The sequence below is a fragment of the Malania oleifera genome, chromosome 4 (assembly GCF_029873635.1).
Source record: "Malania oleifera isolate guangnan ecotype guangnan chromosome 4, ASM2987363v1, whole genome shotgun sequence".
Classification (NCBI taxonomy): Eukaryota; Viridiplantae; Streptophyta; class Magnoliopsida; order Santalales; family Ximeniaceae; genus Malania; species Malania oleifera.
The window spans coordinates 77,397,527-77,469,615 of NC_080420.1; the positions used below are offsets into that span (position 1 = coordinate 77,397,527).

Genomic DNA, 72,089 nt, shown 5'->3' on the forward strand with positions numbered 1-72,089 from the left:
TTTTGGAGCTATCCTTCAATTTTCTCTCAAGCTCGGCAATTTTCAAATCCTTTTCTTTAAGAATCGAGGCATAAGAGTTCTTTGCAATTTCAAACATTTTTGACCAATTTTCACATTTCTTTTTCAAAACATCATTCTCCTTGGTCATTTTTTTTTTAATAATTTAGATACACAAATATATTCATATTGCAATTCTTTAAAAGCAGGCATACTATCAGAATCACAATCATCATAAGAATAATATGAAGATAAGGAGCAAGAAGACAATACCTCATCATCCTATACCATTAGGCACCAGTTGGAAATCTCAGAGTTGCTGCAATCTGAATCTGAATCGTTGCTATTTTGTCTATCCCATGAGGTAATTGCTTTCATGGATTTCTTCTTTTTCATAGACTCCTTTTTTCCGTGACGGGCAATCAGGTTTGATATGCCCAACCTTGTTGCAATTGTAGAATATGGGAGCATTCAATTTTTCTTTTCTTTTACTAGGCTGTCCCTTCTCAGATACAGAATCCCTAAACTTTTTGTGTGGCCTATTGTTCTTCCTAAAAAACCTACTAAATTTCCTAGTAAGCATAGTCATGTCATCTCCAGATTTAGGTTCACTGCACTCACTAGAAGTATTAGTAGATGTTTTCAATGCAGCCACTTTTCTCATCCTATTATACTCATTCAGTCTCTCATTAACAGCTAGCTCATAGGTGATAAGTGAACCTATTAGTTCATCTAGTGACATAGCCTTAAGGTCTCTACCCTTATATATGACTGTAGCCTTTTCTTCCCAAACAGGAGGCAAACCCCTAAGGACTTTCGTAATCATTTCATACGTAGGATAGGTCTTACCTAATGCATATTGTGAATTAATGATGTGTGTGAATCTAGTGTACATGCTCTGAATGGACTCACCAATGTTCATCCTAAATTCTTTATACTTATTAGTCAACATAACAATCCTACTATCCTTCATATCTCTAGTACCCCATAGGTGATCTCTAACTTATCCCATATTTCTTTAGTAGAAGAACAGGCCATAAATATATTAAATTCATTAAAATCAAGACTACAATACAGATTATTCATGGCAGTAGCATTTATACTAGGAGATTTCATATCATCATTAGTATATTCCTCTTCAGTATGGGAATTCTAGTTTCACCTTCAGTTTTCATAGGAACATGGTTTCCCTAAGAGACAACTCTCTTCCAATCAATATTTTGAAGATAAATGTGCATCCTCTATTTCCAGAAGGTGTAATTGACACCACTGAAAAATGGAGGATGTGTGGAAGAGGGTCCCTCAGGGAAAAGGAATACAGTGTTATGAGCCATCTAAATCTTTTGCAGAAAAAAGTTTAAGTCTAAGCTACTAGTCTCCAATACCAATTGTTAGCTTTATTGTAATCCCAAAAGGGGAGGGGGTGAATTGGTATTTTAAAATTTCTTCCCTAGGTCACTTAATTAGTAACGATATTACACAACCTTAGAGTCAATCTTGTGCAGATATAAAATAAATCAATATATTTAGCTGAAATTAAATAGCATGAGTAATCTAATTAAGAAAACATAATAAAGCAGTAAAGAGAGATGACACCAGATATGTTATCGAGGTTTGGCAAACTGCCTACATCCCCGCCTTGGCTCACGAGCACAAGGATTACACTAAGGCTCATTTCATGGGTGGAGCGGCACCTAAATACAACCAAGTCAATTAGTAGAGGGCTGACCTCAACCTTTACAACCAATCCTTCTGGGCTGGATTAACACCCCCTCAGGTCACGCATGGAACGCAATAGAATCACAATACAATTTGTCTGCAAATATTATGCTTCTCAATCAAGCAGATTTGCACCAGTAATAATCAAAGCACACCAGTAATGTAAGAACAATAAACTCAATGGTGTATATGTGCAATTAACACTCAAAGTAATGCCTATCTCAATTCAAGCACAAGAGTGTATAAACAAGCTAATCTTCGAAACTATGTATAGATTAAAATCTCAATCACAGTTTAGGATTTCAAAGATTTTTACCAAGAGTAATTAGAATATCTAAAAAAAAAAAATTTTCTCAATATCAAAGCACACATAGATATTCAAAGATAAGCTTGTAAAAAGATTTTTGCACACACAAAAATACAAGCTCAATAAATCTTGCAATAATAATGCAAAGACTCACTAGGCTATAAGTTTTTTCCCACACAAATTTATTAAATAAAATTGAGGGAAAAACCTAGCTAAACCCTCAATCTGAAAATCAAATATGCAATAAAAAATGAGCATTTCTAGCACAATAGAACAATGAATAAATACTCGCAAAGTTTGATTTCTCAAAAAAATGGTAGTATATGAGTGCATAGGGTTTGTATGAAGAAATAGAGCCTAGGAAATTTCAGAGGATTTTTTTGCCTAATCAATATGCTAATTAGATGCTAATCCAAGCAAATGAACCCCTATACATGGACGTACCTAATTTTATAACTATTGGGGATACATAGGGTGTAACGCCCTAGACCTACCACACGAGACTTGGTGTGTTAAGAGACTGACACGCATCTCTGATACCATTCACCCAACGGAAACAATAAATATCTCCAACAGAAAACACCAGAATACTATATTTACATATATTGATCCATAAAAAAATTACAACCTAACCTGTCATATTATAAATCCAAAATTAATATATATTGGACATAAACTAAATACATATTCGATCTGCTATATTTAACTCACAAAACTACCCCACCCTAGAGCTATCTAAGCTCGATCACCTGGGTAATCTGAAAAGATTTAACATATGACAGGGTGAGACACCTTTTAGTAAGGAAGAAATAATTTATAATAGTGTGTGGTTGAAGTGTTTATAATACAATTTAAAATATCCATCTTAGGTGTACGCACAATTCACAAGAAGCCAGATAACATACCCATAATTGCACAGGATCAACGTCCTTATCATCCAATCACATACCCATAACCAATCAGTATTTTAAGGTTAGTTTCCGAGAATAGGGAAATCCACCCGTCCATACAAGTGGGTTCGCTCTGCTCTAGTCCTAACACCAAGGCACTCACCTTTCTCAGTAAGCCCTCGGGTTGTGTATTTAGGTAAAGTCATTGAGAATAAGGAAGGTCACCCGCCCATACAAGTGGCTTCCCTCTACTTTGGTATCCATTAATAATTACCAGAGTACTCACCTTCCTCAGCAAGCTCTTGAGTGGAATAATTTACTTTACCCAAAATACTTAATTAACTAAAAGTCGTAACACAACCAACACAATCACTTCACATAATTTCACACATGCACCCATATCATAATCAATCCCCACAGGATTAAATCACAAAACATCAATGTCCACATAGGACTGGTCCATATAGGACTAATCAAATCACGCAGCATTAATGTCCACAGAGGACTGGTCCACACAGGACTAATCAAATCACACAACATCAATATCCACACAGGACTGCTCAAGCTACAACATCAACGTCCACACAAGACCAATAAAATCACACAACATCAATGTCCACATAGGACTGGTCCACATAGAACTAATCAAATCACACAGCATCAATGTCCACATAGGACTGCTCAAGCTACAACATCAATGTCCACACAAGACTAATCAAGCATAGTATAATTTTCGACACAAGACTGCTCAAACCACACAGATTACAAAACAAACACCCCGTTCATGATAAATAGGTAAACAACCTCCTCATACCACTGCCAATGTTTACCTCCCAATATAAACGTCCGTATAACGATTTCCTCATACCACTACCAACGTTATATGACGGTTATACTAGGTATGATATAATGACCTCCTCATACCACTGCCAATGTTATATTGTCATTTACATAAACCACACCACATATCAATCACAAACCTGACCAATGAACCATGTCGACAAAAATACCACAGTATACTCAACCATCCAGTATTTTCAACTAAACAATGTTCACAATCCAATCAGTGTATTCAACTAGACAAGAATTTCAGTCAAATGACATTCACAATCTCAACAATTTCCTTATCCCACTAAGCTTAACAATCATTTAATGATCAAAATGGTTTCAACCACACAATTTTTCCCAATTTAATACTTATATAATTAAAACAATATTTTCAATATCAGTTTGGCTTAGAAAATTATACCTATATATGTAGGATTTTTACCCAAAATTAGTCATTTTAACAATTACTAAAAGCTATTATAAAATATTTTCTCTTACCTAATTCCTGAAAAGCCTCTTTAAATAACCAGTCTTGCACCCGCAGGGTTCCCCATTCAATGCCCTAAAAATCACATCTTCAGAACTAAACTTCAGTATTTCTTCACATACAATATTTCCTACAACTAGGGTAAAGCCAAATTTTTCTTCAAAAGCCTTACCTTAAATCTAGGATGAATTCCTAATTAGTCCCACCAACGATCCACTCCAGCAGATTTGTAGAGAACTCTTCCAGGATTGTCATGGTGGCCTCAGATTGCCGAACCGGCGGAAATGCAGCCCAAAATTGAAGAGAGAAGGTGGTAGTGCCGAATTTTAGTGAGACAGAGAGAAAAAATGCTGAGCAGTCCCGCAAAAATGAAAGAAATCCACTATTTATATGCATGAATTCGTCGACGAGACACGTTGATTTGTCGATGAGTCCTGTACCAAATTCGGTGATGAGATAGTGAACTTGTCGACGAATTTTAGTTTGTGAAAAAACCCCATCTCGGTATTTCCTCATCAACGAGACACATACCCTCGTCAACGAGCTCAGAAGAATATTCGTCGATGAGACCAATCCGTTTGTCGACGAACAAGTGCTACCACCTTTTCGAATTTGTTCTTCCTTCCCTTTCTCTCTTCTTTATTATCTTAAATTATTTAAAAATTACCCGGGTTGTTACATAGGGTATTATTAAATTTGTTTTACAAATGTTTTGGAAAATTAACCCTCTTTAATACCTCTAAACCACAGTAAAAATTTGTGCAACCCGAGAGTTTCAGGCGCTAGACAAGTGGTTTGGTCACCTGAATAGGAACATGAGAAAAAGTATGTTTTTCATGTTTGAGTGCCCTAGGAAGAGAACTGTTTGCTGAACCGAGGTGATTTTCCAAAAGTCTACAATTTGGTCACCCGATATCAAGTTCGATAGCTCAAAGCAGTTTTGAATGTGAAAGGTTAGGCTACCGAGTTGGTGGAAAAGGTCAGAATAAAGATTCAGTTGAACAAGGACACTACAGTCCTTTTGGTTTGGTGGCCCAAAACCAAGTCAACTCGCTAACCATTCAATGGTTCAGTCGACTGAGGTGTTTTGAACACCAAGGTTCAATCGCCCAAAACCTTACTATTTTTGCCCTTTAAGTCCTGTTTTATACCAATTGATTCCCCTGATATTATATGTGATTTTACGTGTAAGTGCAAGGACCTTGAGTCATTCTAAGGTATTTGAGCTTATTAGATCCTACATGCATGATATGCATTCATTATTATAGATGTTTCCTATATTACTATTACAGACCCGAAATGAAGATAATATAAATTACAACAAATGAATCTTCTGGGCCTTTATTCTTCAAGTCATTACATGTCATCAAATGATCTTTCTTATATGAACCTGCACACAAACTTGATAGATATTAAATACTTGATTATTTGTCATAATCAAAATAGGGTATGGCCTATAAGGTCAACACCAAAGACCTAAGTCAATAGTACCTATAAAATATCTTAAGATCCTTCTTACAACTATTTGGTGAGACTTTTCGGGGGCCACTTGAAAGTGAGCTCACATGCAGATGATATACATGATGTCAAGTCTACTAGTAGTCAAAGAGATTAGGCTACCAATCATGCCACAGTAGTATTTTATATCTACCTACTTTCCTTGCTAATCTCTATCAAGACTAATAGAAGTGCTCATTGGAGTTCCTAATTGTTTTCCACCTTTTATATTAAATTTCTTAAGAAAGTCTCTTATATACTTTGATTGATTTATGAAGGTTCCATTCTAATCTTGCTTGATTTGAAGACCAAGGAAATATGTCAACTCGCCCATCATGTTCATTTCAAACTCATCTTGCACGCATTTGGTAAAGTCCTTACATAACTCCTCATTTGTAGCACCAAAGCTAATGTCATCAACATATATTTGTATGATAAGCATATCATTATCTTTAGACTTTATAAATAGGGTGCTATCCATTTTCCCTCTAGAAAAATTTATTTTCTAACAAGAAGCCACTTAATCATTCGTACCAAGCTCTAAGAGCTTGTTTCAATCCATATAAGGCTTTCTTTAGTCTAAATACATGATTAGGAAAATGAAAGTCCTCAAACCTAGGGGGTTGTGCAACATATACTTCTTCATTTATGAATCCATTCAGAAATGCACATTTCACATTGATTACGCGTCAAAACTGCGTAATTGGGCATCTTAACTTGGGCTTTACGGTTTATATTTTTAATTAAATGTCCAAAATTATCCAATATTTTAATAAAGTGCCAAAATCATCATTCTTGAACTTTATTGCACTATTTATGAAGTTTTGGTAATTTTTTGTTGCAGGAAAAATCTCAGAAATTAAAACCAACACCTGTTCGTATTTCGTGCATAACTTTCCCATCAGAGCTCTGATCGAGACGATTCAAATTTCTAGAGAAAGAGAAAAGGATTACCTACAAATTTTGTGCTTTTAGTTTTGTGAGATACGGGCTCTAGAAGAGTCAGATTTGTGATGAGCAGAGAATGAAAAAAATCAAAAAAAATATAACAATACGGGTCAACCCTTTCCAAACAGGTCGGGTTGTTCCACACCGGATCCTAGGGCACCCAATTCCCTTTTTATTCCCCTACTTCCTCCCTCTACGTAGGCAGCCCCCAGGGCTCCCCATCTTCTTCTTCTTCTTCTTCTTCTTCTTATTTAGTTTTGTTTTTTTGTTTTTTTCAATTCTTCTTGCTCCTTCTCTTTTTCTCTCTATCTAACTTCTCTGATCTCTCATCCTTCTTCCCTCTCCATCTCCATCCCTCCTCTATTTTTTTTACCCCCTTGCAGCTTCTCCTTCCTTCTTCAACCTCCCTCTGCCTTCCGGTTGCAACTCTAGGCCAGCCTCCACCACGGCAGTAGCTAGCAGTAGCAGAAGACTCTACGGCCGCTGTTCTTTGGCCAGCCTACCTCCCGAACAGTTCTCCTCCAGTAGAGCAACCACACAGCATTGCCGTGGACCTCCATCACACTAGCAACCATCTTCCTCAGCCTTCCAGACCTCTGTGTAGGAGCCTCCACACAGCAGAAGCACATCAGCAAAGTACCTCCAGCCATGGCCCTTGCTGCAACCTCCAGCCTTCTCCGGCAGACCTCCCTGCTGTTCCCATGGCAGTAGCCTTCTCTCTCTCTCTCTCTCTCTCTCTCCCTCTCTTTTCGTCTCTCTCTCTCTCTCTCTCTTCCTTTTTCATTTTTCTTATTTTTTTTTTATGTTATGCAAACATTATTCTTTTTTTTTATTATTATTTAGTTTCGTTTGAAAAGTGTGAGTTTGAATAATTGTCTAAGGTATATTTTTATTATTAAAATTATTTATTTAGTTGGACATTGCTAAGTTCTGGTTGAGGTTTATTGGAAAGTTTTAGTTTTTGAGTTATTGTTTAGGGTGTTTTCTTATTATTGCACTTTATTTATGTATTTTCTCAATTAATTTCATGGTAGATTTAACTAGTACTTTAGTTTATTTTGCAGTAATCTAATGAGGTCCAGTTTCGTTCTTAAATAAAAAAAGAAAAAAAGAAAGGTTTCATTGTGTTTCATTATTATTTAAATTTAGATCTTTGTTTGTGTCTTGTTATTTCGGTTCGAGTTCTTGACTCGTATTAAAATTTCAGTATTTAGTCAGTGTTTAAATTGTGATTTTGGTTCGTAATTTTTAGTTCATGTTAAAGATTTGATTTTTATTCCGCGCATGTGTGTGTTTGATTAGGTTTCCATTCTTGCGCATCTTTGATTCCATGTTCTAGGTTGCCATATTTCATTAACGCGTGTTTTAGTGTTTCCTTGAGTAGATTAGAGTTTCCATTTTTGCTCTTTAAATTGAAGCATGCTAGTTTTAGGACTTTAATTTAAGTTTTTGTTTAAGTCTTCAAAATTCTGAAAAACCCCGAATCTGAACTAAGTTGAGTGCATTTTTAATTTCGATTGGAAGAACGTAAAATTTTGAGATTAAAACGCATTCCCTGAGGAGACGATCTAGCCCTTGGGCTTAATATTACACGATGTAACTCCTATACTTGGGATAGCTTTCGAGTTGCTCATTTTTCGAGTAAGTCAAGTTTTTGGCGCCATTGCCGGGGAATGTTGTTCTTAGTCTCAATTTTGCATTTTTCCCGTCATTTTTATTAGTTTTATGAAAAATTAAAAAAAAAAAAGAAAACAAAAATAGAAAAAATTTTGAGTTTTGAAAAATGGCTGCAACTACACCGTGTACGATAATGGATTTTTTGCAGCTTGAATATGCCACTGCATCCTCTTTCACTGTTTTGCCTTATGACGAGCTTAATTTCCTGATGTAGCGTGGGAGGACGTCATTGCTACCGAATTCTGCGGGTTGGAATCTAAGTGCCCTTATCAGCACCTTGCAGAGTTTGAGTTAACCTGCAACATGTTTTTCTCTCATGCTAAAGCTGACGAATCTACTAGACTGAATTTATTTCTTGCTACTTTGCAAGATAGGGCACTGATTTGGTTTCATTCTATGAGACCTTATTCTATCACTAATTGGATTGATATGGAGCATGAATTCTTGCATGCATTTTGCCTCTCATAGAAAACTCAATTTTTGCAGGAACAGATTCTTAATTTTGTGCAGCAGGATGACGAGACATTTCGGGCTTCCTGGGAGCGATTCAAGGATCTACTAAGCACTTGTCCACATCACGGGTTTGACTCATGGAGGTTAGCTGATTATTTTTATACTACTCTTACCCCTGATTGCAAGTGTTTTGTCCAGACTATGTCTAATGGAGAGCCCGTCAGCGAGGATCCAGATCAAGTATTATCATTCTTTGATTACTTAGCTGACAATGTCCCACAGTGCAACACACGATACACTCAGGCACCCATGACTGCACACCCTATCAGCACAATTAGTGGTGGTGATGCATATGAACCACCAAACTACCCAGATATTCCTCCGCCTCAATACCAGCCACCACAGATCCCTCAGAGCTGTATGCAGTCGGAATTTCTAGAGGATAGCATAACTCAGATGGCGAACATGTTCCAGCAATTCATGCAAACTCAAGTCGATCATAATAATGAATTGCGGGACACCATTAATGTGATAAGCACACAGTTGGATATCTTAGAAAACGAAGAATTGCTTGCAAAACCTCAGCCTAGTACTCAAGAGTACCAACAACGACAACAACAAATGCACGATGATCTCTTTGAGGCAGCAGAGACCACCACTACTTCAAGAAGCGAGAAAGAATTTCCCTAACTTAAGATGCTCATCGTCAGACAACCAATTGTCCCAGCACTAGAAGTCATGACTGAACCAGAAGATGTCAAAGAAAAACCAAAGGAAACGGGGCCACAAGCGGAGCAGTTAGTTGATGAGGAGGCTGATACTCATACGGAGTACCAACCTGTGGTACCTCATACTCCGAGCTCAAAAATCGTGAAATCGTCACTCCTGCCTGAATCAGATGTTAAGGAGCCTAATGTGGAGGCAGTCTCTTGCATTGGTATGATGGTATGTACACCCGATAAAGAGGGTGACCAGTCTGGTGATCATATAATTTTCAAAGAACTAGCTAAAACATTTAATGTTAATGCCTCTGAAGAACTACAGGTAATTATTCCGATAACTTCCTATCACACATTAGTTCATAAAGAAGCAAATTTCCTGGAATCGATGTTGAATAAAGACCCTTTCTTGTCAACACAAGAGGGTCGATCTGCACACAAATTGTTTGGTATTTTGACACGCATTAATTTATCTGAGGTTGATTTTTGTGCAGGTATGAAGACTGATTCACTGTGGCGGCTCAAATTTGGGGACCTGTCGAAGCAATTTATAGACCTGCGGCCACCAGACGAAATTCCTCTTGAGCCTCCGCCAGACAATTGTGATGTTTTTCTTTTCCCTCTTTTCCTTTTATTTTATCTTACTTTATTTTTAGTTAGTTTTCAGGTCTATTTTCTCGTAGTTCGATCTTTGTTTTCCATTATTTCGCCACTCAGGTATGCCTTACTTTTCCCATGCACAGTATTTTCTATTTCCCCAATGTTTTCACATTGAGGACAATGTTCCACTTTAGTTGGGGGGGGGGGGGATGAGCATTCGTATGTGACACTGTGCACGTACACGTACCGGGTTTTATATTTAAAAAAAAAACAAAAAAAACAAAAAAAAAAAGATCAAATCAAAAAGAGAGAGAAAGAAAGAAGAACTCTGAGGAATTACACTGCACTATGCTATGCTTAACACTGTGTATACCTTTCACATACTTGCGCATAACTTACAAATTACACACTTGAGTCAATCATGCGTAGTTTCTCTCTATATGATCTTATGACTCCATGAAGAATCGATTGGTAGTACATTCGCGTTAATTTGACTATATAATTTCCTGTATTTACACGGCATCTCACGAGGCTGAATAAACACATTTACGTGATTCATTGCACTTAGGGTTTCCTGTGAGCACTGAGAGAGCACCCGTGGTGACTATGACACCTTGTGAGATATCTATGTTTTGATTTGCTAGCCTAGAGGTGACACCTAGTGGGGAGATAGAAACCTAGGTTTTGTAGCCTACTCAAAATGTGAAGGCTGAGCCACCCCTAGAGATAGACTTAGTTCATGGACTCCTATTCGAGCTCAATTCCCATTGATGGTATGAAGATTACAAAAGAAGTGTTAAGATGGTCCTAATTGATCAAGAAAAGACAGAAAATAAAGAATGGGCAGAAAAAAAAAAAAAAGAATAAGCAATACACATGCGCATGAAATGAAATGTCAATGCTGGCCCAAATACATATCACAAAAAAGTCAAGGACGACACATATTTTTCACGTATGAAGATTCTTCAACCAATTAATGCCTCATATGCATTCACGAAAAGTTTGTGAGTAAGTTGATCTAGGGTGGTCTCAGTTGGATATGGCAAGTAGGTGAGAAGATGCTAGGGTGAAGGACCCGATATCTTATAGATAGGCTAGATCCTTTCCAAACTAGTCCACTCCATATACTTAGTGTTGTTCCTTTTAATATGTGGGATGTTTGATCGCGACACTCTTCCTCACATATGACGAGTGAACCCATTTTCTTTGAGTGTTCTTGAGGGTATACCAGTTAGGCCGAGTCAAAGCGACCGTTCTGTAGGTGTCCACTGGCGTCCTAGGTGTACTAAATCACACACATCACACACACCTTTCGAACTTATATGATTGCATTAACTCTGAATGTACCTCTGATTAACTTCATGTGAGTATACTGCTCTTAAATCACATATAAACGATGAAACTTGCAAGAGTGACGTGCTTTGGAGTCGTGTGCATTGAATATAAACAAACTTGTGTGAAATTCAGTTATGTTCTTGTATGTGAAATGGTATGCTTGTGTTGCATGTGCGTTGATTTCATGATCACTGGAGTATGTAGTTGTAGACACCACTCTGAATTTCATTCACGTCATTTGCTAGAGACTAGCAAAACATTAGTTGGGGGGTGTGATTACGCGTCAAAACTGCGTAATTGGGTATCTTAACCCAGGTTTTATGGTTTATATTTTTAATTAAATGTCCACAATTGTCCAATATTTTAATAAAGTTCCAAAATCATCATTCTTGAACTTTATTACACTATTTATGAAGTTTTGGTAATTTTTTGTTGCAGGAAAAATCTCGGAAACTAAAACCAACACCTGTTCGTATTTCATGCATAACTTTCCTGTTCGAGCTCCGATCAAGGCGATTAAAATTTTTGGAGAAATAGGAAAGGATTATCTACAACTTTTATGTTTTGAGTTTTGTGAGATACATGCTCCAGAAGAGTCAGATTTGCGATGAACAGAGAATGAAAAAAATGAAAAAAAATATAACAATACGGGTCAACCTTTACCAAACGGGTCGGGTTGTTCCACGCCGGATCCTAGGGCACCCAATTTCCCTTTTTATTTCCCTGCTTCCTCCCCCTACATAGGCATCCCCCGGGGCTCCCCATCTTCCTCTTCTCCTTCTTCTTCTTCTTCTTCTTCTTCTTCTTTAGTTTTGTTTTTTTGTTCTTTTCAATTCTGCTTTGCTCCTTCTCTTTTTCTCTCTATCTGACTTCTCTGATCTCTCATCCTTCTTCCCTCTCCATCTCCATCCCTCCTCTATTTTTTTTACCCCCTTGCAGCTTCTCTTTCCTTCTTCAACCTCCCTTTGCCTTCTGATTGCAACTCCAGGCCAGCCTCCACCACGGCAGCAGCTAGCAGTAGCAGAAGACTCTACGGCCGCTGTTCTTTGGCCAGCCTACCTCCCGTACAGCTCTCCTCTAGAAGAGCAACCACACAACATTGCCGTGGACCTCCATCACACTAGCAACCATCTTCCCCAGCCTTCCATACCTCTGTGCAGGAGCCTCCACACAGGAGAAGCACATCAGCAGAGTACCTCTAGCCATGGCCCCTACTGCAACCTCTAGGCTTCTCTTGCAGACCTCCCTGCTGTTCCCATGGCAGCAGCCTTCTCTTTCTCTCTCTCTCTCTCTCTCTCTCTCTCTCTCCCTTTTTCATTTTTCTTGTTTTTTTTTTTTTTTATGTTATGCAAACATTGTTCTTTTTTTTATTATTATTTAGTTTCGTTTGAAAAGTGTGAGTTTGAATAATTGTCTAAGGTATATTTTTATTATTAAAATTATTTATTTAGTTGGACATTGCTAAGTTCTCGTTGAGGTTTATTGGAAAGTTTTAGTTTTTGAGTCGTTGTTTAGGGTGTTTTCTTATTATTGCGCTTTATTTATGTATTTTCTCAATTAATTAATGGTAGATTTAACTAGAACTTTAGTTTATTTTGCAGTAATCTAATGAGGTCCAGTTTCGTTCTTAAAAAAAAAAAAAGAAGAAAGGAAAGGTTTCATTGTGTTTCGTTTTTATTTAAACTTAGATCTTTGTTTGCATCTTGTTATTTCAGTTCGAGTTCTTGACTCATATTAAAAGTTCAGTATTTAGTTAGTGTTTAAATTTTGATTTTGGTTCGTAATTTTTAGTTCATGTTAAAGATTTGATTTTTATTCCGCGCATGTGTGTGTTTGATTAGGTTTCCATTCTTGAGCATCTTTGATTCCATGTTCTAGGTTGCCCATATTTCATTAACGCGTGTTTCAGTGTTTTCTTGAGTAGATTAGAGTTTCCATTTTTGCTCTTTAAATTGAAGCATGCTAGTTTTAGGACTTTAATTTAAGTTTTTGTTTAAGACTTTAAAATTCTGAAAAACCCCGAATCTGAACTGAGTTAAGTGCATTTTTTATTTCGATTGGAAGAACGTAAAATTTTGAGATTAAAACGCATTCCCTGAGAAGACGATCTAGCCCTTGGGCTTAATATTACACGACGTAACTCCTATACTTGGGATAGCTTTGGAGGTGCTCATTTTTCGAGTGAGTCACACATCCATATGGTAAAGTTTGAAGTTCTTGTGGGATGCATAGGCTAGTAGCATTGTAATTGCTTCAATTCTAGCCTTGAGCTACTAGTCTAACCTTGTTACGGACTACAATGTTGTTTTCATCCTTCTAGTTCCTAAACACCCATTTGGTGCCAATTATAGAGTGATTAGGAACTAACTTCCAAACCTTATTCCTCTCAAACTGATTTAACTCTTCTTGCATTACTACTATCCATGATTCAACATTAATTGCCTCATTTGTGTTCTTGCGTTCCTCTTAAGATAGGAACGCACAATGATTGCATAGATTATTTAATGATGATCTAGTGGACACTCCTCGTGAAGGTTCACCTATGATTTGGTCCTTCGGGTGATTCCTTATGAACTTCCCCTCTATAGGCAATTTAGATTGACTTTAAGAGTTATCATTTAAAGGTGTGCTGATTTCATTACTCTCATCTTTTATTTCTTGAATTGCTTGATCTTCTAAACTTTTTCTTAGTTCTATTTCATCAACATCAATATGTTTAGAAGAGAAAGGATTAGCCTCATAAAATGCTACATGAATAGATTCTACAACTGAAAGAGTTCTTTTGTTGCAGACTCTAAAGGTTATGCTATTTACTGCATATCCAAGGAAGATTCCTTCATATGATTTGGCATCAAAATTTCCTAGGTCATCTTTTTCATTTAAGACAAAGCACTTACATCCAAAAACATGAAAGTAAGATATATCCGGTCTTCTCCCTTTCCAGAGTTCATATGGGGTCTTTTCTAGGCTGGTCCTAAGTGAGACTCAATTGATTACATAACAGGCTATGTTCACTGCTTCAGTCCAAAATTATTTAGGCAAATTATGCTCATTCAACATGGTCCTAGCTATCTCCTGAAGTGACCTATTTTTCCTTTCAACAACTCAATTTTGTTGAGGTGTGTGAGGTGCTGAGAAGTTGTGAGATATTCCATGTTCAGTACAATAATTCTCAACATCTTTATTTTTGAACTCTCTACCTCAGTCACCCCTAATGTTTTGAATGTCATCCCCCATTTCATTTTGAAGCTTCTTGCATAAGTTGATCAACATCTTACACGCTTAGTCCTTGGAGGATAAGAAAAGTACCCAGATAAACCTGGAGTAGTCCTCAACTATAACGAATGTGTATTGCTTTCCTCCTAGGCTTTGAGCTCTAGTGGGGCCAAATAGGTCTTGATGAATATGTTCTAGTGGCCTACTAGTAGAGATATGCTTCTTCTTCTTGAAACTTGTCTTGGTTTGCTTCCTAAGTTGACAAGCATCATATACCTTGTCCTTTACAAACTTAGTGCTAGGTAAACCCTAAACTAAGTTACTTTTTGCTAATTTGGACACAAGTCCAAAATAACATGTCCTAATCTCCTATGCCATAGCCAAGTAACTTCATTCACAGTTGTGAAGCATTGAACTTCTTGAGATATCAAGCTTTGAAAGTTAATGCAATATACATTATCAACCCGATTAGCAATAAACAAGGTTTTATGCTTTTCACTGTTTTCAACTATGCATTTTTCTTATTTGAATGTTACTTCAAAACCTTTGTCACTCAATTGACTAATGCTAAGCATATTGTCTTTTAACCCTTCTACCAATAAAACATCATCAATCTCCATAGAGAGTTCTATTGACTTTACCGATGCCGATAATTTGGCCTTTTGTATTGTGGACACATTCTGGCAAGTCAAGGTAAATATTCCTCGCTTAGATGCTATCAAGTAAGTGCTTGCATATGCCAAGTTTTTTAAGGACTTATGCACCCAAAAATGCATGTTTAGGGTGCACTTGAACAAACAAGTGAGGCTGACTGAACACGTAAGCTCAATTCTTCTAGGTCACATTCTTTATAAACTTAAAGATCCCGATGCTGCCACCATCTTATGTGTAATTGGTGATTACACTATTGATAGGACTCTTTTAGATTTAGGAGTGAGGGTGATGCAACTTCCCTACTCATTCTATAAACAATTTGGTTTAGGAGAGCTAAAGCCCACCCTGAACAAATTGAGCTTCGCTGACCAATTGGTAAAAAAGCCTTGGGGTTTGATAAAGGGATGTCTTGTGAACCAAGGTGTAATCCCAAGAGGGGGGGGGGTGAATTGGGTTATTAAAAATTTTATTTTAAATCTTTTTATGAATTCTTAACCACTTTTAATTCTTTTAATGAATTCTTAACTCTTTGTTGATTTAGCAATCACACAAAAACTTAAGTCATTTTATTTAATCAACAACCACACAACTAAACAAAAACTCAATTAACCAATCAATCAATCAAACCAATCAACCACAATATATTCAACCAAGATATGAGATTCAACTCTTATACAAGTTTTAGCTTTTACAACCCTGTGTATTTTTGTAAGCCCTGTAAATAATGAAATTTGATTCAAAGCAAACCACAACTCAAATTCCCAATTTACTTATAATTTAAATAAACTTCTAGTTAATTTGTCTTTGGGTGTTAACCAATCAACGTACCCCCTATAAGGTTTCCGCAAAGATATTGATCAACCAACATACTCCCTTTCGGTTTTCGTAATCCCAAAACTAAATTAATCTTTAGTTTATTTAAATCATCCACATCTATGCTAAAAATAAAGAGAGTAAGGGAAAGAGAGTGACACAACATTTTTTACGAGGTTCAGCTTATCCCGAGCCTATGTCCTCACCTTAGGCAAACCACCTAAGCATTCCACTATACCAGTTCCTTTTTTAGCAGAACAAAACCTTACAAGCGATACCCTATGCTCAAACACTCCTTCACTAGGCTAGAGCAATTCCTTTCCAAGCGATACCCCATGCTTGGGCAATGATCCAAAGAATCCTTGAATCATCAAATCTATAAGAACAAGATCAATAATCTGTGACAAAGAATTACCCTCAGATAGGGTGGATTAGTACAATTTCAAATACTATATACTTCAATCAAAATATCAATATGAAATACAATTGAAGCTCAAAAGAGATTTCACCAAGTTTTCCTTCTAGATGAGAATCAACAATTCAGAAATACAGAGAATGATTGATTAGTTACTTCCAGAAAATCTCAGCAATTTAGATGTGCAAAGATGAGAGCATGAGAGCTTTAAGAGTATGAGAGTTTCAGCTTTAAGAATTGATTTTCAATTGCTTGGTATAATTTGATTTGCAAAACCATGTATTTATAGAGTTTTTAGAGCGAGTTTCCTTGTTTCCCAAGTTGCTTGGAGTGTCCCCTAATTTTTATAACATTTAGATTTGAAAAACTAATTTTTAGAATTTTCCCATTAAAGTTCAAAATTTAAATTCCTGCAGGGTCAGTTAGCTGGACAGGTGACTGGGTAAGTGTTTATACGGGGCCAATCAGCTGGACAGGTAGCTGAGTCCATTTTGTTTGTCCAGGATTTTCAAAAAATAATTGTCAGTTCGTTGACTGAACATAATTCAAAGTGGTCAATCAGCTGACCAGTCAATTGGCTGGTCAACTAACTGACCAACTAACTGGTCAGCATGAGAGCTTTGAGAGTATGGGAGTTTCAGCTTTGAGAATTGATTTTCAATTACTTGGTATAATTTGATTTTGAAAACCATGTATCTATAGAGTTTTTAGAGTGAGTTTCCTTGTTTCCCAAGTTGCTTGGAGTGTCCCCAAAGTTTTTATAACATTTAGATTTGAAAAACTAATTTTTAGAATTTTCCTGTTAAAGTTCAAAATTTAAAATCCCGAAGGGTCAGTTGGCTGGATAGGCGACTGGGTAAGTATTTATACATGGTCAGCCGGCTAGACAGGTGGCTAAGTCCATTCTATCTGTCCAGGATTTTCAAAAAATAATTTTCAGTCGGCTAATAAACATAGTTCAAATTGGTCAGTCAGCTTACCAGTCAGTTGGCTGACAAAACCCAGTTCATTGTAGTTAGTTGGTTGACCAGTCAGTTGGCTGAGGTGCTAATAGCTTGAACCACCTTTCAATATTTTTATCATAACTTTTTCTATATAACTCCAAATTTGAAGTTCTAAGTATCAACAAAAATCTAAGATAAAATCCCATAACTTTCATTTTGAACAAGTTTTAAGATAAGGAATGTTTGATAGATAAAAAATGCTCATTAATACAGATATAGAAAATATAACAGAATTCGAAAAATCCTATTTTGGTGCTTTTCATTCCAAAAATAATTTTAACCTTTTTGAAATAATTTTTGACCTTATAAAAATATTTTCCAAGTATTTTAAGAGGTATCTAGGTCCATATGATTAACTTAAGAGGTTCATGTATCTATATTGAAATCAAATGAAGAACTTACATAAAGACTTCTTAAGACTTTGACATTCTAAACACTTAAGTCTTCATGCTTGTCTTTCTTTGACTCCATCTTGTCTTCGAGCTTCAATATATTTTAAGTTGTTAGTAAGTTCTCTTTAATATTCATGCTCTCATGATCTTCAAGCTTTATTAGACCATCTTTGAATTCACGCCTTTTAAGCTTCATTTGATCATCTTTCTTTGGAGTATAAGCTTTCAATGATCCTTGTGAGCACTTGACCTTGTATTCTCATACTTGAGTTCTAAAATATCATCACTTAACCAAATATGTTAAGTTCCTTGGATTTGTTATCATCACAACAAGATTTTAAGTCTTGTGAAGCCAACAATCTCCCCTTTTTTGAAGATGACAAACAATGAGCAAAAAATTGAGTAACAATAAGCATCATCTTAACAAACTTAGCAATATCAAGATCAATTTCAAAAACTCTTTTAGTATCATGCTCATTACATCATTCAAGTTCAAGATCATTCAATACCAAATACTTCTCCCCCTTTTTGCTACATATATCATGTTCAAATTTTTCAATACCATGTTTAATTTTTACTCAAAACTTCTCCCTCTTTTGACATCAATCAAAAAGAGTAAGATATCAAAAATGATTAAGTTAAAGTAAAATCATATTTTGAGCATATGAACATCAAGCAAGTATATCACATGAATACACACTTCCCAATATATTGCAATGTAGCCTATGTAGTGTGCTTCAATAGTCAAATAGTCATGCATATTTCATATTTTTAATTCATATTTCATATGTGTTGTAACATATTTAAATTCACAATCAAGCATATGTTGCACAACATTCTTATTAGCTAAAAATACTTCAAAAGTCATATTTGTCTTTCATAATTCATAATTTTTTCAACATTTTTTCCCTCTTTGACATTAATTCATGATACCAATTATTTATTTCATATGATATCAATTGAAAATTAGGGAAAAAATCATAATACTAGCAATAAGTCATAATACTCCCCCTGAATTTAATACATTCATATTTGATACCAATTATGCTTTTAAGTTTATCATCCCATGCTTCAAATATTGATTCATATCATATATGTGCTCATGGATACTAATATCAAATACCAATATCATGTCAATATCATCAATATCATAACATGCTCATGGATATAATTATGTTGTCTTTCTTAAATACCAATTGATATATTCATGGATACCAATATGCTTCATAGGTACCAATGCTAATGTCATGTCGTGCGTTGCTCATGGATACCAAATTATTTAGATGCCAATTTTTCAATTCAACTTTCTCTTCTTTTTGACATTAGTAACGTAAAGAAGATTATCAATAAGCACATGGTACAAGGTGTAGCACAAGACAAATAAGTTTATCTATGTGATCTATCATTAGCGTGTACGGTCAAGAATTAATTTCATATTCATATATCAATGTCATATCGAAATTCATGCATCAAAATCATGCTCAAATTTTCAATATATAGTGAGCCATAAATCATTAATATAAGTCAAATCATTTTCATGACATTGGCACTATCAAGATATCAGCATGTAAGCATGTAGCATAACATATAAGCAAGGAGAATATCATTATTATTTGCATTGTACTACAATTTTGCTCAAGTGTTTCTTATTCTCAAATATCTTTTCTTAATCAAAAACTCATGCAATAAGCTTGGATTTTCTTACTTTTGATTTCATATAAATTCCTAAAATTCATATTGCTTTCCATATCTTTAATACTTTCTAAGTTAAGCCTTGTATGATTCATTCATTGATTGAGGCCAACAATTTTATATATTTTTTTATTTGTCTCAATGTTATAGTTGTCAATAAGCTCTTAAACTCTTCTTTGAAATTTTCAATTAGTTTAATTTCCTTGTATTAAGAAATAATTTTCCATAGATTTGAACAAGGAGAATTTTATTTTTGAGTCATTACTTAGATATTTTTATCATGTTTTTAGTTTTTTCAATTCTTAACAAGAGAACTAGTTTCTTATCTTGGTACCCATACTTTCATGGGTCTAGATGTTTTAACAAAGGATGTTTCTTTTACTTTCCAAACTTGTTTAGTTTTCATACCCTTTCTCTTTAATGGACATTCAAACTTTATATGTCCCTTCTTCTTACATAGGAAGCATGTGGTGTGAGTGTAAGCATAATCTTTAGAGGCTTTTGTAAAGTATCACATGTAGAGATTCTTTTTCTTTATATTCTCAACCCCATTAAATACTATGTCTTCTTTATTTAACGACATTCTTTGTGCCCCAATCATTTTGTCAAGATTTTCTTTTCCTTTTGTAAAGTTATAGATGATTTTGGCTTGATTCTCGATTTCTCTCTTAAGATCATAAATTTTTGAATTTTGTATATTGTTGCCCTTCTCTTGATTTTGAGATATTTTTATGATTTTATTCTCTTTCTCATTTTCCATAGAGTATTGGGATATTAAGTCTTCTAATTCCTTCATAAACTTTTCATTCTTTCTTTCTAATCACTTAATTTTCAAATCTTGTTCTTTTTCAGCAAGATTTTTAGATTCTAACTCTTTTATCATAGCTTTATTCTTATTTTCTATTTTATTGATTTTTAAATTTTTTCTTTTTTAGCAAGTTTAAGAGATTCCAACTTATTTATCGTATCTTCATTCTTATTTTCCAATGAAGTATATTGTTTAGTTACTTTGACTAGGATCTTATGAATTTTGAATAATTCATTTTGTAAATCTTCATAAGATGGCATGCTCTCATCATTGGATTCATTAGATGAATCATTACTATACTCATTAACCAATTTGAATAGGAACTTTGTTCTTCATCATCGTCCCATGCCATATAGCAAGTAACCTCTTGGTCACTTGATATACTTTTTGAACTACTTGTACTCATGTTGTCCCAAGTAGTGGCTTTTATTACATTTTTCTTTTTCTTTTTGGAATCCTTCTTAAGTTGTGGACAATCTGGTTTTATGTGTCCATCCTTTTTGCAATTATAACATGTAGGGATTTTATTCCTTGATTTCTTTTTATTGGTCTCTTCTTTATTTGATTCAAATTTTGAGTTTCAGATTTTTCTTGTGAATTTATTCTTATTTCTAAGGATTTTTGCAAGCTTCTTGGATATGTAGGCTATTTCATTTATATCCATCTCATCTTCATCTTCATCACAAAAGTTTTTGTTTGAAGTTTTGAAAGCAATTGATTCTTGGGCTTTAGATTTTCCATTTCTTTCATTCATAGACATTTCATATGTACGAAGGGATCCTATAAGTTCATCTAGGGATGTGATTTTCAAATTTATTCCTTCGGTTATTGTTGTGGCCTTAGGTTCCCAAATCGGTGGCAGCCCTCTAAGAAATTTTTGGATCATTTCATAGGTGCTGTAAGTTTTTGCTAGTGCATTGAGGGAGTTTATAATATGGGTGAACCTAGTGTACATGCTAGTGATTGATTCTTCCAGGTTCATCCTAAAGGCTTCGTATTCACTAGTTAACATATCGATCCTATTATCCCTTACATCAATAGTACCTTTATAGGTTACTTCTAAGTTATCCCATATTTCTTTGGCTGATTTGCAAGTCATGGCCCTATTGAATTCATTTATATCAAGAGCACAATATAAAGCATTCATAGAACTTGAATTTACTTGCAACATCTTATGGTCATTGTCAGTCCATTCTTTTTCTTCTTTGGGTATTTCTTTACCATCTACAAGTTTGCTAGGGATAAGGTCACCATGTGTGACAACCCTCCATGCTTTCCAATCCATGGTTTGAAGGTAGATCCTCATTCTTTGTTTCCAAAATGTATAGTTTAAATCACAAAAGATGGGAGGCCTAGTTGAGGATTGACCCTCTCCAAAGGGAGCTACGCCTAAGTGTGCCATATAGATCTTTATCTAACTTCTAGTTAGAATTTGCTACAACCCTCTCTGATACCAATTGAAACCAAGGTGTAGTCCCAAGAGGGTGGTGAATTGGGTTATTAAAAATTTTCCTTTAAATCTTTTTCTGAATTCCTAACCACTTTTAATTATTTTAATGAATTCTTAACTTTTTGTTGATTTATTAATCACACAAAAACTTAAGTTGTTTTATTCAATCCACAACCACATAACTAAACAAAAACTAAATTAACCAATCAATCAACCAAACCAATCAACCACAATATATTCAACCAAGATATGAGATTCAGCTCTTATACAAGTTTCAACTTTTATAGCCCTGTGTACTTTTTGTAAGCCCTATAAATAATGAAATTTGATTTAAAGCAAACCACAACTCAAATTCCCAATTAACTTAGAATTTAAATAAACTTCTAGTTAATTTGTCTTTAGGTGTTAACCAATCAACGTACTCTCTTTGAGGTTTCCGCAAAGATATTGATTAACCAATGTACTCCCTTTCAGTTTCCACAATCCCAAAACAAAATTAATCTTTAGTTTATTTAAAATCCAATCTATGTAGTTTTTATGATTAAGAAATTAAATCATCCACACAGTTATGCTGAAAATAAAGGGAGCAAGGGAAAGAGAGTGACACCATGTTTTTTACGAGGTTCCCTGCCTATGTCCTCACCTTAGGAAAACTACCTAAGGATTCCACTATACCAGTTCCTTTTCAGGCAGAACAAAACCTTACAGGCGATACCCCACGCTCAAACACTCCTTCACTAGGCTAGAGCAATGCCTCTCAAAGCTATACCTCGTGCTTAGGCAACAATCCAAACAATCCTTGAATCGTAAAATCTATAAGAACAAGATCAATAATCCGTGTACAAAGAATTACCCTCAGATAGGGTAGATTAGTATAATTTCAAATTTTATATACTTCAATCAAAATATCAATATGAAATACAATTGAAGCTTAAAAGAGATTTCACCAAGTTTTCCTTCAAGATGAGAATCAACAATTCATAATTATAGAGAACGATTGATCAGTTGCTTCCCAAAAATCACAACAATTCAGATGTGCAAAGATGAGAGCATGAGAACTTTAAGAGTATGAGAGTTTCAGCTTTGAGAATTGATTTTCAATTGCTTGGTATAATTTGATTTGCAAAACCATGTTTTTATAGAGTTTTTAGAGTGAGTTTCCTTGTTTCTCAAGTTTCTTGGAGTGTCCCCAAGTTTTTATAACGTTTAGTTTTGAAAAACTAATTTTTAGAATTTTCCCGTTAAAGTTTAAAATTTAAATTGTCGTTGGGTTAGTTGGCTGGACAAGCAACAGGGTAAGTGTTTATACAGGGTCAGCTGGCTGGACAAGCGGCTGAGTCCATTCTATCTGTCCAAGATTTTCAAAAAATAATTGTCAGTCATCTAACTGAACATAGTTCAAATTGGTTAGTCAATTGACCAATCAGTTGGCTACCAAAACCGAGTTCATTCTGGTTAGTTGGCTGACCAATCAGTTGGCTGTGGTGCAGTTAGCTTCAACTACCCTTAGGTATTTTGGTAATAACTTTTTCTATATAACTCCAAATTGGATTTTCTTAATATCAACAAAAATCTAAGAGAAAATCCCATAACTTTCATGTTGAATATGTTTTTAAATATGGTGTGTTTGATAGAGAAAAATGCTCATTAATACAGATATAGAAAATATAACAGAATTTGGAAAATCCTATTTTGGTGCTTTTCATTGCAAAAATAATTTTAACCTTTTTAAAATAATTTTTTACCTTATAAATATATTTTCCAATTATTTTAAGAGGTATCTGGGTCCATGTAATTAATCTAAGAAGTTCATGTATCCGTATTAAAATCGAATGAAATACTTACATAAAGACTTCTTAAGACTTTGACATTCTAAGCCCTTAAGTCTTCATGCTTGTCTTTCTTTGAATCCATCTTGTCTTCGAGCTTCAATATATTTTAAGCTTTTAGCAAGTTCTCTTTAATATTCATGCTCTCATGATCTTCAAGCTTTATTAGACCATCTTTGAATCCTTGCCTTTTAAGCTTCATTTGATAATCTTCCTTTGGAGTATAAGCTTTTAATGATCCCTGTGAGCACTTGACTTTGTATTCTCATACTTGAGTTCTGAAATATCATCACTTAACCAAATATATTAAGTTCCTCTGATTTTTTATCATCAAAACAAGATTTGAAGTCTTGTAAGGCCAATATCTTGGTCAAGGTTAAAGAGTTCTATTACCCTGTTGACTTCTTGGATATGGAACCTATAGACCCAACCAAAGATTTTATCCATGTCCTTTTAAGATGATCATTCTTAGCTATGGCTAATGCTTGCATTCAGTGTAGGACCATGTTCATGGATGTGTCCTTTGGCAGCATGCAGGTCCAGCTAAATGTGTTTCACTCTTCCACCCATCCATTTGATGAAGTCCAACTTGTGGACATTGATATAATCGATGAGTGTGTTGAGGAAGTGGCTCCCTTGATTCTTTGGAAGGATCTCCCTAAGGTTATACTTTATCTTGATAGCTCCTCCTCATCAGACTTAAAGGACTTGTATGAGCAGATCATTGCCATTTATGACTCGGTCTCTAGCTTAGAGGTAATGTTTTGGGTATATGGGAAGTGGATTAATGAGGGCCTAGTGGAATACACTCCTATTTTCGAACCCAAATGAGTTCGAAATCGGCATTCATTGTGTTTCGCTGAAGATGGTAAACTTAGTGCTTCTAGGAGGTAGCCCAATTGTATTTCTTATTTTTATTTCTTCTTTGAGTTCGTAGGTTGTGCAGTGTAAGGTAGATAGAGTATAGGGTCCTTATAATAAGTCATAAGTTAGTTGAGGTGCGACTAGGGTGTGACCAACACTCAAAAGTGTGACCTGGTCGAAGCATTATAAGTCAATTGACCTTCCCAACTCTTAAGAAGCTCAATCAAGGTGCAACCATCACTGCCACAAGTGCAACCTGGTCGAGAACTTAGGTCTGTAACCTTTCAAATTCCGAAGGAGCTCGACCAAGGAATGACCAAGACTGCTCCAGTGCGACCTAGTTGAAGCTCTGAATGTCTGAGATCTTTCAAATTCTATAGGATCTCAACCATGTCGTGACTAGCACTTCACTCTGGAACAACCTAGTTAAAAGATTATTTTCATCTTAAAAGGGGGTGCGACTAGGGTGTGACCAATACATAGCTGGCGCGACTTGGTCGAGATTGGGAAATTGTTTTAAATTCCCTCTTTTCCCACGAAGCCTTAACTTTTCCAAACTCCTTCTCTTTTCGCATCCCTAGTCTCACCCACTTCCCCCTTGGTTGCCCCACCTCCAATGACCTCCGGTGACCCTTGTTAAAGCCTTTCCTAGCTTCGGCAACCCCTATGGCCTTTATTCTTTGATTCCTTGCTTAAAACGTCCACAATCACACACGAGGTTCCTTCTTCTTCCTTTGTCGCATCCATGTCCCTTCCCATTCTCCATTATTTTTTCTTTCACTTTGCTTATATACTTCACCACCTTCTCGACCACCTCCACCGATCGTTCTTAAATAATGCCTTATCATTCAGAGTCCCAGGCTGCTGCCAAGCAACCCCAGTCATCACTAGCCACTACCAAGAGGAAGTGAGTCCAGGATCAGTCAAGGGATGAGTCTTTGTCCAGGTCTAATGACATTCCACCTGCTCGATCGATGATAAGAGATCGAGGAACTCAGCACGAGTAGGCATATGCGAGTAGGGGGTAGAGGAAACAGAGGATAACCCTTACTGATATGACCTCAAGTCGGTGTATACATTTTGGGTTGAGGAGACCCGCACCCATCCGAGATAGAAGTGTTGCATCCAGATCCTTGAGATGAGGAAGCTCAACCATTACATGACCCCGTCGACGATGACGTGTCATTCACAGTTGGTGTGGGAGTTCTATGCCCACATATAGCACAACCCCACTACAGGTGTCTAGCTCACTATAGTATAGGGGATCACATTCGAGTTGATGTTTGACCTGATTGATTGAGCATGGCCCCATGAGGAGATTGACAATACCCCTCAGGCAACCCTCGATTCTTCTGACATGCACCACATTATTTGCCATATATTTCATGGCTTGTATTACGACAGTGGCAACATGTAGAGAGGGATGTGCACAAAATAGAATCAGGTGCTAGATTACTTGCTCCTTCTGGGCCTTATTTTGCAGCACAACCTATGCACCTTTGGCCATCACTCAGAACGACAAGGTGTTCATCTCCAGATATTATACGTTGTACATTGAGGCATCATTGTGAGTGTCCCGAAGTTGATTTTTGAGGAGATGATCACGTTTTGTGAAAGGCACATAAAGAACCCCCGTTTGAGGAAGCCACTTCAAACGCCTACGAGAGGCTAGCCAGTTAGGGAGCCTAAGAGGGCCCTCATTCCTTATGCCCTTTACATACTTCTATATGGCGTTTGTGTTACAATTTCATGTCGTATCTTGTAAATGACTTTATTATGCTCACTAATGATGAAGTAAGTTGCGTGTGCATAGTTTCATAGGGTATAATCAGTTTTATCGTTTGAAAACTCGATGAGAGTTAATCAGGAGTTCATTAGCTTTAATGTTGTATAAGTTTTGGTATTCACATGGTGTAAGACAATGGTAGGATGCACTTACACATGATTTGTTTCAATTGGGACTTATGAGTCCCTAAAATGCACTATTCTAGGTCCCCATTTACCTTTTGTTTTGTCTTATTTTATTTTGTAAATGCCCTTTTGTTATCATAGTTTGAAGTTATGCAAGCTTTTTTCATGTTTTAGGAAAAATAGGTTAAAACTGAGGAGTTAAGAATTACAAGAAGCCAAGGGAGTTATTGGAGTACACAAAGCCTAAATCAGTTGCTTAGAGAAGCCCCTAGAGCCTCAATGTATCATAAGAGAAGAAGCCTTTGTTCAACCATGTGGTGCAACTAGCTAATACACGGACCGCCTGATCACAAGCTGAAGACTCCAAGGTTTTGACTGAAAGAAGAATGCTACAAGGTTCAACTAGGTGATTGAACAAGTAATCCTCTAGGGCGACCAGGTTGAGATACTAAAGCCTACTGAGTAAGAAATATCGAGAGTCTCGACCAAGTGTTCGACCAGGGAGAACATGAAGGGCAACCAAGTCAAATTCCTAAAGTTGAACTAAAGTTGAGATCCTGCAAGTCTTCACTAGTAGCTTGACCAGTAAGACCCATTAGCATGACTAGGTCGAAGATGCTGAAGTTTAAATTCCTGATTTCCCGCGAGTCTCAACCAGGGCGCGACCAGAAGAAAGCATGGGTGTGACTAGGTTGACATCAATGATCTTCTGCGCAAGATTTCTTACAAACTTTCCTATGTTGAATTTCAAACCTTGTAAACCCTTTTGGGTGTAAATAATAACTTCGAATATGTTCTTAGGGTTCCTCTTTGGCCTATTTTCGATTAGTGATAGGCCTAGAAATCCATTGAGAACAAAAGTAGAATAGATTTACTGCTTTTGATTCACATTCTTGTTTTGGTTCATGTTTGGTTTCTTGAAGGCCTATGGCAACCTTCTCATTCCTTGTGTTACCTAGTAAATTAGGGTTTTCAGTTGTATGCTTGATTGTTAGTGACAGACTATTGAGTTTGCAATTGAAGCCATCTTTACATGCTTTCATTTACTTGCTTTCCTTTACATGCCTTCCTTTACTGCTTTCTTTTACATGCTTTCATTTAATTTCCATGCAAGTTTACATCTTTGAAAGTGATGATACCTTAGGGGGTAGGATAACCTAGTTAGAGATTCAGTCATCTATACAAATTAGGTTACGGTTCATGTACGGGGTGCATTCATGATCATTGAGATAGAGCATACCCTGGTTCTTGAATGTGCTTTGGATGATTGGTGCACCTTTGCTACTCTATGCCTTCGAATGGTCCACTTAGCCATTAACCTAAGATGAATAGTTGACTGAACATAACTTGTGCCAAATGACAGTCCAGGTGTGACTCATGATCTTAGATTTTTTTTTTTGTAGGAGTAGTGCTAATATAGAATTTACATGCTTTTAGTAGATTGTTAGAAAAACATTTTTAACATTTCTCCTTTTTATTTTCTTTTAATCAAAATTGTAATAAACTAGATTGGAAGTGGTGAATAGCTGCACCTAAGTCCCTGAGGATCGACACTCAACTTACTCACTATTCTACTTAACTTAGGAGTAGTTAGGTTTATATATTTTATTTTTGGTAGTTAAGTACCCCAGCCTTTGGCTACACGAAACCCTACAAAATTTTGGCATCGTTACTGGGGAACTAGGTCATGGTTATGAGCCAATTTCTAGTTTAGCATATTATTGTTTTTCTTTCCTTTGTTTTCTTTTATTTTTATTTTTGTTTGTTACACTGAAGTCTTAGTTCTGGATGCTACACGTGTGTATGTTGGGTTTGTGTTCTTTGGATCTAGAGCTAGTAGCTATAGACCCTGAGATTGAGAGATCCCGTAGGTCTATTAGGAAACCCACCTCTAATCATGAGTTTGTTGAGTCGTCTAAACTTAAACTCATGGTTGAACGTCCATCAATTCCCACAATTCAAATCCTGGAACCCCATACTCCCCACGAACTTGTTGTGGCGGAGCAACCACTTTGGCCTCTTAAGGACTACTTTGTACCCAATAGCTACACATGACCATGTAGTATTCGATTCCTAAATGTTGAGGTGGCTTATTTTGAGATCAAGACTTCCATCATCTCGGTGCTTCCCAATTTATATGGGAATTCAAATGAAAATCCTTACAAGAATCTAGATGAATTCCTCGAAATCTTTTCTACCATCCATATCCACAATTTCAGTGATGATGCCCTCTACTTAAGGCTTTTCCCTTTCTCTCTAAAGGATAAGGCCAAATATTGGCTAACGTCCTTAGAGCCAAACTCGGTGACCATATGGGCCACCATGCAATATAAGTTCTTGAAAAAGAACTTCTCAATTGGGAAGACTAACCAGCTAAGGAGAGAAATGACTAGTTTCTCACAAGTGGATGGGGAACTATTTTTCAAGACCTGGGAGCATTTTAGGGACCTCTTACGTAAATGCCCACATCACCAAGTTCCTAAGTGGTAATTGATTTAGACCTTCTATGAAGTATTAGTTAAGTGAGGTAGGTCAATGGTAGATGCATCTCGTGGTGGTACTTTCCTCACCAAACATGAGAATGAGGCCTGGGATCTCTTCGAGAACCTCACCAAAAATTCTTAGTAGCATGTTGTTGCTTCTTGTAGAACATCCGCACCGTCCACTTCCAAAACTAAGGGGGTTTATGAGTTAGCCATCGGCCATGACCTAGCACCCAAACTACACACCATAGTCAAAAATCTAGATCAATTCTTATCCTTAGGACAAAAACTGAAATTAGGATAGCTTCCCAAGAGGGGGGGGGTGAATTGGCTTTTAAAACTTTGGTTTTAGTTCTTTTTAAAGTCCTTAACTTCTTTTAATATTTAACCAATTCTTTTACTTGTTTATCTTATTTTGTCAATCAAACAAGAACTTGGTTTCTTTTAAACAATCAACAAGACAACTAATAAAACATTCAATCTTCAACCACACAAATAATTAAACCAGTCAAGCCAATCAATCACAGTGCTCAAACCAACAACCAATTTGTTTGCCAAACATAAGTTTACTGCAGCACTATTAGATTGATGTAAGATTCAAGATTTAGATCTCTTGGAATATAAACGCTATTCAATTAATCTCAAGTTTTATACTATTCAATCACAATCAATATAATATATGTAACTTTCAGCTTTTGATGTTTTTAGCCCTGTGATGAATATGAGTTTGAACAAAGCCCTTTATATATGAAATTTCTTCTTCAATATAAAATCCAATTACTTTTTCCAAACTTCAAAATTCAAATAAACTCTTAAGTTTATTCATCTTTGGGATGTTTAGCCAAGTAATGTACTCCCGTATGGTTTCTGTAAAAAATTGTTCAACCAACATACCCCCTTTCGGTTTCTGCAACCCAAATCAAAATCAAACTTTAAGGTTTGCTTGATTTCCAAATATACGTAGTTTATATGATTTTCAAATTTAAACCATCCACACAATTTAAATATGTATTGAAAATAAAGAATAAGGAAAGAAAGAGTGAGATGGAGGTTTTTATAAGGTTCGGCTTCAACACAGCCTACGTCCTAACCTTTGGCAAAACCACCAAAGGATTCACTAAACCTGTTCCGTTAATGGGTGGAACAAACCTTTACACACTCCTTTGTTAAGGCTAGAGCCCGCCTTCTCCAAGTGATATCCCCTCACTCGGTCACTCCTTCAAATAGGCTAGAGCGGAACCTCTCTAAGCAATATCCTCTCGCTTAGCTAACGATCCGAACACAACGTATCTTCCAGGAACTATAAAAGATACAACCAATAGATGTGTACAAAGAGTTTGCTCCTCAAAGAGCTGATTAGTACAATTTACAAACTAGTATACTTCAAAGTAAATAACAATATAAAATTTTAACTTGAAGCTCAAGGAAGTATATCACTAATTAATTCTTTCAATGATTGAAAGATTTAGAATTTGTAGCACAATTATGGTGGAAGAAGATCAGCAAAAACTCAATTGAAGTCGTGCACAAGGTATGAGCAAGAGAGCCTTTCAATGAAGAGAGCACTTGAGAGAGTTTTGATGGCTAATTTTGATTCTTGGTTCTTGGTTCATTCAATGATCTTTGAGGCTTATTTATAGGGTTGAAAAAGTATGTTACTTGATCCCCAAGTGACTTGGAGTATCCCCCAAGTTTTCATAACATTTAGATTTAAAAAACTAAATTTTAGATTTTTCCTGTTGGTGGTCAAAATTTGAATTTCCGCAGGGTCAGTTGGCTGACCAGGCGGTTGGGAGGGTGTTTATGCACGGTTAGCCAACTGGACAGGTGACTGGGTGCGTTCTGTCTCCCAAAAATCAATGCTATTAACTGGTCAATCGGCTGACTGAACATAGTTCATTCTGGTCAACCGACTGACTAGACTAGTTTATTGTGTTGCTGACAGCTTTGACCCCTCTTCAGTAATTTTATTATAAATTTTCTATATAGCTCTAAATTTAGCTTTCTTGGTGTCAAAAGAAATTTAAGAGAAAATACTACAACTTTCATGTTGAACATTTTTTAAAATAATGGGCTTTGGATAGAAAAAAAATGCTCATCAATATGGATGTATAAAAATTAACTGAATTTGGAAAAATCCCATTTTAGTGCTTTTCATTCCAAAAACAATTTTAACCTTTTTGAAACAACTTCTAACCTTATAAAAATATTTTCCAAGTATGTTAAAAGGTATTTAGGTCCAAGTAATTAATCCTAAGAGTTTCATGCATCCATATTGAATTTACTTGAAGTACTTACATGAAATTTCCTTAAGATTCTAAATCCTTCATCTCTTGAAGTCTTCATGCATGTCCATGCTTTGAGTCCATCATTTCTTCAAGCTTTCATATCAAGTTCATCCTCTCATAGTCGTCAAGCTTTAATATATCATCAATTCCTTTAAGTACTCTTTAAGCTTCATATGATCATGTTCCTTTGGATTATAAGCTTCAATTTATCCTTGACCTTGCTTTCACATATGTGAGATCTGAAATATCATCACTCAATTAAATATGTTAAGTTCTACTTGTTTGTTAGCATCAAAATAGAATGTTAATCTTTGTAAGGTGAACAATCTCGCCCTTTTTGATGATGACAAATAATGAGCAAAAATATGAGTAAGCCTTAAAAAGACTCCCCCTTTCAATAAGCATCATCTTCAACATATTTGTAAAGATTATTCAATATCATGCATATCAATACCAATTTCAAGATCATTCAATATCATGTACTTTTCCCCTTCATCAAATACTTCTCTCCCTTTTGAAATATAATTCATATTGCAAAATTTCAAAATATTTCATACCAAACTCAATTTTCAATTTTTGCTCAAAAACTTCTCCCCCTTTTGACATCAATCAAAAAGAGTAGGATATAAACAAAATAAATCATATTTTTGAACATATGAATATCAATTATGCATATCAAGTATATGATACCAATTTAGATTTTCATTAATTCTAATTCCTATTGAACTTTTGAATTTTTAATACCAAACTCAATTGAAGATTTATGAGGACAGGGATAAAAAATAATTCATGATACCAAAAAAAACAAAAACAAAATTAGGGAGAAACAAACTAGAAGTTATGAGTCATGATACTCCCCCTTTGATATTATTCAAGATACCAATTTTTGATACCAATTGATGATTTTATGATACCAATTTTAAATTTTAAATTTAATTCATGTTATCAATTGATTAACAGGAAAATTATCATAATATAAATAGTAAGTCATAACTCCCCCTAAATTCAATACATTCAGTTTTGTTACCAACTTTGCATTTATCATCCCATGTTTCAAAACATTTAATCATGTCATGTATCAATTATCAACATCATGCTAATATCATCAATGTCATACCATGCTCATAGACATAATCATACTTGTCATGCTTAAAGACAAATTGATCTTTTAGATTGTGATACTAAGTGAGCTTTTAAATTTTGATACCAATTAAAATTTTTAATTATGATGCCAAAAATACTTTATAGATACCAAAGTCATTATCACATCATGCATAGCTCATGGATACCAATATTACTGTTATATCTTTCATAGCTCATAGATATCAATAGTAAAAGTAGTAAGTTTATCCATATCATTCATTAATAGCATGCATGGTCAAGATTTAATCTCATATCAAAATCCAGGCTTATACGCAATAATCTCATGCTCAAATTTTCAACATAGTGAGCCATAAATTATCAATATAAGTCAATATGTAGCATATAACATAACAGCACATCACATAAATAGGGGGCATATCATATAGGCATGTAAGCATGTAGTGTATAGGCTTTCATTCTCAAATATCTTCTTCTTAATCAAGATACGTATGTAATAAGCTTAATTTGATATTTTCTTAATATTTTCCTAAGTTTAAGCCTTGTAAAAAATCATCCTATGATTTTGGACCAACAATGCTATTTTCTTTATGTTTGTATGAAGTTATTATTTAACTTTTGGTACCCATACCTTTTTGGGTCTGGTAGGTTTCACAAGAGATGTTTCTTTTATCTTCCATACTTGTTTTATTTTAACACTCTTTCTTTTAAATGGACATTCAAACTTTATATGCCCATTTTTCTTACATTAATAGCATATGGTGTTAGTGTAGGCATTAGAAGACGTATTTGCATAGTCTTTGGATCCTTTTGAGAAATATCCCATGTACAGATTCTTTTTCCTTTTATTTTCAACTCCATTGAAACCAATGGCTTCTTTGTTCAATGACATTCTTTGTGAGCCAATCATCTTATCAAAATTTTCTTTTCCTTTAGTGAAGTTATAAATGATCTTATCTTTATCTTTGATTTGACTCTTGAGATCGTTTATCTCCATCTCTTTCTTGTTGTCAACTTTCTTTAATGATTTCTCTAACTCTAGAGATAATTTTCTGATTCTATCCTCTAATTCAGAAATATACATATCTTTCTCATATACCGTAGAGGATAGGGATCGAAGGTTTTCTATCATTTGTTCATTCTTGCTTTCTAATTTCTTGATTTTTAAGTCGTTTTCTTTTTCAGTTAGAGTTTTCGCTTCTATTTCTTTTATTGCAGCTTCATACTTATTTTCTATTTTCTTGATCCTTGAATCCTTTTCTCTTTCAACATTTCTAAAGGATTCTAACTCTTTCATTAATCCTCCATTCTTATTCTTCAATGAAGCATTTTGTTTATTTACTTTGATAAGCATCTTATGTACTTTGAATAGATCATTTTGTAGTTCATCATAAGATAGTATATCCTCGTTATTGGATTCACTAGATGAATTACTACAAGAATTATCTAAGGGTTTGGATGAGGAGCTTTCCTTATTGTCCCAAGCCATAAAGCACGTGTAAGCAACCTCTTGGTCACTTGATTCATTTTCATAACTACTTGTACTATCCCAAGTAGTGGCTTTCATGGCGTTTTCGTTTTTCTTCTTAGACTCTGTCCTTAGTAATGGACATTCTGGTTTTATATGCCCACTTTTATTACAATTATAGCAAGTAGGAGTCTTATCTTTAGATTTCTTTTTGCTGATTTCTTCTTCCTCTGATTCAGAGTCTTGTTTCCTTTTGAATTTGTTTTTCCTTCGAAGAATTTTTGCAAGTTTCTTAGATATGATGGCTAGTTCATCTTCATCCATATCTTCCTCACTACTAAAGTTTTCTTTTGAGATTTTAAAGGCTATTCATTCTTGGGCTTTGGCTTTCCCACTCTTTTCATTCATTGCTATTTCGTACGTGAGGAGAGAACCTATAAGCTCATCTAAGGATGTGTTTTTCAAATTCTACCTTCTGTGATAGCAGTACCCTTTGGTTCCCACATAAGGGGAAGGCCTCTTAGAATTTTTCTTATCATCTCATGAGTAGTGTAATTTTTGCCTAAGGCATTAAAGGAATTGATTATGTGGGTAAACCTGGTATACATGCTAGATAAGGATTCATCTGAGTTCATTCTAAAAGTTTCATATTCACTTGTAAGCATATCAATCCTATTATCCCTAACATCTGTTGTTCCTTCATATGTTACTTCTAGCTTATCTCATATCTCCTTAGATGATTTGTAAACCATTACTCTATTAAATTCATTAGCATCTAAGGCACAATATAAAGCATTTATAGCACTTGAATTTGTTTGGAGCATTTTATAATCTTGACCGGTCATATCTTTCTTCTCTTTTGAGATTTGTTTTCCATATACTATCTTAGTGGGAATCTGATATCGATCTACAACAACTTCCCATACTTTCCAATTCATCGTTTGGAGATATATTTGCATTATATTTTTCCAAAACGTGTAGTTCAGACCACAAAAGATTGGTGGCCTAGTTGAAGATTGTCCCTCTCCAAAGGGAGCTACGCCTATGTTTGCCATATAGATCTTTTTATAACTACTTGTTAGGATTTGTTATAACCCCACTCTAATACCAATTGAAATTAGGATAGCTTCCTAAGAGGGGGGTGAATTGGTTTTTAAAACTTTCGTTTTAGTTCTTTTTAAAGTCCTTAACTTCTTTTAATATTTAACCAATTCTTTTAATTGTTTATCTTATTTTTTCAATCAAACAAGAACTCGGTTTCTTTTAAGCAATCAACAAGACAACTAATAAAACATTCAATCTTCAACCACACAAATAATTAAACCAGTCAAGCCAATCAATCACAATGCTCAAACCAACAACCAATTTTTTTGCCAAATATAAGTTTACTGCAGCACTATTAGATTGATGTAAGATTCAAGATTTTGATATCTTGGAATATAAACGCTATTCAATTAATCTCAAGTTTTATACCATTCAATCACAATCAATATAATATATGTAACTTTCAACTTTTGATGTTTTCAGCCTTGTGGTGAATATGAGTTTGAACAAAGCCCTATATATATGAAATTTCTTCTTCAATATAAAATCCACTTAGTCTTTCCAAACTTCAGAATTCAAATAAACTCTTAAGTTTATTTATCTTTGGGATGTTTAGCCAAGTAATGTACTCCTGTATGTTTTCCGTAAAGAATGGTTCAACCAACGTACTTCCTTTCGATTTCTGCAACCCAAATCAAAATCAATCATTAAGGTTTGCTTGATTTCCAAATATACATAGTTTATATGATTTTCAAATTTAAACCATACACTCAATTTAAATATGTACTGAAAATAAAGAATAGTGAAAGAAAAAGTGAGACGGAGGTTTTTACGAGGTTCGCCTTCAACACAACCTACATCCTCACCTTTGAAAAAACCACCAAAGGATTCACAAAACTTGTTCCATTAACAGGTGGAACAAACCTTTACACACTCCTTTGTTAAGGCTAGAGCCCGCCTTTTCCAAGCAATATCCCCTCACTCGATCACTCCTTCAAATAAGCTAGAGTGGCTCCTCTCTAAGCGATATCCCCTCGCTTAGACAATGATCCGAACACCTCGAATCATCCAAAAACTATAAAAGATACAACCAATAAATGTGTACAAAGAGTTTGCTCCTCAAAGAGCTGATTAGTACAATTTACAAACTAGTATACTTCAAAGTAAATAACAATATAGAATTTTAACTTGAAGCTCAAGGAAGTATATCAGCACTTAATTCTTTCAATGATTGAAAGATTTAGAATTTATAGCACAATTATGGTGGAAGAAGATCAGCAAAAACTTAGTTGAATTCATGCACAAGGTATGAGCAAGAGAGCCTTTCAATGAAGAGAGCACTTGAGAGAGTTTTGATGGCTAATTTTGATTCTTGGTTCTTGGTTCATTCAATGATCTTTGAGGCTTATTTATAGGGTTGGAAAAGTATGTTACTTGATCCCCAAGTGACTTGGAGTATCCCCCAAGTTTTCATAACATTTAGATTTAAAAAACTAAATTTTAGTTTTTTCCCGTTGGAGGTCAAAATTTGAATTTTCGTAGGGTTAGTTGGCTGACCAGGCGGCTGGGAGGGTGTTTATACAATGTCAGCCGACTGGACAAGCGACTGGTTGCATTCTGTCTCCCAAAAATCAATGCTGTTAACTGGTCAGTCAGCTGACTAAGCACAGTTCATTCTGGTCAGCTGACTGACTAGACCAATTTAATGTGTTGTTGACAGCTTTGACCCCTATTCAGTAATTTTATTATAACATTTTATGTATAGCTCTAAATTTAACTTTCTTGGTTTAAAAAGAAAGCTAAGAGAAAATCCTACAACTTGAATGTTGAACAGTTTTTACAATAATGAGCTTTTGATAGATAAAAATGCTAATCAATACGGATGTATAAAAATTAACTCAATTTGGAAAAATCCCATTTTAGTGCTTTTCATTCCAAAAGAAATTTTAACCTTTTTGAAACAACTTTTGACCTTACAAAAATATTTTCCAAGTATGTTAAAAGGTATTTAGGTCCAAGTAATTAATCCTAAGAGCTTCATGAATCCATATTGAATTTACTTGAAGTACTTACATGAAATTTCCTTAAGATTCTAAATCCTTCATCTCTTGATGTCTTCATGCATGTCCATGCTTTGAGTCCATCATTTCTTCAAGATTTCATATCAAGTTCATCCTCTCATAGTCATCAAGCTTTAATATGTCATCCATTCCTTTAAGTATTCTTTAAGCTTCATATGATCATGTTCCTTTGGATTATAAACTTCAATTTATCCTTGACCTTGCTTTGACATATGTGAGATCTGAAATATACTCAATAAAATATGTTAAGTTCCACTTGTTTGTTAGCATCAAAATAGGATGTTAAGCCTTGCAAGGCCAACAAAAATCTCAACTCGTGATGTTTGCAGATGTGTGTGCCATTTGTTCTAATCCTTCACACACATACGAAAATTGCTCCTATGCACCTCCCCAACCTGAGTTTGTGTTGGAAGAAGTTAAAACTACCCATAATTGGTACGATAACCTAGCTAATTACCTATATTCAAACACGTACAATTTTGGGTGGAAATAGCATCCTAACTTCTTTTGGAGGCCATAAGCTCTGGGTTTTCAATCCCAAAGACCTCAAATATCACCCACTACTCCACCTCCTCACCCATACAAAAATTCTAAAACTCCTTTGGTTTCTGCACGTTGACCTGCATCTTTTCAACAACCATCTCCTCCTTAGCCCAAATATGATTATTCTTAAGAGACGGTGTTGAAAGCCCTCAAGGGCATCGAGGCTGATCGCCAAATTGATCGACAATTACTTTACTCTCACTCCTAGTCAATTGCCAAGTTAAAAGACACCATGGGCCAACTAGCTACCTCTTTGACTAGGAAATATGAGGGTAAATTGCCAAGTCAGCCTCTAGTGAACTCTAAGGGATAATATGGGGTCGATTGTGAGTCAGTTGTTGGACCTTCATCTTATAATAAGTAGGCCTAGGCTGTGACCATTCTTCGGATTGGTAGGGAGGTCAACAATAGGGTTTGGGAGAACTTAGACTGAGAAGAGGGTAGGGAGACAATGAGGGAAGAAAATAATGATAAACCATGTGATCCTCCTTCTCTTAGTCCGGTAGCTGGTATCGAGACACCTGCCTTCTCCAAGGATGGAGCACTTCCCCATTATGTTCCTGTAGCTCTTCTTGCACCCTTTAGATCTAAGAAGGAGACCACCACTAAGTCCATTATGGACACATTTAGAAAATTTAAGGTTACGTATGCCAAGTTCCTCAAGGACCTGTGCACACAAAAGCGAAAATCAAGGGTGCACATGATCAAACAAGTGCGACTAGCTGAGCATGTGAGCTTAATTCTATTAGGTCACCTTCCTCATAAACTAAAAGACCCTGGCGCTCCAACCATATAATGATAGATGGGGCTCTTTTAGATATAGGGTCAAGTGTTAACCTTCTTATGTACTTGATCTCTAAGCAATTCAATTTATGAGAGTTGAAACCCACCCTAGTCACCTTGAGTTTTGCCGACAGATTAGTAAAGAGGCCCCGTGGTGTGATAGATGACGTTTTGGTCAAAATCTAGGAGTTCTACGTACGACCCAACCAAGGATCAGATCCTTGTCCTCTTAGGATTACCATTCTTAGCTACGGCTAATGCTTGCATTCAATGTAGGTCAAGAATTATAGATGTGTCCTTTGGCAATATGCAACTCTAGTTGAATGTATTCCATGCTTCCCACCATCCACCGATGACATCCAAGCTTTGGACGTTGACATGATTGATGAATGTGTTAAAGAAGTAGCTCCCTTAATTTTGTGGAGGGACCTTTAAAGGATATACTTTAGCCTAAGAGCCCCTCTATATCTAACTTGGAGGATCCATACAAGCAGATTCTTTCCATTCACTCTTTAGCCTCTAGTTTAGAGTGACAGTGGTGGGTGAGTGAGACTTGGATTAATGAAGAAATGGAGGAAGAAGCCGCTCTTTCAAACCAGGGTGAGTTCAACATAAGCTTTCACTAAGTCTGACTAAAGACGGTAAACTTAGTGCTTCTAGGAGGCAACCTGACTAATATTCTTTTCCTCTTGATTCCTTAAGTTGTACATAGTAGTGTTGATAGGGTTCAAAGTTTGTAGGATAGGTTTTAGGTTAGTTGAGGGTGCGACCAAAGCACAACTAGCATGCACATGTGCGACTTGGTCGAGCCATAAAAAATCCTCTAAACTTCCTAAGTATCAAGAAGTTTGGCTAGGTGCACGACCATCAGTCCCTTGGAGTGACCTAGTCGAATATCTGAACATGTTTGGACATATAAATTGTTGAGATATTCAACCATATGCATGACCATATCTGAGCTGGGCACAACTTGGTTTGAAGTTACTGTCCCATCTAAGTAGGTGGATTCGACTAAGCGTGACCATCATTGCATTAGCGCGACCTAGTCGAATATGTCAAAGTCATGTTTTGAAACCCTTTCTCTCATGAAGCCCCAACCACTCTCGCTACTATTCTCTCAGTCTCCCCTCATCACCCCTCCCTTTGAGTTAGTTGCTCGAGCCCTAAGCACCATCTCAGAGCCTCCAGTGACCCTTTGGCTATCGGATTTGGCTCTGGTGTTCTTCCTTTTGTGCATAACCATGTTTGGCAATCTAGGGTTTTGACCGCTCACCTCCCTTGCAACTGTACCTCTTCGTCTTCCCCATTGTTCCTCTCTTTCCACATCTAGTGACAATGCATCTATGCTCCGGCACACATACTGATGACAAGAAAGCCCAATCCCCACAATCTAGGCGGCGGAGGATCCAAGACCTGTCATGAAATGCGTCATTCTCATGGGGGCATGTAGCCTTGGGAGAGCAAGAGCAGTTGGTGTGTGATGCAAGCACATCACGGATGCCACATGAGGAGAGCCCGTTGCACCTAACATGTTCTGATATGCTAGTAACTCCCTTGCCGCTTGCGGATTCAACTCTTAGGCCTATCTATACTTGAATTTATATGGTGATATTAATTCTGAATTGCAATTATGGGTTGATTTTATATGAGTTGTATTTTTCTTGATGGCAATACACTGTGGAGACCTGCATGAGTGATTCGTTGCAGATTTTTGAGTATGACGAATTTATGTATAGAGGAGCCTGTGTGTAATTAGGTTATATATATATATATATGTGAAATGGCATGATTGTGTTGCATGCTATCTTATTTAATGTTCACTGATATTGGTGTTTGTGGGTACCACCTTGGAAACCCTCACAAGTCCTTAACTACCAAAGATAAAATTTATACTACCTAATAATCCCAAGTTCAGTAGAAAGTGGGGAAGTCAGGTGTCAATCCTTTGGAACATGAAGCGCGGTCATTAAGCTACTTCCAAATTAGTTTACTATAGCCTTGTATAAAAGAGAAGTAAAAAGGTGGTATTTTTCAATGGGTGAAATCTAACCAACTACTGGAAAGCGATTAAATGAAAACAAGTAAATCTAAAGTAACCCTACTTCTGTAAAGAAGTGTTTAGACATGAGTAGAGTTTAGGATGTTGTTTTGAGTAATCTAAGTTTAGTGATTTTACCGTACTAAACTAACCAAGACTCGACTAAACAATCTAAGGAGCCGTTTGATGGCATAAAGTTGCAAGGGTGAACCAGCCGTCTAGAGCACGGTCGGGAACTAGAATATACTTTATCACAAATGATTATAAGAACCTCTATGGGAGACTGTAGCCTAATACGTGTACCTGACTAAAGCAATAAAGGTGCTAATCTTTTCACTAAACATCATCAAAATCTAAACCATAAATGAAAGCAATAAAGGAAATCTATAAATGAAAGCAAGTAAAAAGAAAGCATCTAAAAAGTTCATCCCTTTGCGTTCATCATGTCTATCACTAATGCTAGGAAGTACAAAATAATATCATGTAATATACACAGAGAGAACATGAACACCACCGATTGTCACAGGTCATCAGACACTTCATACAGCACCAAAATAGGAATTGAAAACCTACTCTAACTAATCTACAATGGCTCTCAATGACATCTTAAGTTTGTCTCTAATCGAAGAGAGGCCAAACAGGATCCTAGAGCTCGTGTTCATAGTGAATACTTATGGTCTCTAGGGTTTTCAAGGTTTGTTTTACAAGTTAGGAAAGTTTGCAGCAAATCTTGCGCAAAAGATCATCGCTATCGACCAAGTTGCCCCTATGTCATTCTTGTTCGTGCCCTAGTTAAGACTCCTAGGAAATCAGGAATTTGAAATCTTCAATGTCTTTGACTGTGTGTGCCTTAGGGTCTTGCTGGTCGAGGTGATGGTCAAGACTTACAGGATCTCGATCTTCAAGAAATCTTAGGAGCTCAACATAGTCACCCCTTAAGGTCTCTTGGTCGAACACTTCGTCGAGGCTTTTGGTAATTCTACTCTCAGTTTTGTCTCAGTATCTTGATGTCGTTGCCCTGGAGAGTCACTTGGTTGGGGACTTGGTCGAAACTTGCAGCATTTTGATCTCAGTCTAAACCTTGGAGTCTACGGTGAAAGACTAAGTCATCCATATGTGTTACTGGTCACGCCACATGATTGGGCATCATCTTTTTGTCCCTTGATGATCTGAAGCTTTAGGAGCTTGGTTGAGCATCTGATTTGAGCATTGAGTCCTCCAAACCCTCCTTGGCTTCTCGTAATGCCTAACTCCTTGGTTTTAACCTGTATTTCCTCAAAAGACAAACAAACCTTACATAGCTTTGAATAATAATAATTCTAGGCAAATACATAGTAAAATGAGGATAAACAAAGATAAATAAGGGCCTAAAATCATGCATTTTAGGGACTCATCACAACCCTCAACTTACAGTTTGCTAGTCCTCAAGCAAAGAAAAATCTAAGAAAACTACTAAATCCTACCTACATCCTCTTTCGTGGGAAACATGGTTGCATTTACCATATACAACCAAGCTTTAAACCCCTAGGTTGTTCCTAGTGGATGAGTTCTAGTCTCGTGAGGATTTCCAGGGCGATACCCACAAACACTAGTTCAGTGAACAAAAGATGAGAACACATGCAGCATAATCATACCATTTTACATATAGAGATATAACCTTATTACATACAGGTTCCTTTATACATGACTAATATACACACACTCCACAACAATTTAATCATGAAAATCTCAACAATACACAACCATCTCACGACACAACTCGCAGAGAATCAACCCATGATTATAATTCAGAGTCAATACTAGCATGTAAATTCAGGTGTGAATAGGCCACTTCAGAAGGCATGTGTAAAGTATATGATTTGTCTCACTTAGAGTGCTTTGGGACACCTACAAAACGGTCATTTTTACTTAGTCCCACTAGTTTATTCCCTCAAAATTCACTCAATAAAATGGGTTCACTCTCATATGTGAGGAAGAGTGTCATGATCAAACGTCCCACATATTTGAAGAACTAATGCCAAAAAAAGTGGAGTGGACTAGTCTTGTAGCAAAGGAATCCAGCCTTTATTGATGTAGCAAGTCATTCACCCTAGCATCTTCTCACTTACTCTCCATATTCAATCAAGACCGCCCTAAATGAACTTATTCCCAGATTGAGCGTGAATTCATCAAGTGCATTGGTTAGCAGAAGATCCTTCATGCGTGCAGAATTGTGGTGTCATGTCCTTAGCTTGACCTCTTTATATTTGGTTGGAATTGGTGTATTCCCAAGGGAGGAGTGAATTAGGCATATAAAAATTCTACCTAGGTTCAATCCAAATCGCAATTAGTACTTCACAACCTAGGATCTGCCTAAGCAAATACCAATTACCCTAATAAAACTAAACTGAGCAGATAAATACATAGATATGATAGGATTAGTATTTCCCAATAACTCAAATATACAAATATTAATAAATAATACACAACATATATAATAAAGTATTTAAATTCAGAAATTAAAAATAGACACCAAAAATGATATTGGGGTTCGGCCAATACTGCCTACGTCCCCACCTCACACTCAAAAGTAAGATTATTCCACTAGTTGCTCTCTTACGGGTGGAGCGACATCGTTTACAACACCTTACAGGCTAGTGCACCTAGTTCTCCTAACTGAGTCTGAACTAATCTGGTGCTTTCCTAACCGAGTTAGAGCAATTCAGGACTATTCACAGGGCTAGTCTCCCTCTTCCGGCCACACATCAGGAATACAATAGATAATCAATGAAATATTTCATACAACCAGATTGCTTCTAAAAAGTTGATGTGTACAACAATAAAGTACAAATGACCTCACATATGATATGAATACAAGCTCAGTGTGAGTACGTGATTTTCTCAAAATAATTTTTCAATCTTTGAATAAACGATATATCTTTTATGAGTGCTCAAAGATTTGAACCCAATGGAAATTTTCTCCAAAAGGATTTTCAATCAATGTGTAGGAGAATCTAGGGTTTCGATTTTCAAACAAAAAGTGTAGAAGAGTACAATGAATAAGGATAAAAAAATATTTTGAAAGAATTTTTTTTATCTAATCTCTTATTTAAATTTGAGTAATGAAGGGGTGTATATAAAGTGTGGGAGGTTTTTTACCATTAGGGACATATTAGGAATTTTTGGAAAAGTTTAATTGTAGTTTAACCCTAATTACCGCGGTGAAAATATGTGAACCCAAGAGGTTCGGTTGCCCGGTGCATAGTACCAGTCGCCTAAATAGACATAAAGGCTTTTGAAATTTTAGTTGGGTTCAATTGGCTGAGCACAGTATTGGTTAGTCGAATCGAGGCGATTTTACAAACCTTCATAGGTTCAGTCACCTGGTGAGTGGTTTGGTATGCCGAGATTGAACTTCGGTCTATCAAGGTCAATTTGAACTAATAGTTCGGTCAGCTGAGGAAGATGGAGAAAGTCACATCTCGGCTTCGATCGACTAAGAACAATAAGTTCAAATCATGTTCGGTCGGCTGAAGCTTGGTCAAACTGTTGACATTTAACCTATTCGGTCAATCGAGGCATTTGTAATGCCAAGGGTTTGCTCACATAAGGCTTAGTCAAACTTTTGACTTTTTGGCCTAAGGTCTATTCGATCGATTGAGCTAATTAATACTGGAAGGATTCGATTGATCAGACTTTTAAATTAAGCCCAAAAATCAAATGTCGATCGACCTTGCAAACCTTGTTTTTGGCATTAAGTTATTTTAAAAACCTTTGTATGAGCTTTAGCTTTTAAGAAAAAGGTTTTGAGTTTAGGTTGGGTTCCCTAAGGTCAGGTTTTGATCCCTATGTTCAAACTATGGTCATTCTGAGCTTGTCAATCTATATCATGCATGATATGCAATTATTGCAGACCAAAACCAAAAATGCATTTACAATAGAAATTAAATGTCTTCAATCTTCTTGCTCGTGTGTCTTCATGGAATGTGCCAGATACATATGATCGTGGATTTTCTTCTTGCTTCCAAGTCCCTTGATCTTATGTGTGCTAAAATTTAGACTTGTTCACATACTTAAACACACATAGGATACTGGTACTTTGTCAGCATCAAAATAGAGATCGGACTCAAAAAGTCAACATATTTATTTGGACAGGTCTATATTTTTGTTTTTATTTTCTCTACTCTAGTTTTTCTTCTTTTTTCATTTTCTTTCTTTGCATGGTTAGCTAATACAATCATTACACTCTTATATTGTCTTCATATTTCCAATGGAAATGTAGCTCGAACAGGAGTCCATGGAAAAAGTATTTGTTTAGAGGTGGCTTAACCTTTACGCCTTAAGTAAGCTACAAGACCTAGATTTATATCTCCGCACTTGATGTCACCTCCAGGCTAGCAAATGCAAAAATGAAGACTAGTTAGCAAATGAAATCCAGAAAAAGAAGGAAGGTTAAGTTCTATAAACTTAGAGTTTGATGTCAAAAACTCTAGAAGTGAATGAACGTCTCAATGGTACCTCACAAGGTGTCATAGTCGCCATGGTTGTTCTCTCAGTGCTCTGAAAGAAACCTAAGTGCTACAAATCACGTGTAAAGTGTGTTTTTAGCCACATGAAGTACCATGTAAATACAAGAGTATACACAGCAGTATTGACCTAAACAAACCACTAGTCATACTACCTAGAGTAATACCAATATATTGACCATGCTATGCAAATTTTACACAACTAATTCACTACATTGTTTGTGAGAATAATGAAGTCATGCAACTAAGAAGCCTATGCATGTAACTCTAGGTTCTATAGGTGTATGTAGAGTGTATAAAATATATGTTAACATGGCCTGAACAGACAGAGTTCACTAGAATTTTTCAAAAAAAAATTAAAATGTGCCATCTTTGTGCATGAAATGTGTCATGTAGTGTGCCACCCCCTACCCCCAACTTAGAACTTCAGTGTCCCCACTAAAGTCTAGAAAGAAAGACAGAACCCAGACATGGGAGAGGACAGTGCATGGTGCTATAAATAACAAATAGTGTACCTGCAAATTATAGTATCCAAAAATAGCATGCATGCAAAAATACACTGTAGCACAAAAGACACGTAGTAGCCAAAAGCAACATATATATATTCATTTATATCCAAGGCAATACACTACATAGAAAGAGTTGCAAGTACTAAGATTGGCACAAAGACATGGTGAACAAGGACAAGAAAGAAAATAAAAGAAAAACAAAATTGTGTCGTAGAGGCATAATACAAGACCCAATAGTGAATAACACAACTACATTGATTTTAGTCGGAGTTAGAATTAGAATCCAAGTTAGAAGAAAACATCAGTAGTTTGGCCAACGTTGTGTCATGGGTTGGTTTCATTTCCTGCGGGTATTAAAGCCAACGAGGAGAAAGTCGAGGTCAAGATCAATGTGGCTGGAGAACCTGGAGTGGCATCGGCTGGTCAGACATGGTACCCGGTTGTAGAGACTGGTACGATTGAAATGGATAAGGCAATGGTTGTACACCCGACATGGTCTCTCGGTGCCTTGTGGTGGGGTCTTCAATGACTTCAAAAGAAGGAACATACAGTATGGTTGGTTGAAGTTTTTGGAATGGAAGTGGATAGGGAAACCGAACCTCATGAAGTTTGATGGAGATGTGTGTGGGTTGTTCTATAGATGAAGTGTTACAGAGTGTGGCGAATGTGTCTACAAGTCTTCATTAGGTTCCCATGGCATCCTCGGGGTTTGTACCAAACTGCCTGGTCATGGGGCTGAACCCCATCATGGTATTTTTCGTAGCTATTTGGGTGGTGCTCTCACCACGTATGTAGCTTCACGTTGCACTTCTAAAATCAGTCGACCCATCAAAGAGGAACCCCATAGTGGTAGAACTTGAAGCCGTTGCCACTTGGTAGTAGGTTAAGATGATGCATGGGATGATTCTGGAGATGAATCAGAAGGCGACAACATATTCGAGGAAGTGTAATGAAGTGATTGGCTTGCTCTGGTGGTAAGGGCGAAGAGAAGGCGACTATGCTCGAGCAAGTGGTAATAACAAAGCAGAAGGTGAGGAGTTGGGGATGAAATAGGTTTTACATGACTTTTTGGTGTTCTTGACCAGGGTGCACATGACTTGGTGCTTGTCGCAGACATGGTTGACCCTCTCAGTATTTCTGAATTTCAGCACAATTCAAGGGATGGACCTAGTCGCCCTCATGTGTGATGGTCACCCCTTTAGTCTCACCCCAATTGTCCTAAGGTCTACTTTAAAGGCTCGGAACTCTACTTAATCTACCCTAAACAACCTATAGACTCAAAATGAAAATAAAAATTATCCATTTGCCTCTCGGAAGCTCTAAGTTTACCATCTTCATCCAGATGCACTTAAACTCATTTCGAACTCATCTTGGTTAGAAGGTGACATTGGACTCCACCTCTTTCTTGTCACACCTGGTGTTGCATACCCCTAACTTTTTCTTAGGATGGAAGACCAAATCATGACTTGTCGAATTGTGATCATCGACATATCCTAGTTCAGTCATGTAGGGGTGTTGAAGCTGAAGTGCATTATCCAAAGGGTTCCTCCATAGAAGTGAGGGAGCTTCTTCCTGAATAATTGTATCAATCAGGTCATCGTCCACAATTTGGATAGCTTTAAGTGTGTGTTGGGGGCCAGTGAATATGTTCTGCCTAAGTTTCTTATGCCCCCATGAAATGTCCATAATCCCCATCCTAGAAAAATATGGATCGGATTTGTGGAAGACTTCATATTTAAAATGATGAAATCGATAGGGTAATGGAATTCTCCCACCTTTACCACCACGTCTTCTACCACACCCCAGGGTTGCTTAAGAGAACAATTAGCAAGGATCACTATTATCGGGGTGGGCTTCATATTCCCAAGGTCAAGTTGTTGATAGGTCGAGTGTGAAAGGATGTTCATACTCGCCCCTAAATCTAAAAGAGCCCTATCAATGGTGTAATTACCAATTACACATGAAATAGTGGGTAAGTCGGGGTCTTTCAGTTTAGGAATGAGGTACCTTAGTATCATAAAGCTTATGCGCTCAGCAAACTTAACTAAACCATCCATATGCACCCCCTTGACTATTACTCCTGCGTTGATAAGTCCTTAAGGAACTCTGTGAATGTTGTCGATTGCTTAATGCCATCTGGGAGAGGCTTTTCAATTCTCACTTGTTAAACATGTCCCAGATGGACTCAGTTAAGGCCTCTTTCCTAAATATAGAAGGTGCAAGAGGGTTTGCAAGATGTGTCACTAAGGGGCCATGAAAAAGCCTATGGGGGGTGATATGAGGTTTGGAATTTCCAGTGGCAGGTGTGGGACTCAAAGATTACTGTATCCAACTAGAGGAAGATAGGGTGCATGAATGAACGTTAGGCGTTACCCTCTTTTAGTCTTCATTCTATCTCTTGCTCAATTGCTTCTTGCCTTGTTTATCTATTAGCTTGCCACTTTAGAGGGTGGTCACCGCCTAGGCTTTCTTAGGATATGATGAGGGACCAGCGTCCAGTTCATATTCCACCTCATATTGTCCCTTAGGATTCACTATGAGCTGACTTGGCAACTTACCCTCGTCTCTCTGACTCAAGGTAGCAGCTAGTTGCCCCAAGGTGGCTTCTAGCTTCGTGATGGCTTGGGAGTCAGAGTGAAGGAGTTGCCAATCCGCTTAGTGATTAGTCTCAATGTTCTTAAGGGTTCTCAACACCGTCTCTTAAAATGTGTCATGTTTATGCAGAGGCAGAGACAGCTGCTGAACAGTTGGAGATCTGGGGGTTGAATTAGGATGATTTGGGAAATTTTGGTATGGGCGTGGAGGTAAAGCATTAGGGGCTTGTGGAGGTCTTTGGGATTGAAAACCTGGAGCTTGTGGTTTCCAGGAGAAGTTGGGATGTTGTTTCCACCTCGGGTTGTAGGTATTTGAATAAGGGTCAATGGACTATTTATCATACCAATTATGGGTGGCCTTTACTTCCTCTTGCACATGCTCAGGCTGGGAATGCGTGTGGGGGCAATTATAACATGTATAAGAACTTTGCACACACCATTGTCTGCGGTCCTAAAGGCAAGCACTAGCCTAATTTTTTGGATATGACATGCAAGGTAGGGGCTAGGCCTTGGCTTGTGTCCAACTCGTAAACTCCCTTAGGTTTAGAGGTTAATGGATTGGGTAGTCTACGAGTGGTAGCCATGTGTTGCTAAGAATTTTTAGCCAGTTTTTCAAAGAGAACATAGGCATCATTCTCGTGCTTTGTGAGGAAAGTACCTCGCACAATGCATCAACCAGGGACCTATCTCTCTCAGCTAACCCTTCATAAAAAGTTTGAACTAATTGCCACTTGGGAACCTAATGATGTGGGCATTTATGGAGAAGGTCCCTGAAATGTTCCTAGGTCTCAAAGAAAGTTCCCCATCCGTTTGTGTGAAACTTGTGATTACCCTTCACAGTTGGTTAGTCTTCCCAATTGAGAAGTATTTTTTCAAAAATTCAGGTTGCATGGTGGCCTAGTTGATCACCAAATTCTACTCTAAGGACATCAACCAATATTTGGCCTTATCCTTGAAAAGGAATGTAAAAAGCCTAAGATGAAGGGTGTCATCACTAAAATTAGGTATGCGGATGGTCAAGAAAATCTCCAAGAACTCATCTAGATGCTGAGAAGGATTTTTAGTGGGGTTCTCATGAAAGTTGGGTAATATTGAGATGATTGAAGTATTAATCTCGAATTGCGCCGCCTGAATGTCTGAGAACCATATGCAAGATGGTGATGTGTATGTGTTAGGCACAAAGTAGTCCCTAAGCAGCCGAAGTGGTTGCTCTCCCACCATAGATAGGTGGGGAGCTTAGGGTTCCACGAATTGATCAGTAGGAACCAGTGGGTTTTGTTCAGCCATAACTTTTGGCTTAGACCACTCAGCGATCTCTGGATTGGAGGCAAGTTTCCTAACGAACCTACGAGATCTTTCAACTCATGATCTATAGGAACTATCTCGAGGATCCCAAGAGTGCAAACCAAACAAACACAGTTAAAGCACTTAGAATCAAGACTTTAGAGATAATAAACAAAAAAAAAAATGAAAATAAATAAAGAAAGATGAAAATAAAAGGAGAGCAAATAAAAAACACAAGGCAACAATACTCTAAAGATGAAGTTGGCTTATAACCATAGCCAATTCCTCGGCAATGACACTAAAATTTGGTAGGCTCACCAAGGCTTGGGTCCTTAACTATCAAAGATAAAATTTATACTACCTAACAATTTCAAGTTCAATAGAAAGTGGGGAAGTCGGGTGTTAATCCTCAGGGACTTCAAGCGCAATCATTAAGCTATGTTGGCTTTTTTAGTATGATCCCTTTTTTGATTATGACAAACAACAGTATCTCATTTGTGTGCTAAGTGTATAAAATAGTGCATTTTTCTAAGCACAGGTAACAGATGGGAAATGGAAGCCGTAAAAGCATGAAAATTATCATACCTCGGCGTATTCCAAGGGAGTGCAAAGGAGCAAAGCACGAAGACTTTATTTATTTATTTTCTTGGGTTTTAATAATTAATTAGGTTTAATTGTACATGCATCTCATGATTTAATTTGAAGCTCAATGACCTTAGATTGACCTTAGGGGCTTGAACTTTTCATGAAAAACTCCAAAACAAGCTTTTCAAAACCCCTTCATGTTTCTTTTGTTGCATTAGTGAGAATGTTTCTCTATCACAAACTCCTTATCTTAAGGAGGGTACAACATTAATTTGTGGTATTTTCTCTTAGCTTTCTATTGATACCAAGTACGTTCAATTTGGAGTTGTATAGAAATTGTTATGTCCAAAATAATGAAGGGTGTCCTTAGTAGAAAAATTCCCTTCATGTTTCTTTTGTCTCATTGATGAGCAATTTTATCAATCAATCACTCCTTTTTTTAAATAGTGTTCAACATTAAAGTTGTGGGATTTTCTCTTAGCTTTTCTTTTATACTAATAATGTCCAATTTTGACTTGTATAGAAAAAGTTATGAGTGAACAACTAAAGGGTGTCTACGCAAAAAGAGCCCCAATAGCTGAAAAACAACTTGTTTTCAAATTAAATTATATTTTAATACCCCAACGACCATAAAAATGGTTATATCTCAAATTTAGCCTATAAATACATTCCTAAACACTTGTAAAATGTTATAAAAATCATTTGGGAGTATTCTTTCGTATTCTCTCTTTCGCAAACATATTTTATACTCCATTTTTGAAGATCAAAGCTTTTTTCTCCTACTCTTCTTCTTGAAAATCTTTTTGGGGGAATTATTTTTGGGGTTTACAACCAAGGCTTGAGCTTGATTATATATTTATACCAATATATATTGCTTGAAAGCCTTCTTGCCATTTGATGCTTTTTAAGGGACAATCTTGAAGAAAGTCACTCTCCTACCCTTTCTTTGAAATATCATTTTTGGATAAAATTCTTGTTTAGCATTACGAATAGCCTTGAACATATTTTAACTCATATATTAATTGCCTGAGAGGCTTCTTGTTTATCAAAAGTCATTTGAAAGGAAAATAATTTTCCGTTCTCTGACTTAATTAATTGCAAAATATTTTTTGAGAGGTTTTATCATACTATACCGAGCTTCATTTGAAAATCATTTGACAGTGCATTAAGAATTTTATTTATAAAAATCATCTTATTTGAGAATCATTTTACTTGAACGTAAAATTCCATATCATTTGTATTTATGGTTCAGGTTGTGAATCGAGAAGAGGTAGTTACACCTCGTGTAAGGAACGGATTGTAAAGAGGTAGCTACCCCTCGTGTAAGCAGCGGATTGTAAAGGAAAGCTTCGCCCTAGTAAGAAGCGGATTGTAACGGGAAGTTTTGTCCTAGTTTTAAGGAGTGGATAGTGGAATCCTTAGGTGGTTTGCCCATGGCGAGGACGTATGTGGGAGTTGCCGAACCTCGTTAAAAACATTTTGTTTATGCTCCCTCTTCCCTACTCTATTTAATTTTCAAACTTTACTTTTTGCCCTTGTATGCTTATGTTCAATTTGTTCTGAATGTTATAATTTTAAATATTTGCATACATTATTATTTGTGGGATTCATTCTTGGTTAGAAAGACCGTAGATTGTGTTATACTGATTGTGGAATTAAAATAGGGATAAATTGACGTAGAAAAAATTTTTAAATACCCAATTCACCCTCCTCTTGGGAATACACCATAACTTTCAATTGGTATCACAACCTTGTTACAAAATGCTTAAACACATTTTTTAAAGATTGTGATGGCTCATGTTGGTGTTTCCCTATTTTGTGAGGGACAATTTTGTTCTAGGCCTCCAAATTTTTGTGGTGAAAATTTTACTATTTGGAAATTAAAAATGAGTATTTTTATCAATTCTATGGATTAGAGGGCTTGGAGAATAATAACTCAAGGGAATTTTGTGCCTATGAAAATTGCTGATAATTTTTAAATTCCCAAATTAGAGAATGAATTAAATAAGCATGATATGAATTTATTGCAAATTAATTTAAGTGCTTTGAACATGATTTATTGTGCTTTAGAAGCCATCATCTTTAAGGAAATCATGGCATGCTCAAGTGCAAAGGAGTTATGGGATAAACTCAATAAGAGATATGGAGAGACCAAGGAGAATGTAACTACCACTGCGGATGATTCAAGCTCGAAATATCAAGAAGGAGAAAATGCTTGCTTTATTGCTCTAACCGACAAAGAGGTATATTCCTCTCATTCTATTTCTTTAAATAATTCATGCACTGATTCTTGCAATTTATCTTATGAAAATTCTAGTGAATCATGTGATGAATTTGGTAGTGATGATAGTATGCCATCTCATGAGGAATTACAAAAGGGATTTATTAAGGCTCATAAGATTCTAATAAAGTTGTCTAAAAAGAAAATATTTTTGAAAAATGAAAATAAAATTTTAGCAAAACAAATAGTTGATTTAAAAGAATCATATACTATCCTAGAGAAGGAAAAGATTGAAAAAAAAGTAGAAATTGAGGAATTAGAAAACAAGAATAAGGCATCATTAAAAGAACTAGAATATGAAATTCTTGTTAATAAGGAAAAAGATTTGAAAATCATGAAATTAGAAAACAAGAATGAAAAATTGGAAAAAAGAACTGAAAGTCTTAAGATCCCAAATTTCAAGTGATAATACAAAGGATCTTCTTATTTCTGAACTTGAGTGTAAAGCAAACACCATGACCAAAGAGTTTGCAAAATTGCAAGCAGTTTGCAAAGGCTTAAAATATTTAAAAATGATAAGCCTAGAAATAAAAGTAGAGGTCCAATCTAATATCATTCACACATTTACTTAGGGCAAAGGAAATTCCAACATGCTCTTAGGTTCTCAAAAGATGACCCTAGATAAGGAAGACATAGGTTTTAATGGCATTGAAAATAGGAAGAAAAATAACTCATACATGGGGTACTTTGTAAGAGCATTTAAACATTATGCTAGTACCTTCTCTGGTCCATATGCTCACACCACATGCTTTTTATGCAAAAAGAATGGTCATATCAAATTCGATTTCTCTTTCAAAAGAAAAGGTGTGAAACCCAGACAAGTCTGGAGAGTCAAAGAAACATTGGGCTTTAACCCGCTAAGACTCAAAGAAGAATGGGTTATTAAGAAAATCAACCGCTTAGAAACCAAGGAAAAATGGGTTCCAAAAGGAATTACATAAATTGTTTTTTTATTAGTTTTTAGAAGTTGTCTAAAAGGGGTAGTGATAATTAATTAGTGAGTAGTGCTTAAATGTCTAGTCTTAGTATACACATTCACTGTTATACTAAGAACCATTGAAAAGCAAACCAATATGAAAAATTTGTGTGATAAGTCCAATCTAATTGTTTAATGTTAACATATCATAATGATTGGACAAAATATGATAATTTTGTTTATAGCTTGCTCACATAAATCCACTTCCAAATGGACAAACTTGTCTTCATTTGTTAAATGAGTTTAATGCTATATGAATGCTTAAATGTGATTATCTTAATTATAGCATATTTTGTCCATTACACAAGCATGAGCTTTAGGGAATTGATCATAGTACTATTTATCTTTTATCCCTAAACTCATCCAAGAGTTTTCAAGAAGGATCATAATACTAGAGTTGCTAGATTTTCACATTTTTTTAATAAACATCTTAGTGGAAAGTTTTGATAATGTTATCAAATATGGGTTCTCTAAAGATGAATTCTAATACTAATCCAAGAACCCTCACTCAACCTTGAACCTCAAAATATTTTTGACATGCATTGTGATTTTTATTATTCACATCATACGATTGAGTTAAGCAGAAAATAAAGTTGGTCTGAATACTCTTCTGAATTCACAATTGATTTATCTTGTGTAAGAGTATTTATGCATTCTCCCCTCATTAGCTCTCAACCTTAAATCAAATTAATTGGAGCTTTTGAATAATTTTGAATGGCTAGGATGGTTGCACTAGGTTTCAATATAAAAGAAGGTTAAAATGTCTAAGAAACCTACACACAAGTAGTAAAAATGGAAGGCCATTCACACTAGTGCCCCTCACATGCTGCAAAAATGTGAAAATAGGCTAAATTCGCTAAATGAATATTGATTGTGACATTCTGGTTCCTTAAGCCTATACATTCAATGTTAAATCTAAAATTTATTTAAAATTGAGGGCATAAGATAATAAAGAGTTGGCTGCATGGGGGAGCAGCAACAATTTTGAAATTCATCGAATAAACACTATAAGGCATTGTACTTATTTTAGGAATATCTTTATGCTTTATGCCTTTGTGAGAACTGCATATCACTATCTATATCCTGCTAGATGTTTAAATATATTTGATGAATAGTTAAAATTGTTTATAGCATGAACTATTATTGAGATATACTGAATTGCATACTATAGAGATAATTAGGGCACTTGCATGCTTGAGCTAAATGCCATCTGCATGGCTAATGCATATCCTTAGAACTTGCATGTTGGTAGTTAACTAGGATCTTGTATGTGGTCTTGAATGATCATATGCAGTCATACATGCCAACTAGTTGACCGAGGATATAACTCCATAAGACTGATTTTAAATACAAAATTATTTTACAAGTCTTATGAAGTATCATGTAGTGACAATGTTGAGCGTATTGTTTTAACCTTAGGTGGACACTTAAACTGTAGCATACAGGTTGGACTTTAGGATTACATTTATTGAAAAATACATGCAAAAATAATGGGATAAGTTGGTACATGTTGGATCCTATATGCTTTGGGCTAAATTGAAATACATGTCCAAATTTTCAAATTCTATGAATTTTCCTAGAGTGCCATAAAAACTTATGCAAATTCTCTAAGTCTAGGAAAATCTAGTTCATGGACACCACTTGGTCCAAACCTTTGGATTTTGAACTTCACTTAGGACCTAAATGGTAAAACATCATCATTTTAATTAAACGTTTCATGATTTGATGATGGTCCATACACTAGGACAAATGCATGACATAGGGGAAGTTTTCATGTCTCACACACTCATTCAGTATTTTGAGTTGTGTTATCTTTGTAATTGAACCCCCACAACATGGCTATTGTATAAATTCTTAATATAAGCCTTGATTGGCTATCATATGGTGGCTACAATGCATAATGTCTTGCTTATGTGCTAAGTGTCTCATATTTGTTGTATGCCGATTTTTTTTTTTTTAAGGATAAATATATGATGCATGTCAAATGAACACCATCCTTGGACTAAATTTATGTATCTATGTATGCAAATATATAGGGGGAGCTTAAGCCCCATATTTAAAAAAATAAAAAATAAATTAAAAAAGGATTAAATTCACCTGCCCCATGGACTCATTTGCTTCATAATGGTTATTATTTTTGTTTTTGAGTCTGAAGGCTTTTTGAATACCTTGAACATTATATACTGTCTCTACTGAATCATTCTTTGATATGGACTGTTCATGGTATAAATGAACACCTTGCATGACTTAGTGTTAATTTTCTAAAGCATGTGTGTCCTATAGAAAGGCCCTACTAGTTGGATAAAATGCTTAATGTAACACCCCGATCCCGAGGGGCCTGGGATATTAACTTTTTACCATTGACTTACAGCAGAAGCAAATAAACTCAATTATTATTAAATCAAAGCACTAATTATCCATATTACAATCATTTATTTCAAAAGAAGAAAAATTACATAAGCATAAATATCTGGCATCATACTAATATTTCTAAAAAAATCTTTATTTTTCTATCCCCACCCGCATGCTTGCTAACCCTGATTTCCAACATGCTCTTCAGAGTTGTCTGAAATAAAAATATGATTGGAGTGAGACGACGCTCAGTAAGTAAATAAGATTATTATTAGTGTGTGGCAAAAATGAGCTTTTTAAAAATTTTGTAAAACAATATTTAATATTATAACTTCAAAACTGTCTCTAGAATAAATATAAATTGAAAAATTTCTACATAAAACTTTTACCATAAACTATAACAGTAAAATTTTATAATCATATATTATAACTATTAAATTAAACTTTTAACTTTAAGACTGTATAAATATTTAATGATAAATATACATATACATTTCCTTATACGTTTTCTTTAGATCGTCATTTAAGCACTAAAATGATCATTTTCATGTAAACTTATACTTTTCCTTCAAATCATCAGTAACTTTGTATACGTAATTAAATATGTATAAACATATATTGTAAAAACTACCTTTAGGCCTGTTTGTCGTAAGTCATGTTTATCCCCATGACTGGGTTGTGCGGTCCAAAGACTAGACTTAGCTGGTTAGCCGACTAAACTAAATCAATGTACGTAAACTTTAAGTGAGATTTTCCTTATTAAGTCCTAGTCCAAAACTAGGTGTGCACTCAGGAGAAATCCACTAATATAAATAACCACTCTGTAAACAGTGTGGCTGTACTCTGATCCATATAAACTTTAAGGTGCGGTACCGAGCATCTGTAACTTTGAACTTTCGTTGCCATAAGGGGTTTTAAAATCATCTTATTATAATTTATGCAATTTAAAATAATATTGTAAAAATCTCATCTTTACTCATATTTTCATATAAAAAAAAAATGTAACGTAGAAATAAACTCTAACCATATAATTTTTGTGTTAAAAATATATATAATTTTATTTTTGAATAGAAAGAAATGCTGAAAATTTACCTGAGGGGATTAGAATATTTCTTAACCCAAAAATAGATGCAAGTATATTAAAGATATAACTGGTATAATTAAATATGCGTAAAAATAAACTCATGGAAATTTTGTGGAACTAATTAACATAATTGAAATTTACTTATAAAATAAACCTGGGTATGAATTTTAAATAAAAAAAAAAACTAACATAATCAAAATTTACTTACCTTCTTCTTTTACCGTGTGCTACGAACACAAAAACTATCTTTAAGCAATGAGATCGGAAAGAGTGGGTGAGTGAGAACTTACTCAAAATTCTCTCTCCACCACAAATTCTTTCACTCACTAATCCTTCTCTTCCTTGGAAAATTGTTGTGAAAAATGAAAGTTAAGAGCTCTCTATTTATAGAAAAATTTTGGGGAAGAAATGAAATTTATAAAAGTGTGGGGAGATGGGTGAAATTATAAGTTTTAAAAATTAAAGAATGGGCAAGGGATGGGCAAGGTATGGGTTGAGTATGGGATGGGGATGGAGGCCATGTGGGAGTGCTTGCCACCATTCCCATTAAATAAATTTTTTAATTAATTACTTACCTAATTAATTAATCAATTACTTAATTAATTATTTTATTATTTTTTTCTAATCATTATTATCATTATTATTATCATTGTTATTAATTTTAAACTACTTTTAGTATTTATTTATTTTATTATTTATTTTTGAACAAGAATTAAATTTAAATTTTGAAAATCATGTGGGCCCCACATGGTCTTGTGGGCCCCACACCACTTCAAGACCCAGACGGATCCTACGTAACTCCAATAATTCTCATACGATTTTATGAGCGCTACATAGTTTCAAGAATCGTGTAAACCTCCATACGGTTTCGGGACTCATGTGGGCCCCACACAGTCTTGTGGGCCCCGCATAGGATGCCTATATTATTATTATTATATCATATATTTCTACAAATTATATCAGTCAAAACATTATTTTATGTACTTATTTATGTATATAAACAGTGTTTTGTTGCTCCAGGACTCATATGGACCCCACATAGTCTTGTGGGCCCCACATATGATACCTATATTATTATCTTATTATGTATTTTTACAAATTATTTCTGTCAAAACACTATTTTATGTATATATACTTATTTACGTGTACAAACAGTGTATATCCTATTTATCCTATAAAATTCTATTTTGACCAGGCCGACCTCTAGGGAGCGACTGAGCCGCAATGATCTCTGAGCACTCGCTTAAACAAGGTCTTTCTTAGGCATCAAACATGGAATCAAGGATCCTACAGAAAAACACTTCTGTATTGATATTAACTCAATGATCATTTTTATTATTTTATTATTATTGTGCTTTAATCATGTATATATATATATTTTTGGGTCATCACACTTAATCTATAATTAGTAGAATTATTTTAATGATCTAAAATGTTTGCTTTTACTGCTGTAATGAATTTTTCACAATTAGTATCAGCATAAGTAGCTAAATACATTTAAGCTTGGATTCAAATTGATAGGGGGAGCTTTTAAACTCAAAGTCCTATCTTGTGTGCTCACCCACATGTTTGGCTTAGATTTCTAATAAGAAATTTTATATGGCATATACTTAAGTGTGGTGATGTTATTGAATATCTTGATTGAAAATATATTTCTTAGCCATAATATTCTTTGATGTTGCCATATGATCTTACTTTTAAAATTTCAAATCCTTAGGATCTATATGGTTGTTTTTTTTTCTTTTGTTATATTTTGAAATGATCTGTGCTTAATAATTTTCCAGAAAAACATGGCTTGCTTGCCAGAAAAACATGGCTTGCTTTTTCAGCAAGCATTGCTCCTAGTACTTATCAGTAATATCATAAAGGGGAAATTATTTTTAAATTATTTTTAAAGCAAGAAATGAACTTATAATAGATAAATATTATTTCTTGCCTATGTGCTAAAAGGTATTCATAGCATATGCTTTTATAACTTTCTTAAATTTATTTTTGTCATGATTTTTTTGTTAAAAAAAAAGGGACAAAAGGGGGAGAAGATTTAAATGCTCTTTTTAACTAAAGAGATATTTTTTGGCCCTTTTGCTGATGATAAAAAGGGGGAGAAGGTTATTAAGTAAAATTAAAAATCATTTATAAATACATTCTCCTACTTCTGTTTTTTATAAAAAGGAAAATGATACTTATGTGCTCAATTGAATTTTTTTTTAAGTAAGCTTCAAACATATACTGCGCATTGAACCACTGATCTTAACTGCATAACTTGAAACATTATGAAGTCTTCATGTTTGTAATTGAGATATATTGAATATTATTTAAATTATGCATATTGTGAGGGGGAGCCTTGTAAGGCATACCCAATTTTGCTCCTGTGTTTGACATCATCAAAAAGGGGGAGATTTTTGGCTTTCTTAGTCCGATCCCTATTTTGATTATGACAAACAACAATATCTCATCTATGTGTTAAGCGTATAAACAAGTTTAAGCATGGGTAATAGATGGGAAATGGAAGTTGTAAGAGCACAAAAATGCTCATACCCCGGTGTATTCTAAGGGATTGCAAAGGAGCAAAGCATGAAGACTTTATTTATTTTTCTTGGGTTGTAATAATTAATTAGGTTTAATTGTGCATGCATCTCATGATTTAATTTGAAGATCAATGACCTCATATTGACCTTAGCGGCCTGAACTTTTCATGAAAAACTCGAGAACAAGTTTTTCAAAACCCCTTCATGTTTCTTTCATTGCATTAGTAAGCACTTTTCCCTATCAAAAACTCCTTATCTTAAATAGTGTTCGATAAAAAAGTTGTGAAATTTTCTCTTGAATTTTTGCTGATACCAAGTACGTTCAATTTGGAGTTGTATGGAAAACGTTATGTCCAAAATAATGAAGGGTGTCCGTAGTAGAAAAATTCCATTCATGTTTCATTTGTCTCATTGATGAGCCATTTATTAATCAATCACTCTTTATTTTAAATAGTGTTCAACATGAAAGTTGTGTATTTTTTCTTAAATTTTTTTTGATACTAATAACATCTAATTTGGAGTTGTATAAAAAAAGTTATGGCTGAACAACTGAAGGGTGTCTACGCAGAAAGCGCCCCAACGGCCGAAAAATGGCTTGTTTTCAAATTAAATTATATTTTAATACCCTCAACGGCCATAAAACGGCTATATCTCGAATTTAGCCTATAAATACATGCCCAAACACTTGTAAAACATTAGAAAAACCATTTGGGAGCATTCTTGCATATTCTCTCTTTCCCAAACATATTTTATACTGCCTTTTTTAAGATCAAAGCTTATTTCTCCAACTCTTCTTCTTGAAAATCTTTTTGAGGGAATTATTTTTGGGGTTTACAACCAAGGCTTGAGTTGAGCATATATTTATACCAATATATATTGCTTGAAAGCCTTCTTGCCATTTGATGCTTTTTAAGGGACAATCTTAAAGGAAGTCACTCTCATAATCTTTATTTGAAATATCATTTCTGGAGAAAATTCTTGTTGAGTATTACCAAAAGCCTTGAGCATGTTATAACTCATATATTAATTGCTTGAGAGGCTTTTTGATTTATCAAAAGTCATTTGAAAAGAAAATAATTTTCCACTCTCTAACTCAATTAATTGCAAAATATTTTTTGAGAGGTTTTATCACACTCTACCGAGCTTCATTTGAAAATCATTTGAGAGTGCATTAAGAATTTTATTTGTACAAATCAGCTTATTTAAGAAGCATTTTACTTGTGTATAAAATTCCATATCATTTTTATTTACGGTTCGGGCGATGAACTAGGAAGAGGTAGCTATGCCTCGTGTAAGCAGTAGATTGTAAAGAAGTAGTTATGCCTCGTGTAAGCATCGGATTGTAAAGGGATGCTTTGCCCTAGTAAGAAGAGGATTGTAATGGGAAGGTCCGTCCCAGTTTTAAGGAGTGGATAGTGGAATCCTTGGGTGATTTGGCCAAGGCGAGGATGTAGGCAGGAGTTGCCAAACCTCGTTAAAAACTTTGTGTTTGTGCTCCCTCTTCCCTACTTTATTTAATTTCCATACTTTACTTTCCACACTTGTATGCTTATGTTCAATTTGTGCTAAATGTTATAATTTTAAATATTTGCATACATTTTTATTTGTGGAATTCATGCTTGTTTAGAAAGACCCTAGATTGTGTTATACTGATTGTGGAATTAAAATAGGGATAATTTGACCTAGGAAGAATTTTAAAATACCTAATTCAACCCCCCCCCCCTTCTTGGGAATACACCATAACTCTCAAGCTACTTCCAAATTAGTTTCTATAGCCTTGTATAAAAGAGAAGTTAAAAGGTGGTATTTTTCAATGGGTGAAATTTAACCAACTACTAGAAAACAATTAAATGAAAGCAAGTAAATCTAAAGTAACCCTACTCCTACAAAGTAGTGTTTAAATATGAGTATAGTTTAGGATTTGGTTTTTGCGTAATCAAAGTTCAATGAGTTTACCGTACTAAACTAACTAGAACTCAGCTAAATAATCCAAGGAGTCATTCGATGGCATAGAGTAGCAAGAGTGCAATAGACATTTGGAGCACGGTCGGGAACTGGAGTATACTCTATCACAAACAATCATGAGAACCTTTAAGGGAGACTGTATCCTAATATGTGTACCTGACTAAATTAATAGAGGTGCTAGTCTTGTCACTAAACATCGTTACAATCTAAACCATAAATGAAAGCACTAAAGGAAAGTTGTAAATGAAAGCAAGTAAAAAGAAAGCATGTAAAAAGATCATCCCTTTGCTTTCATCACGTATGTCACTAACACCATGAAGTACAAAAGAAGATTGTGTAATATACAAGGAGAGCACATGAATGCCGCCGGTTGTCACAGGCCATCTGACACTTCATACACACACCAAAATAGCAATTGAAAACCTACTTTAACTAATCTACAATGGCTCTCAATGACATATTAAGTCTGTCACTAACCTAAGAGAGGCCAAATAAGAACCTAGAGCTCATGTTCATAGTGAATACTTATAGGCTTTAGGGTTTACAAGGTTTGTTTTATAAGTTAGGAAAGTTTGCAGCAAACCTCACTTAGAAGATTGTCTCTGTCGACCAAGTCGCCCCTATGTCATTCTTATGCACACCCTGGTTGAGACTCGCAAGAAATCAGGAATTCAAATTTTCAATATCTTTGACTATGTCACACCTTAGGGTCTTGCTAGTTGAGCTGATAGTCGAGACTTGCAGGATCTCGATCTTTAGGAAATCTTAGGAACTTGGCATAGTCGCCCCTTAAGGTCTCTTAGTTGAACATTTCGTCAAGCCTCTATGTAATTCTACTCTTAGTTTTGTCTCAGTATCTTGACGTGGTCACCCTGGAAAGTCACTTGGTCGAGGACTTGTTCGAACCTTGCAGCATTTTGATCTCAATCTGAACCTTGGAGTCTGCAATGAAAGACTATGTTGCCCTTGTGTGTTGCTGGTCGTGCCACATGGTCAAGCATCGTCTTTTTGTCCCTTAATGATCTGAAGCTTTAGAAGCTTGGATGAGCATCTAATTTGAGCTTTGAGTCCTCCAAATCCTCATTGGCTTCTTGTAATTCCTAACTCCATGGTTTTAACCTCTATTTCCTGAAAAGACCAAAAAAAAAAACCTTGCATAGTTTTGAACAATAATAATTGTGGGCAAAAACATAGTAAAATGAGGATAAGTGTTGGCCTAACAAGGTTTTTCAATCGGTTTTGGTGATAACAAACAAAGGACTATTTAACTTGGAAAGGTTGAGTTTTTGTGTTTCAGGAAATAAAGATCAAGTATAGTTTAAGTAAAGGTCAAATGTGATTCAAGTAAAAATCAAGTATGAATCAAGTGTGAGCCAACTAATCAATGATCCAAGGAGAATCTAAGGCATTTGTAGATAAAGTTAGCTCAAGCAAATTGTTAAAGAAACTTCAAAAGCAACGAATGAGAAAGAATTCAAGCATGACATATAAAAGCTTAGGAAACAATTTGTAAGTATTTCAAAAGCTAAAATATCATTTGAAATATGTTTTTGAAGCTCTTCCAAGAGATTATAGGACTTAAAGACCTATTGAAGTTTTCTAAAATAAGTCTTGTAGAAATCATAAGAGAGCAAATCAGTTTTTAAAGAAAAATATTTTCTAAAACAAGTTCTTGGCAGATGAGGTGATTGAACTTTTCAGTTCAGATGACTGAAGTGACAACTTCAGATGACTAAACTTTATGTTCAGACATCTGAAGAATTACCTTAAACGTCTGAAGATTAAGTGCAGACGTCTGAAGACTTTTTGGATCAAAATAGAAACAGGTAGTAGCAGTTCAGACGTTTGAACTCGCGACTTCAGACATCTAAACCTGGCACCTCAGACGTCTGAACCCTCTCTTCAAACATTTGACCCCGTATCTAGTTCAAATTTTAAAGGGTTTTAGGAACTTCAGACTTCAGACCTTGAATCCTCAGACATCTGAACACTGTTCAACGGGTAAATTTTTAAAAAATCTTATTTTTAAATTATAGCCGTTTGAACCCCAAATTTTCTAATAACTTGGGAAACTCTCTAAGGAAACTCTTGCAAAAAGGAAACTTTCTTGGAAGTCTATAAATACATGGTTCTTGTAAATCAAAATTACACCATGCATTGAAAATCTCTCAAGCTCTCTTGCTCTCAAAATCTTACCTTGATCAATCTCTTGCAAGCTGAAAGTATTGTTGTTATGATACTCTTGCTCATCAATTCTTGAAGAAAGATTACTGATTTCTCATCTAGAGAAAAGGAATTTGGTGAAATCCCTGTTAAAGCTTCAAAAGTGCATTTCTTTCTTGATATTTATCTTTTGAAGTACATAGTTTCAATTTGTACTAATTTGCTATTTGTGTGAGCATCTCTTGTGCACCAGCTTTTTGATATCTCTCTTGTAGATTTTGGACGATTCAAGGTTGTTGGATCGTTGACCAAATGAGGGTATATTGTTTGGAGAAGGTGGGCTCTAGCCTTGGCCAATGAGTGATTGTAAATAGGCGTTGTTCCACCCGGTAACGGAACTGCTATAGTGGAATCCTTTGGTATTTTGCGAAGGGCGAGGACATAGGTTGTGTTGAAGCGAAACCTCATAAAAACCTTGTGTCTTTCTCATCTCTTTACTTTCTATTTTCTATACTAGTTGTTTTTCTATGATTTAAAAGTGTAGGTTGCGGGTTTTAAAATGAGAAAGAAAGAAAGACTCTTAATATTTAGAAAGTACGTTTTGATTAATCGTTTACAAAAACCAAAAAGGGAGTACGTTGGTTAATCTGTGGAAATCTTGATCAAGAGAAGTGCATACTAAGAGCTTATTCAAAGAAGGTGGTAAACATTTATAGGAAAATTAAAAAAAAGCACTAATATTCTTGGTTGAGTGATTGAATTGCTTTGATTTCATTGATTGGTTTAATAATTTAAATTTCAGTATTCTCAAGTGTGATTATCAATTATCAATTGTGTTTTTATTTTCTTAGTATCATAAGCAAAAGCTAAAAAATTATTAAAATAAAAAAATCCAATTCACCCCCCTTTTGGGAAGCTATTCCTAATTTCAATTTGTATTAGAGCCTAGTTATAGAAATTCATAACAAGAAACTATAAAAAGATCTAATGGCAAATATTGGAGTATCACCCTTCAGTGAAGGCTAATCCTCAATCCATCCACCAATCTTTTGTGGGCACAATTATACCTTCTGGAAGAAGAGAATGGAAATATATCTCCAACACATGTATTGGAAAGCATGGGAAGTTGTTATGGATGGAAACCTTATCCGCACTAAGATAGTTGATGGAAAACATATTCCAAAGGAAAAGAAAGATATGACCGACTTAGATTATAAAATGCTTCAAATAAATGCAAGCGCTATAAATGCGTTATACTATGCATTAGATGCTAATGAATTTAACCGAATCATGGCCTGCAAAATAGCTAAGGAAATTTGGGACATATTAGAAGTAACTTATGAAGGAACCGTTGATGTTAGAGATAATAGGATAGACCTGTTAACAAGTGAATACGAAGCATTAAAGATGAATTCTGATGTAACAATATCATGCATGTACACCAGATTTACCCACATAATAAACTCCTTAAGCGCCTTAGGAAAAACCTATACTACCTATGAAATGATCAGAAAAATTCTAAGGGGCATTCCCTCTATTTGGGAACCAAAGGCTACAGCTATCACTGAAGGTAAAAACCTCAAGACTACTTCTTTGGATGAACTTATAGGCTCACTTCTCACCTATGAAATGGCTTTGAAAGAAAGGGATCCTGAACCAAAGCATAAAAGATCCATAGCACTAAAAGCATCTAGCCACAACATTAGTGAAGAAGAAAGTGAAACAAGTGACTTAGATCAAGATGAATTGGCATTCATTACCAAGAGACTAGGAAAATTCTACAGAAGAAATAAAAGGTTTCTTAGAAAGTTTAATAAAAAGAAAACAGAAAAAGGAGAGACAAGTAGGAAAGAAAATAAAGGAAAGAATGAACCACCAATTTGTTATCATTGCAAAAAACCAGGGCATATCAAACCGGACTGCCCGTTGTTCAAGAAAGCCAAGGAAAAAAAAAGAAGGAAGCAATGAAGGCTACTTGGGATGACTCAAGCTCCAGCGAAACTAAAATCGAAACAAGTGAACAAGGGATGGCAAATATATGCTTCATTGTGAATGACGAAGAGGTAAATTCTTACTACTCTTCAACCGAATCTCAAAATGAATCTTGTGATGAGTCATGTGATAGTATGCCATCTTATAAGGAATTACAAGCTGAGTTATTCTCACTCCATAAAAGATTCATAAAAATTTCCAAGAGAAATATAACTTTGAAAGACCAAAATCAAGAACTAATGAAGCAACTTGTATCATTCAAAGCTATTGAAGAAGAAAGAAATACTTGTACCATGAAGTTAGAAGAAGTAAATATAAGAAAACAAAGAGTTAGATAAAACTCATAAAGATAACTTGAATAAAAATGATCTAGAAATAAATGAACTCAAAAAGATAGTTAAGGATAAAGAAAAGATTATCTATAACTTTACCAAAGGTAAAGAAAACTTTGAAAAGATGATTGGACAACAAAGGCTTCATGGGAACAAATAAGGAATAGGCTACAATGGTAAAGCAAATAAGAAGAATAAAAAGTTATACATGGGATATTTTGTTAAAGAAGCTAAATACTATGCCAGCACTTCATCAAATAACAAATATGAACACACCACTTGCTATATGTGCAAGACTAAAGGTCATGTGATGTTTAATTGTCCATATCAAAGAAAATATGTCAAAGTTCAAGGAGAATGGAAAGCTAATAGTGGAACTAACAACAAAACAAAGAAAGTCAAAAGAATTTGGGTTCCAAAAACTAACACATAGTATCACTCATTGTAGGTTTGCCTTAGGACAACAATGACAACGGACAAATGGTACTTGGACAGTGGGTGCTCAAGGCATATGACTGATGACAAGACCAAGTTCACTACTTTAAAACAAAAGGATGGGGGATATGTCACCTTCGGCGACAATGCCAAAGGTAAAATTATTGGTATCGAAAAAATTGGTAAAGAACCTTCGCTCACTATAGATAATGTGCTATTAGTGGAAGGACTAAAATATAATCTTTTAAGTATTAATTAACTAAGTGACAAAGGGTTCGAAATAATATATATGAAAGAAAAACGTGTCATCCAAAATCCTAAAAACAAAGAAACTCTATTTATAGCTCATAGAATAAATAATGTCTATTGCATAAATCTTGAGAATTTAGCAAATCAAAACATAACTTGTTTGACAGCTATGAATGAAGTAAGTTGGTTATGGCATAGAAAACTAGGGCATGCAAGTATAGACCTACTATCTAAATTATCTAAGAAAAATCTTGTAAAAGGACTACCAAATACTAAATTCAAAAAAGACAAGTTGTGTGATGCATGTCAAAAGGGAAAACAAGTAAAAAAAAGCTTTAAAAAGAAAAAATACATATCCCCCAAAAAACCCCTAGAACTCTTGCACCTAGACTTATTTGGTCCAACTAGAACCTTAAGCTTAGGTGGAAAACAATATGCTTTTGTAATAGTAGATGATTATTCAAGATTTACTTGGGTAATCTTTTTAGCAAACAAAGATGAAACTTGTAACCAATTAATGACCTTATGCAAGAAATTACAAAATGAGAAAGGCTATAATGTAACAAGCTTTAGAAGTGACCAAGAAAGAGAGTTTAAAAACAAAGAAGTTGATAAATTTTGTAATGAACAAGGAATAACTCATAATTTTTCGGCACCTAGAACTCCACAACAAAATGGAGTTGTTGAAAGGAAAAATAGAAGTCTACAAGAAATGGCAAGAACAATGCTTAATGAAAATAATCTACCTAAATACTTTTGGGCGGAAGCTGTAAATACAGCATGTTATATTGTAAATAGGGTATCAATAAGATTAAAAATAGATAAAACACCATATGAACTTTGGAGAGATAGAAAACCTAATATTTCCTATTTTCATGTATTCAGATGTAAATGTTTTATCCTTAATACTAAAGATGATTTAGGAAAGTTTGATGCAAAGTTGGATGAAGGTATCTTTCTAGGTTATTCTACAACTAGTAAAGCTTATAGGATTTATAATAAAAGAACTTCTACTATTATGGAATCAATTCATATAACTTTTGATGAATCAAATAATCATGACATTAAAGATAAGAATGATGAAAAAGAAGACACTTCGCAAAAAGAAGAAGATCTTGAAATAAAAGAAGAAAAGAATAATGTTGCTCCAAATGAAAACTTTACAGAAAATCTAAGACTTCCTAAAGAATGGAAATATGATAAAAATCACCCAAAAGAACAAATTCTTGGTGAAATATCAAAAGGAATAACCAATAGAGCCTCACTAAAAAATATTTGCAACCATTATGCCTTTTTATCTCAAGATGAACCCAAAAAAATTGAAGATGCTTTAAATGATGATTCTTAGATTATAGCTATGTAGGAGGAACTAAATCAATTTGAAAGAAATCAAGTATGGGAACATATTCCTAAACACAAAGATAAATCAATCATAGGAACTAAATGGGTGTTTAGAAATAAGAAGGATGAAAATGGAGCTGTTGTAAGAAATAAAGCTAGGCTAGTAGCACAATGGTATAATCAACAAGAAAGAATTGATTACAATGAAACCTTTGCCCCTGTGGCAAGGATGGAAGCAATTAGAATGCTTTTAGCTTATGCAGCCCATAAAGATTTTAAGTTATATCAAATGGATGTAAAAAGTGCATTCTTAAATGAATATATAAATAAAGAAGTGTATGTCAAACAACCTCCAAGTTTTGAAAATTCTAAAAATCCAAACCATGTATTCAAATTGACAAAAGGCATTTATGGTTTGAAACAAGCTCCAAGAGCTTGGTATGAGAGGTTAAGTAAATTTTTACTTAAAAATGAATTTACAAGAGGAATGGTTGACAATACTTTATTCATTAAATCCAAAAACAAAGATATGCTAATAGTCAAAAATATGTGAACGATATTATATTTGGAGCTACAAATGAAGATCTATGCAAAGAATTCATCACATGTATGCAAAAAGAATTTGAGATGAGTATGATGGGGGAGCTAAATTATTTTCTAGGATTACAAATAAAACAAACTAAAAATGGAACTTTCATAAATCAAACTAAGTACATTAAGGATATGCTAAAAAAGTTTGATATGGAAGAAAGTAAACCCATAGGAACTCCTATGAGTACATCCACAAGTCTTGATAGAGACGAAAAAGGAAAACAAGTAGACATAACATACTATAGAGGAATTATTGGTAGCTTACTATATTTAACTACTAATAAGCCTGATATTATGTTTAGTGTGTATATGTGTGGCTAGATTTCAATCAGCACCCAAGGAATCCCATTTAATAGCCATTAAGAGAATTCTTAGGTCCTTGGTAGGATCACTTAATCTAGGTTTATGGTATCCAAAGGACACTGATTTTAATGTGATAAGTTACTGTAATGCTGCTTATGCGGGATGTAAAATTGATAGAAAAAGTACAAGTGGCACATGTCACTTTCTAGGACAATCCTTAGTATCATGGTTCTCAAAGAAACAAAATTATATAGCCTTATCAACCGCAGAAGCTAAATATGTGGCAGCGGGAAGTTGTTGTGCACAAATCTTATATATGAAACAATAATTAAAAGATTTCAATTTAGAGTATAAAACAATAACAATAAAATGTGATAACACAAGTGCTATAAATATATCTAAAAATCCAATTTCACACTCAAGAACTAAGCATATAGACATAAGACATCATTTTTTAAGAGATCATGTTCAAAAAGAGGATATAATTCTTGAATTTATAAATACAAGTGATCATTGGGCTGACATATTTACAAAACCCCTAAGTGAAAAAAGATCTATACATATTAGGAGAGAACTTGGACTAATCCATAGCAGAGAAGTATATTAAAAATGAAATTTCAAAATTTTCATGCACTTCAGACGTCTGAACTTCACACCCCATACGTCTGAGCACTGTAGCAGATAGGTTCAAATGATTGAACCTGGGACTTCAGACGTCTGAGTGCGTATTGACTTTTCAAATTCTAGGCTTTAAAATCTTTAGACATCTGAAGATAATATTCAGACATCTGAAGTCGTGGGGTTTAAATACTATTAGCGCACTAAACCCTAACTTCAGACTTATGAAGTTGTTTGCTTCACTCATCCAAACACCTCCCTCTTCATCTTCTCTCATTCTCACTTCAATCCAAAGCCTCTACCCTACAAGGATTCACCCCATGAAACCTAGGGCATCCAAAATCTCATATCTTCATGCTTCGAATCAAGCAGACTGCAAACAAGGGTTCTTCATTAGGGAAGGATGCTCAAAATATTGACAAATGGTTGGTTGCTCCTTGAGCTCGAATTCATTATCGTACTTTACTGAGTTCTGTAGAACCAATCTTAGGTAAAATCCTAGATATCATTCTTCACTACTGAGTTTCCAGATATCCTTTCATTATTTCATGATATTGGTTGGCTTGATTTTATCACTCAACAACCCAAAGGTTGTTTTCCTCATCTGGTCAAAATTTTCTATGCAAATATGACATGTGAAAATGGGATTTTTTCTTCGAAAGTTAAAGGAAAGAAAATACTACTGAATTCTGAAATATTGTCTCCCATTTTCAAAATTACTCCAGGAAATTTTAGTTGTCCTATGTTTGCTCAATCTTGGATCCTAGAACAAGGATTCACTCCTGAAGCTTTTCTTCCACTTATAATGGTAAATAAACCTATCTATTTTGCACATCCTCCGCTACACAAGCAACTAAACTTAAAAAGGTCAAATTCTCCATAAACTTGTTTTAAACAATGTCATACCAAAACAAGGCTCTTCTGATCATCTTTCTTATGCTGAATGCTTTGTTCTTTGGTGTTTGCTTAAAGGAAAGAAACTAGATTTGGCTAGTTTAATCGTTAGATGGATGTGGACCAAACTAGAATCTAATCGAGTTATTCTTCCTTATGGAGGAATTCTTACTCTTATTTTTACTCATCTTAATGTTACCAATATGTCTAAATTTTTCATAAAAAGAACCCGATATGATCTTTTCAATGAGACTTCTCTCAAGAAAATAGGGTATGACAAGGGAAGTTCAGGATGGTACTTGAAAACAGGAAGGACTACACATGCACCTCCAACCTCTGCAGCAGCCTCAGCTTCAACCTCAGCCTCAGCCTCTGCACTAGTATCAACAACAGCACAATCTTCTTCTACACAGGACCTTGGCTCATTTCAAGACACACCTTCATGGTTCTTATCCTTTCAAAGGGATTTCTCCAACTTTTCATCTGAAGTATGCACTGGACTTCAGAACATTAAAGAAAAAGTCACGTCACTTAATAAGTGGGTCACTCATATAGAACAATATCATGCCAAATCCTCTAAAGGAAGTGATCCTATGGACATTAGCTCTGCTCCTCCAAGTGGAGATGATGATGATGATGATGACTTTGCAAAAAAAGAAGGAGATATATGAATCTATATATGGACACACATGAAAACTTGAACTATATGAATCTTAACACATAAGGACACACATGAAAACTTGATGAATGGAATTTAAACTGATATGGATTTATGATGAACTTTCTATCTTTCTATGGCTAGCTTACTAATGCTCATAGTAAGGGGGAGTACTTTATTTCATTTTACATGACTTGCTTATTAATGTTTCATAAAACCTTTATCTTTACTCCTTGTTTTTCATCATCAAAAAGGGGGAGATTGTTGGCCTAACAAGGTTTTTCAATTGGTTTTGGTGATAAAAAACAAAAGACTATTTAACTTGGAAAGGTTGAGTTTTTGTGTTTCAGGAAATAAAGATCAAATATAGTTCAAGTAAAGATCAAATGTGATTCAAGTAACGATCAAGTATGAATCAAGTGTGAGCCAACTAATCAATGATCCAAGGAGAATCTAAGGCATTTGCAGATAAATTTAGCTCAAAAAAATTGTCAAAGAAACTTCAAGAGCAACGAATGAGAAAGAATTCAAGCATGACATATAAAAGCTTAGGAAACAATTTGTAAGTATTTCAAAAGCTAAAATATCGTTTGAAATATGTTTTTGAAGCTCTTCCAAGAGATTATAAGGACTTAAAGACCTATTGAAGTTTTCTAAAATAAGTCTTGTAGAAATTATAAGAGAGTAAATCAGCTTTTTAAAGAAAATATTTTCTAAAACAAGTTCCTGGCAGATGAGATGACTGAACTTTTCAGTTCAGATGACTGAAGAGACAACTTCAGATGATTGAACTTCATGCTCAGACATCTAAAGACTTACTTCAGACGTCTGAAGATTAAGTGCAGAAGTCTGAAGATTTTTTGGATCAAAACAGAAACAGGAAGTAGTAGTTTAGATGTTTGAACTCATGACTTTAGACATCTGAACACCTCACATGTCCGAACCCTCTCTTCAGACATTTGACCCCGTATCTAGTTCAAATTTTAAAGGGTTTCAGGAACTTCATACGTCTGACCTCGAATCCTTAGACATCTAAACACTGTTCAACAGGAAAATTTTAAAGAAGTATGATTTTTTAAATTTTAGCCGTTTGAACCCCAAATTTTCTAACAACTTGGGAAACTCTCTAAGGAAACTCTTGCAACAAGGAAACTTTCTTGGAAGTCTATAAATACATGGTTCTTGTAAATCAAAATTTCACCAAACATTGAAAATATCTCAAGCTCTCTTGCTCTCAAAATCTTACCTTAATTAATCTCTTGCAAGCTGAAAGTATTGTTGTTTTGATATTTTTGCTCATCAATTCCTGAAGAAAGATTACTAATTTCTCATCTAGAGAAAAGGAATTTAGTGAAATCCTTGTTAAAGCTTCAAAAGTGTATTTCTTTCTTGATATTTATCTTTTGAATTAGATAGTTTCAATTTGTACTAATCTACTCTTTGTGTGAGCATCTCTTGTACACCAGCTTTTTGATATCTCTCTTGTAGATTTTGGATCATTCAAGGTTGTTGGATT

General features: G+C 35.2%; 2 non-coding genes across 2 annotated transcripts; one reads left to right on the top strand and one right to left on the bottom strand.

Moving 5' to 3' along the window:
* Window positions 1-28,876: 28,876 nt before the first annotated feature.
* Window positions 28,877-28,982, bottom strand: LOC131154671 (small nucleolar RNA R71). Its single transcript, XR_009136587.1, has one exon. It is a non-coding gene; the product is annotated as a small nucleolar RNA R71 (small nucleolar RNA).
* Window positions 28,983-48,679: 19,697 nt separating this feature from the next.
* LOC131154664 (small nucleolar RNA R71) lies at window positions 48,680-48,784 on the top strand. The gene has a single exon (XR_009136580.1). It is a non-coding gene; the product is annotated as a small nucleolar RNA R71 (small nucleolar RNA).
* The last annotated feature ends 23,305 nt before the right edge of the window (window positions 48,785-72,089 follow it).